The sequence below is a fragment of the Gossypium hirsutum genome, chromosome D07 (genome assembly GCF_007990345.1).
Source record: "Gossypium hirsutum isolate 1008001.06 chromosome D07, Gossypium_hirsutum_v2.1, whole genome shotgun sequence".
In the NCBI taxonomy this organism is placed as follows: Eukaryota; Viridiplantae; Streptophyta; class Magnoliopsida; order Malvales; family Malvaceae; genus Gossypium; species Gossypium hirsutum.
Genome location: NC_053443.1, coordinates 47,500,955 through 47,573,043, shown reverse-complemented (window position 1 = coordinate 47,573,043; position 72,089 = coordinate 47,500,955). Strand labels below are relative to the sequence as shown.

The 72,089-nt window shown below is 31.3% G+C and overlaps 2 protein-coding genes and 1 non-coding gene across 3 annotated transcripts; 1 reads left to right on the top strand and 2 right to left on the bottom strand.

Annotated features, from left to right (window-relative positions):
• The first annotated feature begins 30,796 nt into the window (after positions 1–30,796).
• Positions 30,797–32,178, top strand: LOC107954887 (sulfated surface glycoprotein 185). The gene is made up of 2 exons (XM_016890573.2): positions 30,797–31,279; positions 31,351–32,178. Exons 1-2 carry the CDS (start codon positions 31,114–31,116, stop codon positions 32,016–32,018), a joined length of 834 nt encoding a protein of 277 aa, XP_016746062.2. The 5' UTR covers positions 30,797–31,113; the 3' UTR covers positions 32,019–32,178.
• A 16,459-nt stretch (positions 32,179–48,637) lies between these two features.
• LOC121219652 (small nucleolar RNA R71) lies at positions 48,638–48,744 on the bottom strand. Its single transcript, XR_005916542.1, has one exon. It is a non-coding gene; the product is annotated as a small nucleolar RNA R71 (small nucleolar RNA).
• An 18,051-nt stretch (positions 48,745–66,795) lies between these two features.
• On the bottom strand, positions 66,796–69,541 carry LOC121219501 (transcription factor HHO5). Its single transcript, XM_041097768.1, has 5 exons — positions 69,308–69,541; positions 68,947–69,200; positions 67,667–67,853; positions 67,360–67,436; positions 66,796–67,146 (listed from the first exon to the last, which is right to left on the bottom strand). Exons 1-5 carry the CDS (start codon positions 69,525–69,527, stop codon positions 67,030–67,032), a joined length of 855 nt encoding a protein of 284 aa, XP_040953702.1. The 5' UTR covers positions 69,528–69,541; the 3' UTR covers positions 66,796–67,029.
• Between the last annotated feature and the right edge of the window lie 2,548 nt (positions 69,542–72,089).

Here is a 72,089-nt window from a genome sequence, read left to right as displayed (position 1 = left end):
CCAATGATTGTTTCTTTCTTTAGCTCTAGAAGAAAGCACTTGACCCTAGAGTGAAGAAATAGCTTGAGGTACTCTTTATGTCCTCAATAGATCCTGCCTAGTCTGTAATAGTCCGTTTTTTGATGGTGTCAAAAACTGTAATTTCGGGACCATAATTTTGATGAGAGAATCCATAGATATATTTAATTAATATTTATGAGTAAAATATAGTATAATATTGAATCATGATTTAATAGATTTTATTAATTGGTCAGTTAGTCAAGGTATAAGTGATGCGTACCAAAAGTCACTAGTTTTGGAAAAATGAGGTATCATAACCTTATTTTCATAAATCAAGCTCATAAACATTATTATTGAATATTTACATAGCTATTATATTAGTGAATTGAAGTTTGGTCTAGAAATTCGGATGATTTGATAGTTAATTAAAGAAAAAAGGACTAAATCGTAAAAGTTATAAAAGTTTATCGGTATTAATTTTTTATTAGTTAAAAGGCTTAAATAGTCAAAGTGGGAGGATGTAAGAGGTAAAGACCCCTTTTTCAATATTGGTGGACCACTAGTCTTTTATTTTACTAATTTTATATGTTAAAGTTATATTAAAATAATATATGTTTATTAAACATTAAAAGAGGGATATCATCTTCCTTAACTAGTCTTCCACCAAATAGAAAAGCATAAAGCCACCATTTTTAAAAGTCTAAATTCGTCTACACTTGTGTTGTTTCATGTAAGGCCATTTTAATCCTATTTTTAGTAATTTTATGTTTTTCAGATTGTTGCAACTAGGTCCAACTAAATCATATCTCCATTTTCAAAACTGTTAAAGCTTTAATATATTGCCATTGATAAAATTTGAATCTTTTAATGTTTAATGGTATGTTTGTAGGCTTAGTTGTGAATAGAGACTAATTTGTTAAGTAAATTTTGTTAGTTTTGTGTATAAAGATCAAATTGTAATAATATAAAATTTGTCATGAAATTTTTGAAAATTATGTTTTTAAAGGGCTTTATAGTGATTGATTTGTAATTAGATTGGAAATCAAAGCTTGGATTTGAAAGATATACTAGTTTCGGCTTTAAGGACTAAATTGAATAAAATACAAAAAATTAGGGAAAATGATACAAAATGAATAAAAAATATTATATTCATGAATTTAGATGGTTTAAGGTGTTAAAAGCTGATAATCTGAAATGGATTATTATACAGATCAAGGATTGAATCGTATGGTGGAAAATTGGGAAAAAAAGAGAAAATTGCATAATAGTCTCTACAAATCAACTTTGTATTCAAATACATTAGGTAAGTTCATAGTGTATTGAAATGTATATATACATATTGTTGCTATTGAATTTTGAATATATATGTTATTAATATTGTGAATTGAAATTGAAATGTTATAAACTAATGTTAAGGTGAGTAACGACTTAATTAAGAAATGTTGAATACTGGTGAAACATGATTCATATGAATTCAGAATGAATGTGACTTGTTTACAACATGTGTACTGAGAACATGAAAATGCCCATGATTCATAAATATTATGAATCTTATTTAAATGTCTATTTCAACGTAGTAAATAATTAGGATACGATTGACATGCCAATAGGGTTATATCGCGTGATGTATGGGTTTGATATGAGATGAGATGATGATAGATTATATGTTTATATGTTCATTGAATGTGCTGGTATCCAGCAACTTTTTCAGATTACTGAGTTGTATTTGCAGTGATTCATGCATGTTTCTGGGGGATGATGTGTAGCCTTTGGGCTTGGCACTTAGTGTCCATGCGTGTTTTTGGAGGGATGTTAGCCTTCGGGCTTGGCACTCAGTGCCTAGGTGCGTTCTTGGTTGGTTTTGCTCGTTTGAGCATTCTAGCGTATTTTGGGTGGATAACCGAGTATTCGAATTATTTTGCTATAGTTCATCAAGCTACATGTTAAAAAAGAAAGTATATTGATTGATTTCATGAGTTGCTGAGAAATGATATGTTTGTACGTTTATTGAAATGTTAGCTGATGAAATTGAATGAATGATAAGTGTGTGTTTAAAAGTTGTATGGAAATGATATCAAAATGACTGAAATTTTATAGTTTACATGTATGAAACGCTAGTTTTGTACTTATGACATGTGGTAACGGTGCTATATGTTTAAAAGAAAAAGATATTTGATTGTGTATGTAATAAGTTGAGAAGAATGTGTTTAATAATGGATTTTATCAATTGATTAACTTGATTAATAGGTTTTATAGTTTGACTGAACGATACTGTTATGTATCATATTGAATGGATTTAGGAAGATTATATGATTGATTCGTGATATATTCACCTTACTGTTGTAAAATGTTTTGACAAGAAAGTAACTTAAACTACTTAATTCTATTTACTTAAAGGTGAATCTAAGGTAAGACTATTGTTTATGTACCTATGAACTTACGAAGCATGTCAATCTTTACCCCGTTTTATTTTTGTCTTCTGTAGTTGCATATTTACGAAACTTGGCTATTGGATCACTTCTAAAGCTCACACTATCTAGCGTAGCTGTTGGTAATCTTTGGTTCATGTTGGTTCAGTTATAAGTGGCATGTAATAGGTGTGATATATATATGTGCTTGGTGTTCAAATTTATGAACTTGCCTATTTTGGTATGTTTATTTGGGTATTCTATTAAAGTAAGTTTATGGGATTGTTTCGGCAAGTTAAACTATACTTATGCTCATATGAAATGAAGATGTGTATGACTAGCTCGAATGTGTGCTAAGTGATTTAGAATGTGATAGTTGAATGAATGCATAAATTATAAGTGAATGGATTGAAATAATTTAGTTGATTACGGTGCCAATTATGGCATATTGGTTAGATACATAGGAATGCTTTATAAGTAATATTTTGGGCATGAAATGTGCATATTTGAGCTGGCTTTAATGTTAGTAAAGGAATGCATTATAAGTCTTTGTATAAGGTTAAGCCAAATTGTACATTAGGTATCTTTTCATGCACACATGGTTTGCCACACGGCCGTGTGTCTCACACAATTGGTTGACACGACCGTGTGATACTGGTAATTTAGATGCATGAATGTTGACATGATCTCAATCTCTCACACGACCTAGCCACACAGTAGTGTGAATGTTTGTAAAGTTTTACAATTAGGTCCACACGACCACATATTGTTACAAGGCCTGGCGACACAACCATGTGACCCTATATTACACGGCTGTGTGGTTCAGCACCACACGACATCAGCTTGGTCACACGGTTGAAATTTTCAAATATTTTGTTAAGTTTAAGTGCTTTCGTAAGCTCGTTTGAGACTTAGATTGATGTGTAAGTCATTGCATACTTGAGTCATGAACATTTTAATGATTGTTTTGATTGCTAAATGTCAAATTTACATGTATTTGTTCCATTATCTTCTATAGCATCATGTAGCTCAGGTCCGGTGACTGGACTGAGCATGGTGTTACACAATCACTAACTGAGTATCCAAGTAGCTTAAGTTTTTTAGCCATCATGAACGTCACTCCATAACTCAATGTTCCTTTTACATGCCTCAAAACTCTTTTGGCAGCTTTGTAATGGACCATATTGCTGTGATGCATGTACCTCGATAATAAGCTTACAACAAGCACTATATCTGGTTTGGATGCAGTCAAGTAAAGCAGGTATCCAACCAAGCTTCTATAGCTTGTCTCACTTACTCTTTCAACATTTTCATTACTGGTGAGCTTGTCTCCTTGAAGAATAGGAGTGTTCGCAAGCTTGCAATTCTCCATATAGCATCTTTTACAAAATCTTCATGGAAAAAGCCTTTTGGCTTATAAAGATTGCTTCACAAGTTTGAATCACTTCAAGAACAAGGAAGTATGCCATTTCTCCCAAGTTTAACATCTTGAACACCATATACATCTGTTCTTTGAAGTCAACAACTGTGTAACAGCCCATTTTCAATGGTGTAGGAAACAGTGGTTACGTGACCACGATTCTAATGAGTGAGTTAATATTTTAATGTTTATAGGGTCATATTAGGGTTGTATTGAATTTTTGTTAAGAAAATTTAAGGTTTAAATAGTTAATTAAGTAAAAAGGATTAAATTGTAAAGATTACAAAAAATGATTTCTATTAGCTACAAGGATCAAAAGGCTATGATATTTTAAATTAATGTACTTAGTGAGTAAATATGCCATAAATCATGTTAGTGGGTAGTTATGGACATATGTTAGTTGAAAATTATTAATTATAATAAGGGTAAAAAGGTAAATTAGTAAATAAATTAAACAAAGTAATTAAAAGATGAATGAAGTATCATCTTCTTTGTTTTTCTTCCCCTAAAATCGAATCCTCCATTGTTGAAGGCAGAACTTTCTGCCAAGCTCTTTTTTTTGTATGGTATGTATTTTTATTCCGTTTTTAGTGATTTTTATGTTTTTGAGCTCGTATTAGCTTAATCTAGCTACCCCGAGGGTCAACTTGTAAAACCGTTAAATGTTTATGGACTTTCCATGAATGATTTTGTAGTGTTAGTGAATTTTATTTATGGATTATTAATCTTAGTTTCTAAATAGACATATTTTGTTAAGTAATTTTTAGTGAATTTGAACTAAAGGATTTATTTGAGAAAATGGTAAAATTCAATAATAATTTTATGAAATAATGAAAGATATGGATGGTATAGGACCTTAGATAAAATCGGCTATCATGATAGTTCATTAATTGTGGTTTAATTGTGAGTTTGGGATTTAGGGATTAAATTGCATAATAATTAAAATTTTAGGGGTAAATTTTTAATTTTGCATTAAAATGGGTTATAAGTTAGAATCTATAAATTTAAGCTAATTGAATTATTTAATTGAGTTAAATTGCTAGTTAGATCAAGAAACGAATCAACCGGACTTAAACCGATGAAAAGCTAAAGTGTTGGAGTAGTCATTGGCTTTGTTTCTTACAATCGTTTTTGTCAAGGTAAGTTCGTGTTTCCTTTTTAAAATATTACATTTGAATTTTTAAGGTTAATTCATAGATTTATGATTTATCTAATTATGATAAAGACTGTTTTGATTTGAGAAAAGGAAAAGTCCGAGATTGAAATATACCATGGTATTATACTCGAAAAGGAAAAGACCATGATTGAAAGACACCATGGCATTACATTCAGTATTTCTGAATCAATGAAAATGTTGAAAAGGAAGTTATCCGAAAAGGATAATAAATGAAAAAGGTTGAAAAGGAAGTTATCTGAAAAGGATAACAAATGAAAAGATTGAAAAGGATGTTAACCAGTGTAAGGCCTAATTTTGGCCTGGGCCCACATAAATAAAAATAAATTCCAAACAAAAATAAAGGTCCAATTAGTACAGTCCAGACTACAAAATTTGGCCTAAAATTTGCCTGAAACCCAATTACAAATAGAAATAAAATACCCTAACCCGAAATACTAACTAAACCTAACCCGAATTACCCATTAAACCCTAGCCCAATCAATATGCAGCCCAAAACAAAAATTAGAGGCAGGGAACCCTAGAAGCTCCCAGCGTCGTTTCCCCACATGCGAGCCTCCAGCGCCGCAGCCACCAGAACCCTCCCTGGCACGTGCACTGCCCTCCACGTCACCATACGACCTCTGTACCCGTACCTGCAATGTAACAAACACCTGCAACACACGAAGCGACAGAGGAAGGACGAACGAAAAAAGACAAATAGTAACAAAAAAGAAAAAGAAAATAGGAAAAATGAAATACATTTTTTGTAATTTTCATTTTTACTTTCGGCTATATAAAGCCACTTTTCAGCATTTGTAAGGGACACACATGATATTGAACAAAAAATAAAAAAAATATTTAGAGAATTAATACAAAAAAAGATCAAAAGTTTCTTGAAGGTGTTTGTTTCTTTGCTTTTTTTTTCTTCTCTGTTCCATCGATGCATGTTTATTACTATTGATTTTTGTAAATAGAGGTAAAAAGGGAAAGGATTCACCTTAACGTAGCGCCGATTGAAACCTTGCTCGCTTCGTCGCAATCGAAGCTCGGGCTAAAGTTGTGAGGCCGGATATTGGCGGAGCTTTCGGCGGCGCGAAAATAGGGTTAAAATCCTAGCAGTAGAGAGGGTAGGGGCGGCCTCCCTCTGGTCCGAACTTAGGGCTGAAGCATTCTGCTTCAGGTTTTAAGGCGTTTAGGTGGGTGTATAAAACGACGCCGTTCGAGGTTGGTTCCCATAGCTTCGAAACGGCACCGTTTTGAGCGTCTAGTGACCATGACCCGCGCGGTGACCCGGCTCGAGGGAAGGATCCGCGCACTTTGGGTGTTTGGTCTATTTGCGCATTAAATCCCTCTGAATCTGTGATTATTTTTTATTTCTTTTATCGTTTTCTTTAATTGATACTGCAACTTTTATCTGGTTTCTAATTTGATCCTAGTTAGTTTAACGCGTTGCAGTGGGTAGGGACATTTCTTCATTCAATCCCTCTAAGTTATTCACGATTTATAATCGGATCCTTTATCCTATTTTATTTACAAATTTTCCCTCGATTCTAATTTTAAATCCAATTTAATCTTCTTTATTTTAGTTTATAGTTTATTTTTATTCGATTGGATGTATATTATTTCATTTTTTTATGCACTTAATTTTAAATCTCATATTTCTATATGGTTGAGCTTAATATTTTTTTTGTTATCATCAAAATCATTAATATTATTTATATTCATTTTGTGATTGGTTTTAAATTTATTATGTACTATAACCCTAAGTTTTCATATATTACTACTTAAATTCAACATTTATTTTTATGAGTAACTTAACATGATTTGTATATTTTTTATAATTTTTATAATTTTTATTTTTAAACTCTCTTTTATATTCCTATATTCTAAAAATTACAATCATATTTTTGTACTATATTAGAGCATACATACGTAATCTTCATTTCTTATTTTATTTTATGAATATATTATTGATTTCCACTTATTATAATTATTATCTTTTAGCTTTCTCTTAAATAAGTCACTTTTATAATTCATTTTTTAAAAAAACTTACATGTTTTGTTATTTCAACCCTTTTGTATTGTTATCATATATATATATATTATCATTATTATTTTTATTACTATTATTAAGTTCTTCATTTAATACGTATTATCTATCTAAATCATTATATGTATTGCTTTATATATTAAATTTCAATTTTTTGCTCATACTATACTTATTTTAGAATTCGTTGGCATATTACAATTCATGTAAAATTTATTTCTTAATCTATTTCAAACTTTTCTACGTGTAATTCATTTTAATTTTTTGTTCATATAATTTATTAATTACAATTTACCTATTTTCATACCATTTTTTTCTTAAATTATATTTTGAACTGATATACTTTATTTGTACTTATTCGCTTGTTTTTAGTTAGTCCCCTCTTATTAGTCAATGTTGATATTTGCGTAATTTTTTTGTTGACATGTTTGTTTGTATTTGTTATTTGGTTTTTGTTATTCATTAGTGTACATTCTATTTCCAAGCTATCCTGTTACTTTGTATATTACCATTCAATCATGTTACATTTGTAAAAATGGTATTTCAATAAAGCACCAAAATCATTTTTCATAATTTTCAAAAGGACCTGGCGTTCATAGCTCTCGAGAGAATTGTGCCCTAACTTACTGGGCTTCAATTCTTCTCGATGAATTTGGATAGCCCAATGTTTATTTTGGTAAAACCATACAACTCTTAAATAGAGCTTTTGAGACTTCAAAATGTTGGATCCTAACTTACTGGATACAACATTTTGTTATCTCGATTTTAAAATAAAGACAATGTTTGATGTTTAGGAATTTCAAGAAATTGAACCCTAACTTACTGGATTCTGATTTCCCGTTTGACTTAAATGATCGAATAACCTTCTCAGAATACATGAATTTTAAATTTTGAATTAAAAAGACATATTTAATTTTGACGATTGAATTGTCGCATTCTAACTCACTGAGTGTGGCAATTTATTTCTGTGAAATAAGTGCGACTTATCATTCAATTTAGTTGATTCAAGTTTTCTCACCAAAGGATCGTATTTTAAAATCTTTTCAGAGTTTTGAAATTAAGACATCAAACAATTAATTCGGTACCAATCTTGGGCGTACGAGGGTGCTAACCCTTCCTCGTGCGTAAGCGACTCCCGAATTTATTTTCTCAAAATTTCGTGGACCAAATTCGATTTTAACGGTGAACTAGTCACACCTTAACAAAAGATCAGTGGCGAATCCCATTTTATTTTCAAAGTCGATCCCCCTTTTTGATTTAAATTTAAATTTAAAAAGGAGGTTTCGACAGCTGGGCGACTCCACTGGGGATCTTTAGAGAGTCAAGCCGTAAAATTGATTGTTTCCTGTCTTATTGTTGAAAATTGAAAACTTGATTTGAAAAATTACGATCTTTTCTTTGCACTTGTTTGCAGGAATATTGTAAATTGAGTTGTATATTTTGGCATCATATTGCATAAGACTGTTTAGTCTTGTCCTTTTAAGTGGGAGTGAGAAGCTACTCCTTCGTGAGGTTTTCACCTCTGTGCTGGATAGTGAATCACTTTCGGGATACATCTGTACCTATGTCTTCGTGAGATTTTCATCTCCGTGCAGCCATAGGGAAATGTATTCCCCTGAACCGAACTTGGTCTGTATGAGCCTATAATGGGTGAAGATCGAGGAATCTGCTGGTTCGGGTACCTTGACTTTAGAGCCAAACCGCATGTAGAAGACTTGAGGAACCCATCCTAGGTAGAGCCACTCCAAATCCTTACACGATCGAAAAGGATATGTTTGAAAAGGGAATCATGGAATGATCCGTCTTGTAAAGGTTTGTATGTGTTTTGGAAAGGTTATGCACTTATGAATTGGAAAGAAATATTTTTTATTATTTAGTGATTGATGATTTATCTATTGAGACATTATACTTGATATGTCGCTTATGATGAATAATATGTTTTTATATATGTGTGTTTAGTTGCTAACTTGTAATGTGGTGTATTTTGATGGAAATGTGCAAATAAAGATTAAATAATATTTATTGGTTATTCAAGAAATTGTTATTTGGTAAGTTGAGCTTCTCTTTTATGAGCTTACTAAGTATCATTTTCTTATGTAGTTGCTTTCTTTTCTTTGTCTTGTAGATCTTCAGAAAGCTACTATGGTTGGGAATTCTGTCGGTGCTCTATCACACTATTTGTCGACCACTTTGGTAGATTTTGTGTATTTTTGTCAAATGGTTACAAATGGCATGTATAGGACTTGATGTAATAGGTATTTTGGTTTAGTTTTGCACATATGATGTGTTTTGACTTTACTTGTAGTTATTTGTATATATATGGCTTTGGTTTGGCTTGTATAAGTTTAAACTCATTTGAATATGGTCATTTTGATTATGCATATCTAAAATGGTAAGTTGTGATGGTTAAAATTGAGATGGAACGGTCTTTTAGCATCCATGCTAAATGATTGATGTTGGTATTGTAATTTGGTTTTTAATTGATTTTGGTTTATGAATTGTGATGCCTTTGAATAACATATTGGTTAGAGCTTATAGGATGATTGAAATGGTATGTTTTGAATGTGGTTGAAGTGTGTTTTGGTCATGTGAAAGTTGATAGAATTGGTGTGTCTTGGTGTGCAAGTTTTGGTGTTGAAATGGCTTGTTTTAGGGGTAACTTTTGCTGCACACGGCCTGAGACACGAGCTGTCACACGATTGTATGCCACACACGGTCTCTACACACGGCCGTGTGTATTTATTGTTTTAGGTACAAGTTTCACACGGTCTGAGACACAACCGTGTGTCTCAAAACAGTTTTTGGCACAGTCTAACTCACGGTTTGCGACACGACTGTGTGGTCTTATTTCGAATACCCATACGGTCGAACACATGGGTTGGGACACAGCCATGTGTCCATACTTCAAATGTCCACATGGTCTGGGTTATGTCACACGGCCGTGTGACCCATGTTTCCCAATTTTTCATGTTTTTCCCAAAATTTTTTGATTTGTTTCAAATTAATCCCTGATTGTTCCCAAATTATTTTTACGGCCCGAAGGCTAGATTTAAGGCCCAAATATGTATATTTTCCATGATTGTATTGAGTTATTAGAAATTAATATTAAATTGTATTTTTGTTCTATTTGGAAGTTAAATGTTTTGTTTTGTACAATTATGCTCCATAACCCTAATTCGACGATAGAGACGAGTTAAAGGTGATACAAACCAGCTCAATATTTCCAATCACAAGCAGATCATCAACATACAAAGACACTATAAGAAATGTTTCATTCCTAACCTTTTTCATATACAGTGTAGGTTTACTTTTACTTCTTTCAAATCCCAAATATGCTAGATGATTATCAATCTTCTCATATCAGGCCCTTGGGGCCTATTTCAGGCCATACAAGGTTTTCTTTAGTTTGTATACCTTTGCCTCACATCTTGTTACAACAAAACCTTGAGGTTGTTCAACGTAGATCTCTTCCTTTAGAAAACCATTCAAAAAAGAGAGAGCTTATTTTACATCTATTTGATGTATCCCCCAACCCTTTTGAGTTGTAAGTGTTAGCAACAGTCTTATGGTATCTAACCTTGCTACAAGGAAAAGGTTTGAGTAAAATCCACACAATGTTGTTGATTAAAGCCCTTAACAACCAATCTAGCCTTAAACTTGTTGACTAAATTATCAAGGTTCATTTTGATTCTAAACACCCATTTGACCCCAATGGTCTTCTTATGAATTGATTTATCTACCAGCTCCTATGTCTCATTCTTATTTATCACGCTAATCTCAACCTTCATGGCATTTGTCTATTCAATTTCTTGTGCTGCTTCGTCAAAGGTAACTTGTTCCAATACTTCTAGATTGCATCTTTGGTAAACTTCAACAATTGGCCTAGTTCCTCCCACTAGATAGTCATCAAAGCTTTCATTCTCAACTTGATCTTCAGTAAGTTGTAGATTCGGTTCCAGTTCTCCTAACTTGAGTATCTCATTTTCAGTTGCATCCTATTTCCAAATTCACCCTTCATCAAACTTTATATCTCTGCTTACAATAATTTTCTTGGAGAAAGGATCAAAGATCTTATAGCCCTTCTTATTAATGTTGTATCCCAGAAAAATCCCAGGTTATGGTCTTTTATCAAAGCTTGCTTCTTTTCTCTATTGGCACATAAACAAATCATGAGCAACCAAACACTCTTAGGTGAGAAATTGAACGTTTGTGCTCAAACCAAGCTTCAAATGGAGTTTTCCCTTCTACAACTTTGATTGGCAGTATGTTTAGCAAGTAAACTGAAGTGTTTACTACTTCTACCCAAAATTGTTGGCAGCTTGCCCTCAAACAATAGGCATCGAGCCATGTTTATTACAGTCCTATTTTTCCTATCACATAGTCCATTTTGTTGTGGAGTGTAGAAATCGGTGAGTTGATGATAAATTCTTTCCTTTTCACAAAACTCTTGAAAATTTTTTGAATTGTATTCTGTCCCATTGTCTGACCCGATCATTTTAAGCTTGCAACTGACCTGATTCTTAACCATCGCTTTGAACTTCTAGAAGATTTTAGCCACTTCATACTTGAGTTTCATGAAGTATACCCAACAGATTCTTGTACAATCATCAATGAACAAGACAAAGTACTTGTTGCCACTTAGTGAAAAAGTTCTCATTGGTCCATAAACAACAGAATACACTAAGTGCAGTTTATCGTTGGCTTTCTTAGCTTTATTGGTTGGAAAAGGAAACCTAGATTGCTTTTCTAATTGACAAACTTCGAAGACATCCTTATGCTCAACCAGTTTTGAAAAAATTTCAACCAATTGTTCCTAGACATCTGACTTAAGGATCCGTAGTTGAGATGTCACATTCTCCAATGCCACAAGTGAACATAGGCATCAGAAGTTGCTAAGTTCCAACCTACAGAAAAGCTTACGTCAAACATGGCCACTGATATAAGCTCACATCCATTAGGATAAAAAATTAAGCATCCATTGTTCTTGAACACCATAGAATATCCCTTCTTGAGCAATTGACCAGCACTTAGCAGGTTTTGGTCTATATCAGGTACTAAAAGAATATCTGAAACAAGTTTAGTACCTGATGGAGTGTTGATTAAAACATCTCCCTTCCTTGCTACTTTGATGTACTAGCCATTTCCAACTTTGATCTTAGAGTTGAAGCTTTTTATCAATGCTCTTAAAGATACTTGCATATGAGGTCATGTGACTTGTACAGCCACAGTCAATAAGCCAGTGCTTTCGAATATTGTTGATGGCAAAGCATGAGGCAGTGAACATCAAATTTTCTTGAACTTGATTTCCATTAGCTGCCTGTGCCTGAGCATTTTGTTGTTGTGGCTGCTGTTGCGATTGCCCCTTATTCTTGCTAACATTCTCCATATGGCCAAGCTGCTTGTAGGCTCTACACTGAATATCAGGTCTGAACCAGTAAAACTTCTCTAGATGACCTGTCTTCTTGCAATAAGAGCATGGTGGATATTTCTTCTTTCCATTGTCTCTTCTAAGCTTTTCTTTCTTTTAAAGCTTGAGGAGCTCGAACCTTTTTTATTTCTTGCTTGAAAGGCTCCTTTTGCATGCTCCTCTTGTCTTGATGCTCTCCTTTGCTCTTGAGCAAAACACTAATAAAAATTATAAACAAAAAATGAGGAGAGATTTATGTGGTAATTTTTCCCTCCACAAATTCTTTCTTCCTTTCCTTGCCACATGTCAAATTTTTATAGTATGAATATATTAAAACTGAACCTTGTAATATATAATATACTAATTTTTTTTATTCGACGGTGTATGAGTTTGATTGTATGTATTAATTAAAATATTTTAAAATTTTGTATTAATTTAATTTTATCATTCATTTCATAAATAAATTTAGATAATTTTATGTGTTTTTTTATATATTTTGTAATTCAATATTTTTATAAAAATAATATATTAAATTATTATATGTATATGATGTAATATAATTTCTTAGATTAAACATAAATGAATCTTATAATATATGTATGTAGGCATTAAACAACAATTAAAGTCAAGCTAATAAGATATAAAATCATAGTTAAAATAATTTTATTTAAATTAATTTCATTGATTGAATAATTAACATTTTACTTAGTAAGTGACATATATATGTTTATCTTTATAATTCCAAAAAAAAATTATACAATAATTTCAAGTGTTTTAATTTTAAAATGTAATAATTAAAAAATCTATTTTAAGCAAGAATTTTTTTAATTATACTATTATAATATTTATTTAGTTTAATTTAATTTATGATTTTTTAAAATATAAAAGTTATTTTTAAACTAATGTAATAGGAATTTTGTTTTTTTAATTATTATTTAGAAAAATATTTTATTTAAGAACAATATAAAATATAAAATTAAAGTATTAGTAATTATTATTATTTTATTTAATATTATTTTAATTAAAAAATTAGTTATGTTTTTTAGCCGCAAATGTATGTTAAAAGTTACTAACACATTTTAACACTTAAATAGAATGCTAATTTAAAATAGTTTGGTTAAAATAGTTTTTAACAGTAATTGAATACTTTATTTTAAATATTGTACGGTAGAAAAAAAATAAAAACATATTTGCATAATTAAATAAATTTAAAAAAAGCTAAATACTTTATTTTATATCCTGTACGGTAAAAATTAAATATCATAAAAAATAATTTTATTATAAAATAATTTGATTAAATATAGTATGGTAGAATTTTTTTTAAATAGTACTATATTTTAAAATAAAATTAATTTTTTACATGTTTAATTCTTTTTTAAAATATATGTTTAAACTGTTTACGGTGTTTATCTAACATTATATTTTTAATTTAATATTTTAAAAATAAAATATAAAATTTAGCTAATATTATAATTTGAATTTATAATCTTTTTCTAATATTTAAAAAATAACATATACAGTTTAATTAATTTTATATTTTTATTTAATAATTAAAAAAATATAAAAATAGTGCACAATTTATTGTATTAGTACAAGTACTTTAGCTAATGTATACAAAACTTTTTCAAGATTGATAAAAATTTATATGCAAATTATTGAAGGATTAACTATTTTGAATATAAAATTTATGTGCATAATTAATACCACCACATGCACAACGTTTCCTTAAATTTGATTAAATTTTATTTATTATAATTCAAAAAAACAAATAATATATTTTTATTTTAGTATTTAAAAAATTCAAAAAATATTATGACAATTGCATACATTGAGATTGGTAAAAAAAATATAATAAAATAAAAATATTTGTAAAAATCAAGAAAAAAACATATAATATATTTATACAATACAAAAAATATTATAGGAATAATTAAAATAAAATCATAGATTAGTTCCGACATTATAAAAAATTACAATAATTTAGGACTAAAACGAATTAGGATCACATATAGAGATTGAATTAAAACAAAACTAAGGACCAAGATTGAATAATCATATATGCATTTAGGGCCTCAAATGAATAAATTTAAAATTATGATAAGACACTAAATTGGAAAATTTTAAACTAAACAAAAAATATTATTAGGACTTAAAACGCAAAATAAAACCATTATCTTTTACAAAACCTATAGAAATACCTTCTTTTTATTAAGCTTCTCAAAACCCTTTCCTTTTTCAGATGAATAATGCAAGGTCCACAACCCTCCCCCGTTACAACTCATTCAACTTTTCATTTTCTTTCACTTTTTTTTTTTACTTTCTCTAATTATTTAAAACTTTATTTTATCTCATAGAAAAAATTATTAAGATAATTTAAAAAAAAGTAAATTGATGATTTTTTTTTGTTGGGATAATATCCATGCATGTAAATAAGATTTAATTTAAATACAAAATATTTATGTTTAAAAATTATCCAACAATTCAAATTATTGAAATAATTATTCAAATGGATAAATGTTTATTTAAAATTCTAAACCTGAACTATTTAAAAATTAACAATATTGTTACAAATGTATTTTTAACAGCATTTTAATTTCTTAAATAATTTTTAAAAAAAATTAAATTATTTTAATTAATTCTAAGGAAAAACTAAATATTTTAATTAATTGTATAAAATTTTTTAAAAATATTTTAAATCATTTTTTGATAGTATTTTTACTGTTTGATCTTTTTGTTGATGGTTCTAATTTTTAAATATGTTTTTTTAGTTTTTTTTCAAAGGTATTTTACATACGTTTTTAAAAAATATTTAATTCTTATTTAAACATGTTTATAATTTTTATAACCTCAACAACTCTGTCTAGACGTTAAACCTGAATTTAGAAGATTACATTAACCATTGAAATAGCCTAGTAGAACTATCGGAGTTTAAAAGTAGTTGTTTAAAACGTTTGCTTTAATTTATGAAGAAAACTTAGTGTATTTTAAAAAGATTAAAATTTAGTTTCAAAAGTCGGTTGAACTTAAGGATTTTTTTTCAAAAGCTGAATTTTAGTTATATATATATTCAAACCTCATTTATATAGTCATGCAGCAGAAAAGTGATATTTAACATGGTTGTAATGAAAACCTGGTTTTATGCAAAATTAATTAAAAATCATATTTCAACATCCTAAAATCAAATTAAATGTCATGCATGCTATATAAACCTAAAACCTAAGTCCCATTTCACAGTTTAAAATAAAACAATATAGTTTTTGAATAAAAAAATTTTAAAATAATAAATCTAAAATATCGTGTATAAAAAAAAATCCGAGCTGAGACCTTCCAGATGTCGTGTTCGCACCCTAACCTTGTGGGTTATTTGAAAAGATAGAAATTAAAGTGGGGTGAGCTTAAGAAGCTCAGTGTGAATACTATCATAAGAAAATCAGTGCAAATAGTAGATGACGCATACAAAATAACAATTCTCGGAATAATCACACTCATATAACGATTCAAAGTATCAGTTCTCTAGGTCAACACGTTAATATAACAATGTTTCAGAATTCATAGTTTATGTGTGCACATGCTCATAAATGGCAATGCAGTTTCAATTTTTCATAATAGATCCTATCCAACTCCGCTACAAACCACACTAGGAGTTCCCCAGAACTTCTCCATCCTTACACCACATTATGAATAAACCACTCATTGTTGCAAATAAGCTGCTCATCGTTGTGGATGAACCACTCGTAGTAAAAATAGTGGATGAAACACCAGAGTTTTTAGATAAAAAAAAACTTTGCAAACAAACTGCTAGTACGCTGTGGATAAACCACTCATCAGTGTGGATAAACCACTAATTGTTGCAGATAAACTGCTAACGCTTCCAATTCGTTTATATCATCCCACCCCATGCAATGTAATATGACATGATTATAACATATCAATACAGTAGCAATAGACATGTTTATGATAGATCAATGCAGTAGCAAAAGTCTTGTTTATCATGTATTCGTTTTAACAGTATGAAAAGGCATACTAAACATGTAATCAATAATACAGAGACAATAGTCATGTATTGTTCACATATCATACATATAACGGTAATAATTCAATCACTCAGATCATGGGTTCCAATGTAGATATTATCAAGGATTCATTTGAGTGAGATAAAATCTAAAAATAGTACGAGAACAACACAGGGACTAAACAGAACAATTCACAAAATTTGAGGCAAAACTGTAAAATAAGGGTCACACTATCGTGTGGCCAGGCCGTGTGTGAAAGGGTTACACGACCATATAGCTAGGATATTTAACAGACTGTGGTTGTGTGGCAAACGTAAAAATTACCCTACAGCGGAGACATAGCTGTGTGGCAGGCTATGTGGAAGAGTTGTGGTTGTATGGTTCACGAACTAACCTAGTGTTTACAGAGGCACATGGCCATGTGGTGGCCTTGTGGTCTGATCGTGTGGCCCTAATCCTACATACAGTTTGTTTCGACTCACTTGTAAAAGAACATACACCTTTCACCAGGGGTCCGATTGACGTTTCTTACGATTAAATCTTATCCGATTCACCTAAATCTGTTCATTCAGATGACATTTACTCACGAATTAACAATTGGTGTCAAGATTTCAACAAGATTATCAAAGATTTAGCAAGAACCGTAAAAGATTGATTAATCAAACAAAATATTAGCGTCGAATAGTAATATTACAGAAATACAAGATCTAATAATCGAAACGAGGTGTACTTACTATTTTTTTGCAATGATACGAAAACTATTGATGAAAATTACAAAATTGATAGAAAAACGATTGAACGAGGGATGATTTGGTTCAGGAAAGCCAAAATAATCAATAACAATTAGGATGAAAATATTATGTAAAGAAAAGGGAAAGAAACGAAAAAGAGAAGAAATAGAAAGATGGAGAGCAAATTTTATTAGGATTTGAAATGGAGAAATATGAAAATCTAATTAGGAAAAGAAAAGAAAAAGATGGTGAAATTCTAATTCTATTGGAATTTTCAGGAAGGGCAAGATATGAATTCCAAATAGGAAATAATTGGTTAAATTCCCAAGGTTTGTAAACCCTAAGGCTGCCACCTTCAATTTATGTAACACCCCAAAATATATAGGGTTAGAAGTAATAATTAACCAAGAAATAAGCCTTAGTCTTAATGGTTAAAAGCTTATCCCTAGAGATCCTAGGTTCAATCCACTCCTTTCCTATTTCTTTGTTTTAAATTTTTAGCAAACTAGAATGAAAATCCCTCTAGGATAAATATTAAATGGAGTAAAAGCATGTCAAGAGTAGGCAACAACCCAAATGGTTAAGCATTTACTCCCCATTATTTCTCAAGTTTGAACCATGCCAAACACCTCTCTATTTCCATTTTTCTTTTCTAATTTCGGCAAGATGGGCTAATTTTGCCCTGATCTGAAATCGATCTCCATTCAACCGTTCTTTTTATAAGTTTTGCGTGACGCCATCAAATCTCATCTCTAATGTTTCCAAGAATTGGTAACAATATTTCAATGCTGACGTTTAAATCTCAAAATGCCTGTAGAATTTTTGTTAATGTTAATTGCAAGATCAATTAGACGATCTTTTACGATCTTGTTGATATCTCCCGAGATCTTGACTATTCTTGAAAACCATTATAAACTCTTGCGTATTTTTCAGTTGAAAGAATTTTTGTAGGTATCTCAGATCAGATTTGGATATGAGGATCATTGCTTGAGACCCTGGTGACAGATGTGTGTTATTTTATGAGTAAATTAGAGCAAAAACAAGCCTAGAATAGGGCCACATGGCCAGCCACACTGGCTTGTGGGCCACCCGTGTTGACCATACGAGCCCCTCACACGACCATGTCCACCCTGAAACCCTAGTATTTTAAATCGTACACAGCCTATCACACTTCGTGTCTCCTCTTTAGGTTGATTTTACAAATGCCACACGGCTACAGTCTATCACACAGCCTAGCTACATGGTCATGTACCCCAACCACACGGTCCAAGGCTTCTCACATGGTTTGTTCACACGACCGTCTGTCTTGTCCTCTGTAACTTAGAATTTATAGTTTTGACTTAGATTTTTTAAGATTTGTTTATATTAATCCCTGATTGAAACCTAAACTATTTTAATGTTTAACTTTGTGCAATTAAGTCCCTTGAAATATGAAACCTATTAGCATACATGCCTTACTGGATAAAATTGATATCGTATTTATATATCACTGCATGAATTATGAATAACATACATGACTATTGTATATATACATTTTCTACCGTATGAACGACATGCATTACACTACTCTTAATCTGATACATGAATATCATGATTTTTGCTATTGATTTTCCATGTGTTAATACATTAAATGCTATCATATGTGATATATATTAAATATATCTTATTGCATTACATGGGTTGAGATAATGTGATTGGAGTCTGGCAGTTTATCTGTGTTTATTTATCTTGTTGTGTACCCACAACCAAAGGAAGATTCCATCTGGAAGTACTGTTGTGTATCCACAACCAAAGGCAGATTCTAACAAGGGTTATGCTATAAAATCTACAGTGAAAAGCAGGTTTCATCTGTAGGACTTTTTGCTATACATCCACAGCCAAAGGCGGATTCTATCCGTAGGGACTTGTTGTGTCTTCACAGCCAAATAGTAGTTATATCTATGAACCAGTAGTGGTTTATCCACATCTCAGTGTGTTGGAGAAGGGAGTTAAGGGGAACTCCCATTGTGGTCTGTAGTGGTGGGGTAGGATCTAGTCTTCTAAAAATTGAGATTGTATGGCATCTTATAAACCATGTCCAAAGAAATCTAGAAATTTTGTTATGATATATATATATATATGTGTGTATATATATGTATATTGTGGGCAATTATGAAAATTGGTTATTCTGAAAACCATTATTGATAATTTCTATTTATTTATGATGGTTGCATTGAAAAACTAATATATTGAGTTGTTGTCAGATTATGATTATTTTATGGTACATTATTTAATGTGTCTTACCAACTGTTTGCACTAATTTCCTAGTAAATTTTCATCCTTATAGATAACCCACTAGGTGAGGACGCGGACATGGCATTCGGAGGGTCTCAGCTCAATCTATTTTATTTTTGATTTATTAAGGCTTATTATTTTAATTTATTTTACTATTCGAGGACTAAAATACTTTATTTTGAACCGTGGCACGGAAATTAGGTTTTAGGTTTGCTTTATTTTACATGACATTTAATTTGAGTTTTCAAATTATGTTTATTAATTAATTATGCATGAATCTCGATTTTTATTAAAAACAAATAGTTCACTTTTTCACTGCTAAAATGTAATTAAGATTTCAAGTAATAAATTATTTGGAAATTAACTAAGTTTTCTATTAAATCAAACAAATATTTTAAAGACAATTGTTTTCAAAAACTCTGATAACCCTACTAGGCTATCCTGGTGGCTGATGTAATCTCTCGAATTTGGGTTTAATGTATAGGCCTAGTTAGAGAGGTTACATTTGGTGGTATCAAAGCCTATGTTTTCTAAACTTGGATCGTAAAAATTTGAATAAACGTCCATGCATGCATCAAAGGGGTATTTTGGGAAAAAATAATGTCATAAATATTTTAAAAATTGATTTTCCTCATGAAATTAAAATTCGAGACTCCGGTGTTGGACTTACTTTAGCTATTGTTAAAATTTTAGATATACAATAAACTTTATGTTATGAATAAAGACTAATGATTGAACTCTTGTGTGAAACTGTAGATATACCTTAGAACTTAAATTTTTGGAAACACTATGAACATTTAAGGTAGACGTGGTAAGGGTAGGTCGCATAGGGTTGCACTTGTAAAGCCGCCCACCTTTCAAGGTGAAAACCCGATTTTTGAGGATGAGTATGTTGACAACTTTACCACCAATGGTGGCAAAGGATATGAAAATGACGATGAAGCTGTGACGTAGGAAATCTTGAGAGTGTTATAAAGGGTTGCTGAAGCCCAAATTGCATTGGGGAGCCGCAAATCTATTGCAGAGAGACTCTGATCGAATGGGGCGGAAATATTCAAAGGTATTGCTTGTACAAGTCCCAGTATAGCTGAGTATTAGATGGAGTCGACAGAAAGGATTCTAGAGGACTTAGACTATATTCCGAAGCAGAAGCTAAAGGGCATAATGTCCTTACTTAGGGAGGAGGCCTATTATTGGTGGCAGTCTATGATAAGGGGTACATAGGCTGAGCAGATCACCTGAGAGTATTTCCATGAGGCCTTCCAAAAGAAGTATGTGGGCACGAGGTATGTAGAAACCCGTAGGCTCGAGTTCATTGAGCTAAAATAACGAGACAAATCTGTGGCAAAATATGAGGCTGAATTCCTAAGGCTCAACTGATATTGTAAGGATATGGTTGCCACGGAGCAAGAAAAATGTGTATGATTTGAAAACGGGTTACGATTTGACCGTAAGATACAAGTTACTCCACACCAAGAATGGGTGTTTGAGACCCTAATGGGGAAAGCTAAAATCGTTGAAGATATCAAACATGTAAATCATGAGCAATGGGAGAAAAGTAGGGTCCCATCTAAAAGAGATTTTGTTTCCGCTAATTCGAACCCTTGCACTGCAAAATAAACTAGAGAGGGTAGATCGCAGCAAAGGGTTGCGGTGAGTAACACTAGGGATTAGCCCAATTCTTGTAAGCATTGTGAGTAGTGACACTCGAGCAATTTTTGGAAGAAACTGGGTGCTTGCTTTAAATGTGGGTTTAAATATGGGTTGATGAAGTATATGGAAAAGGAATTTCTTTGACGAATCAGGCAGACACAAGCTCCAGTCTAAAATCAGGCCTAAAATCAGAGTGCAGGCCAGTTACCTCCGAGGGGTCGTGAGCAGAATCGAGTTGCGAACACTGTTGCTACCGGTGTAAACTGAATTAAGGCTAGACCACCTGCCCTTTTTTATACCGATAGGGGACATGAGAAAAGAGATGCGTCTGATGTTATGGTAGGTATCTTTACCATTAATTTCATCTCATACTTTGCCCTAATTGATATAGGATCCACCCACTCTTATGTTTCTTGTAAAATGTCTGAAAACTTGGGTGTTGGGGTATAGGGAACCATTACTGATATAACTGTAGTAAGCCCCTTAGAACAATCTGTTATTGTGAATAAAATCTACAAGAGATGTTCGTTGGAGGTTCAAGGGGTAGTGTTTCCCGCAGATCTTATAGAGTTACCTTTTGGGGAGTTCGATTTGATTCTGGGTATGGATTGGTTAGTAGAACACCAAGTTAGCTTAGATTGTGTCTCTAATCGGGTAACATTGAAAACAACCGAAGGGAGAGAAATTTTTATGGTTGGGGATCGTTGGGACTATCTGTCTAATGTAATTTCTGCTATAATCGCTTAGAAGTTAGTTTGTAAGGGCTGTTAAGCATACCTAGCTTATGTGATGGATGGGAATGTCGATAGTACCACCATAGATAGCATCTGAACCGTTATGGAATTCCCAAATATGTTTCCTGTGGAGTTGTCAGGTTTACCTCCAGATCGTGAGGTGGAATTCGGGATTGAATTGTTGCTAGGAACTACTCCGGTGTCCACTGCTCCATACTGTATTGCACCAAATGAGTTACAAGAGTTCAAAATCAAACTTTAGGAACTTTTGGATCACGAGTTTATTAGACCTAATGTTTCTCCGTAGGGAGCTCCAGTCCTATTCATAAAAAAGAAAGATGGTTCCCTAAGGCTTTGCATAGATTATCCGTAGCTAAACAAGTTGACTGTCAAAAATAAATATCCTTTACCTAGGATCGACAATCTATTCAACCAATATAGAGGTGCAACTGTGTTTTCCAAAATAGATCTAAGGTTGGGGTGTTATCAACTCAAGGTGAAGGAGATAGATGTACCCAAAACTACTTTTAAAACCTGATAAGGCCACTATAAAATCCTTATAATGCCATTCGGTTTAACCAATGCTCTTATCACCTTTATTGACTTAATGAACCAAGTGTTCCAACCCTTATTTGATCAGTTTGTTATGGTGTTTATTGATGATATCTGAGTTTACTCCTAAATCAAACTCAAACATGATGAATACCTTAGGAAGGTTCTACAAATCCTCCAAGAGAAGAAGTTGTAAGCGAAGTTAAGTAAATGCGAATTCTGGCTTAAGGAGGTTATCATTCTGGGTCATGTGGTATTCATAGAGGGTGTCCGAGTAGATCTAAAGAAGATAGAAGTGATCATTGAATGGAAACAACCCAAAAATGTTTCTGAAATCTATAGTTTTCTAGGTTTGGCTGGGATATACTGTAGATTTGTTAAAGGCTTTTCCTTAATAGTCGCACCCCTAACCAAGTTGTTGAGAAAGGATATTCCATTTAAGTGGATGGATGAGCAACAATCTAGCTTTGAAAAGCTTAACTCGGTGTTAACCCAAGCTTCCGTGTTGATTCAGCTCGAATCGAGAAAAGAATATATGATGCACAATAATGCATCCTATATCGGCCTTGGTTGTGTGTTGATGTAAGGTAGTAAAGTATTTGCCTATGCGTGAAAGCAATTGAAGCATGAGTGCAACTACTTGACTCATGACTTAGAGTTGGTAGTAGTAGTTTTTACACTAAAAATTCAGAGACACTACTTGTATGGGGAAAAGTGTAACATTTATACTGATCATACGAGTCTTAAATACCTTCTCACCAAAAAAGAATTGAACCTTAGGCAACAGAGGTGGTTAGAGCTATTAAAAGATTATGACTGTGTAATTGAATAGCACCCCGGGAAAGCCAATGTTGTAGTAGATTCCCTAAGTAGAAAATAGATGACTGATTTAAGGGTAATGTTTGCTAGGTTGAATTTAATAAATGATGGGGGCTTGTTAGTTGGACTACAAGTGAAACCCACTCTAGAAAATGAAATCAAAACTAAACAACCTTTAGATATCCTTGTTACCTCGAATTAAACAAGTGGATGGAGGAAAAACTGAAGATTTTGGGTTTAGTGATGATGGCATCTTGTGCTTTTGAGGAAGGTTTTATGCGCCGAATGAAAATGAATTAAGGCAAAGCATACTTCGGGAAGCACATGCTAGCTCTTATACCATGCATCCTAGAGGAAACGAGATATATCGGGATGTAAAGGAGTTGTACTAATGGCCTGCGCTGAAACGAGATGTGATTGAATTTGTGGCCAAATGGCTAACATGTTAGCAAGTGAAAGCTGAAAACTAATTTTCTTCTAGATTGCTTCAATCCATCAAAATACCGTAGTGGAAGTGGGAAAGAATAACGATGGACTTTGTTAGTTGGTTACCCTTAACACCTACTAAGAAAGATTCAATTTAGGTAATAGTAGACCGGTTAACAAATTCAGCACACTTCTTACTTGTCCGTAAAGATTATTCATTACAGAAGCTAGATAAGTTATACATTTCGGAGATTGTGAGGTTGCATGAGGTGCCCATATCGATTATTTCAGATCAAGATCCCCGATTTACATCTCGATTCTAGAAGAAGTTATAAGAGTCGTTAAGTACTTATTTGGATTTTAGCACTGCCTTCTATCAACAATCTGACAAGCAATCTGAATGAGTTATCCAAATATTGGAAGACATGTTAAGAGGCTGTATTATCGAATTCTGAGACAGTTGGGAAGAACATTTATCCTTAGCTAAATTTGTCTACAACAATAGCTTCCAATTGAACATCTAAATGGCACTTTAAGAAGCCCTATATGGACGTAAATGTCAAACAAATTTGTGTTGGACCAAACTAGGTAAAAGAAAAACTTTGTGTCCCGAGTTGGTACAAGAATTTGAGGGGAAAATAAGGTTGATTCAGGATAGAATGAAAGTGGCTTTTGGCAGATAGAATTCATATGAAAACTTGAAAAGGTAGGATATTGAATACAATATCGGCGATCAAGCCTTCCTGAAAGTGTCTCCATGGCGAAAGGTGTTATGGTTCGGTTGAAAGGGTAAGTTAACTCTGAGATTTATAGGACCCTACTGAATCCTTAAGAGAATCGGTCTAGTTGCTTATCAATTAGAATTACCTCCTGAGCTGGATTGAATCCACGAAATTTTTCATGTCTATATGTTGAAATAGTACTGATCTGTTCCTTCCCATATTGTTTCAATTGAGAAGATCAATGTGAGACCGGATTTGTCCTTTGAGGAAGAACCCATTCAAATTCTAGATCGTGACGTAAATGTTCTGAGAAGGAAACGAATCTCTCTTGTAAAAGAATTTGTGGCAGAACCATAGCACAGAAAAGGATATATAGGAACCAGAAGACACATTCCATCAACAGTATCCTCATCCATTCGAACTAGGTAAATTTCGAGAATGAAATTTACATAAGGAGGGGAGAACTGTAAACCCCAAAATATATAGTGTTAGAAGTAATAATCAACCAAGAAATGAGTCTTAGTCTTAATGGTTAAAATCTTAGCACACTCCTTAGAGATCCCAGGTTTAATCCACTCCTCTCCCATTTCTTTATTTTAATTTTTCGGCAAACTAGAATGAAAATCCCCCTAAAATATATTTAAATAGAGTAAAAACATGTCAAAAGTAGGTAGTAGCCTAAATGGTTAAGCATTTACTCCCCCTTATTTCCCAAGTTGAGCCATACCAAACACTTCTTTATTTCTATTTATCTTTTCTAATTTCGGCTAGATGGGCTAATTACCTAAACATCCCCTTAAGTTAAAAAAAAAACCTTAGGTATTTAATCTCTTCTCCAAATCAAAATAGAACTTTAGTCTCTTTTCTAATTGAACTAAAATTTTACTTTTTTTTTCTTATTTCTTCCCATTTTCTTTTTCATCTTCTCCTTTGCAAATATTTTCCTTTTATTGCTGAAAATTTTATTTTGATCCGCAATCTGAAAATGATCTTTGTTCAACCGCTCTTCTTATCAGTTTAGCGTAACGCCATCAAATTTCGTCTCTAATGTTGCCAAGAATCGATAAGAACATTCCAATTCTGATTAAAACCTGAGTTTTGAAGATTTGTTTAGATTAGCCCCTGATTGAAATCTGAACTATTTTAATGTTTACTTTTGTACAATTAAGTCCCTAAAAATATGAAACATATTATTATACATGCCTTACTGGGTAAAATTGATATCATATTTATATATCACTGCATGAATTATGAATAACATACATGACTATTGTATTTATACATTTACTATCGTATGAACGACATGCCCTATGTTACTCTTAATCCGAATACATGAAAAACATGATTTTTCCTACTAATTTTCCATGTGTTAGTACATTAAATGCTATCATATGTGACCTATATTAAATATGTTACATTGAATTGCATGAGTTGAAACGATGTGATTGGAGGAAGTTTGGCAGTTTATCTATTTTGTTGTACTCACGACCAAAGGCAGATTCCATCTACGGGTATTGTTGTGTATCCACAGCCAAAGGAAAATTCCAACTGTGGATTATGCTGTAAAATCTACAACCAAAAGCAAGTTTCATCTGCTGAACTTTTTGCTGTGAATTCACAGCCAAAGGCGGATTTCATCCGTGGGGACTTGTTGTGTGTTCACAACCAAATAATAGTTATTATCTACGAACTAGTAGTGGTTTATCCACATCTCGGTGTGTTGGAGAAGGGAGTTCAAGCGAACTCCCATTGTGGTGTGTAGCGGTGGGGTAGGATCTAATTTGTTAAAAATTGAGACTGTATGGCATCTTATAAACCATGAACAAAGAAATCTAGAAATTTTGTTATGATATATATATCTGTGTGTATATAGGTATATAGTGGGAAAATCTGAAAATTGGTTATTCTGAAAACCATTATTGATAGTTTCTATTTATTTGTGATGGTTGCATTGAAAAACCTATATATCGAATTGTTGTCGGATTATGGTTATTTTATGGTACATTATTTAATGTGTCTTACCAACTATTTGCATTGATTTCATAATAAATGGACTCACATTGAGTGACATAACTCACTCCCCCTTAAATTTTCATCCTTACAAATAACCCACCAGATTAGGACGCGGGCGTGGCATCCGGAGGGTCTTGGCTCAATCTATTTTATTTTCGATTTATTAAGGCTTATTATTTTAATTTATTTTACTATTTGAGGACTATAATACTTTATTTTGAACTATGGCATGGGAATTAGGTTTTAGGTTTGCTTTATTTTACATGACATTTAATTTAAGCTTTTGAATTATGATTATTAATTAATTATGCATGAACCCCAATTTTTATGAAAAACAAATAGTTATCACTTTTCTGTTGCTAAAATGTAATTAAGATTTCAAGTAATAAATTATTTGGAAATTAACTAAGTTTTCTATTAAATCAAACAAATGTTTTAAAGACGACTATTTTCAAAAACTTCGATAACCATGATAAGCCATCTCGGTGGCTAATGTAATCTCCCAAATTCAGGTCTAACGTCTAGGCCGAGTTAGGGAGGTTACAATTTACCCAAATTTGGAACAAAAGGGCAGTAATTAAGGTTAGAATTAAGGGTTTGCCGAAAAATTAGAAATAATGAAAGGGGAGGGATTCAAACCTTGGACCTTTAGGAAGGGACACTAACATTTAACCATTGAGCCTATAGCTCATTTCTTACTTATTTTAGGCACTTAATCGTATATATATATTAGGACATTTTTTCCAAAAAATTACGAAATTAAAAAGAAAAGGAGGGCTCAAAGTTGGGTCTTGTGGGAAAGGCTCTAGCGCTTTAACCATTGAGCCTATTGCTCATTTTTTATTTAATTCAGACATTTAAACAAGCCAATTCAGACATTTAAACAAGCCTTTGTCAAAAAAAAAATATGAGAGGAAGTGATTGTACTATATATATATTATTTCTTTTAAGGAGGATATGCCCAACCATTTAGTTTATGTATTATTTCTTGCTTATTTTATTTTTTAATCGTATATATTTATTTTGAGGTGTGACTTTACTCTAGTTTGCCAGAAATAATAAAATGGGAGAAAGTAAGCTCAAACCTAAGATCTCTAGGGATAGCTATATTACTTAACAACTAGGCCAGATACTCAATTTTATTTAAATTTTTATAACATTTTTTCTTAAAATAAGGCATGACACTTGCTAGGGTTTGGAGCAAAATTGTACAAAATAAAACTAATGCAATGGAAGAAATTTGAACTTGGATTTCAAGGATAAATGTACTAACACCTAACCATTAGACCAATAACTTTCTTATTTAACAAATGCACAATGATAACCTTATAAATCGGGCCGTGACTACTCTCGGTTTCATAAACTCTGATTCTACTAACCCATTTTTTTGGGATGTGACAATGTTTGTTATTTTAAAATTTGTTACCATATTTTTTTAAATTGTTTATAAATTCTATTTTTAATTTTTTTCATTTTTAATAGTATTTAAATTGATTTTGAAAATTTTTAAATCCATTTTTCATAAATATTAGATTTTGATATTTTTAAATAAATAAAGAATTTTAATAAATATATTGAATTTAACATCTATAATTTCGTTTAACTAATTACATTTTTTGTGATCATAATTAATACTTCTTGGAAAAAGTTAATAATAGTTAATTTGTGTATAATGTTTTAATTACAAAAATATTAAATGCGAATTTAATATTTTTTTGAAGTTGTTTAATTTTTTAACATAAATTTAGAATATTTTAAAAGTGATTTAAAAGAAAATAAAATTCAAAAAGTAGATAAAAATATTATAATTGATTTTAAAATATTAAAAGTAAGTTACCATTTTTCATACGGCTAAAGCATTAATTTTACAATCCTTTGATAATTAACTTTAAAATCATCAAAAAAATGTTTTAAAATAAAATTGTAAAGTCCATCTTATCTACTAATAAAAAATTAGAAATTAAAAGAAAAAAAATGAGAGATTGCCACCTAAAGCAAAAATAATCCACGTACATTGTTATATATAGATATATATATATATATAATACGATATTGATATATGATGTAATTTTTTTGGAGCAATTTGACATTTAACCTTTAATTTTGAATTAAATCGCTGTTTTTTTTAAATGAATCATTAATTTTTTTAATAGACTTACATGGTAGACGGTGTGGTATTTCTTCCTTATATTTTATTATTGATATAGTATTATTTTGTTTTATATGTCAATTTAATAATTATAAATTATAAATTATAAAAAGTTAAAAATTAAAAGGAAATACATAAAATTTAAAATTTTTTAAATACTTGCATAATAAAAAATAAAAATTAATAGAAGTCTAGATTTTGTTTGATCTAAAAATATTTTTTATTTTCATTTTTAAAAAATAATTTTCATTTTAAAATTTTGTTGAAAATTGAACAATAAATAAAAATTTGTTTTCAATAATGAAACTTGAAAAACATGTAGTGTGAATATTGGGTATACCGACAGTGCATTTTTTTATTTTATAAGTAACCTTAAAAAATTAGCATATTTTTCTTTTTTAAATATTTATTTTTTAATTTTTTTACTATATTTTTATAGGACACTTGTCAACTTATTAACTATGCTTGTGGAGTTTAAAAACTCCAATAGTAGTGTACTAAATAATTTCTCTTAATTATAATAGAAACATGAAAAAAAAAAATTTACTTTTATATGAACTTGAACTAGGGTAATAGATTTGAGATTTTAAAATTGTTAAAAAAATATCTATGTATATATGGTTGAATCGGGGTCAATATTTAATATTTTCTATTTTCCAAGAAAATGAAGAACTAAAAGAAAAACTATTTTTCTAAAACTATAAAGACCCTAATTTCTTTTTCTAAGAGATTGTTTTAAAAATATTATGAATGCAATACAATATAAATTCATGTTTAATTAATCACAAGTATTAAATTATTACAACATAAACGAATTATTTGAGTAATCAAAAAGTAAAATCAAACTATTAGAACACAGATAGACTAAAAATTAATCTTTAAATTAAAAATAACAAACTATATTAGCTAGACTAAAACACGCATATGATAGCTACACATAACATACTCGCATATAATTGCGCTTAATTTCTCAATCTAATATATCTTGGCTAAAGTTTAGCTTAAGATTATTGAACTTATCAACTCATAACATCATATTATATATCAATGTCAAGCAATAATGTTATTAAACCGAAAATCAGTACAATTAAATTAAAAGCTTGGTTAAATCAATTTTTAATATATTTAATTACTGAATGAGTTTTTTTTTTCTTAAATTCCTATAAGTGTGAGGGTGAGAATGTGGACTGATGATAAGATAAAAATGTGGAACGCATATTGGATTTTTATCCCGCCCATATGAAAAAATCCAACAAGATAATGACAACCTTTATTTAAAAACACTCCAACTTTCTTTACACCCGTGAACTTCAAATACGTTACTTGAATTTGTCTTTATTATATGTCTATTATCAAGTATACAGTAAAATGTCACTTATTAAAAGTAAAATAATTATAGCCACCAACATAGGGATTCTTTTGGATAGTAAACTGTCAACCACCCTTCCATTAATTTATAATTTTTGTATTTATATAAATTTTCCTGAATCAAATTTTTATATTTTATTAAGATTTAGTGTATTTTTTAAGAAAAGTGTGAGAATCGATTGTATAACTTTGCTCCATTTATAAGATTATGGAAATTTGAAGTTAAGAGTTAACTTGAGCGATATTAAAATTTAAAAAAAAAGTTATTGTTTGTTGCTATACTCAAGTTTACTTGAAACATATATTTACATGTAATATGGAGACAGAGAGACAAGAGATGTTTTAGTGCATCTTTCTTGACTGAAGATGTCATTTTGGTGCATATTAAAAAAATGGTGTGGGCTCGTTTAAGAAAAATCTAATCAATAGAACTAATCCTGTTAAAGCTTCATTTTATGTTTCTTAAAGCGTCATTAGTTAATTTATTTATAGAGCTTAAAGTTTAATTATTGTACAATATTTTTTATTCTTCTGTAAGAGTTTAATTCATCGAAAAGATTTAACCGCTTTGTCGGCCAGTTCCAAGAACTTAGTTTCGTACGTAAATGAATTTATGATTATCTCATCGAAAATTGAACTCAAAGTAATGTTTTTACCTTCTATTCCTCGAGGATGTCTCTGATTGCACCGCAAAGTTGTGAACTATATTCGATAACTTTAGATATAATTTACCGAGATAGATTATGAAAGTAAGAGCTACACGGCCTACAACAGCATAGCATGTTGGCGGTTCTGTTGGAATTTGAAGAGCAAAATCACAATGTCCTTTTCAAGTTGACAGAAATGGCATTTGGGAGGGACACATGGACTTATATTGTGGCTACTCTAAAAGGTCTCGTGAACCAAAAGGGGGACCAAATTACAGAAAAGGTGAAAAAAGGTTTTACTACTACCACTGCAACAAAGGAACAAAATCAAGAGTGTTAAAAGGAATGTTACTTTTGTTTTGGTTCTAGGAGAGCTTTCAATTCACACATCTGCAAATTACCCTTTTGAGCTGTTTGATTGTGGGAAATAAACCTATATTCACGGCTTCAACTTAATGCAGTTGGCTGGTTTTTGCATGAACCACATAAAGGTTAAACAACAACAGTATATAAAGTTATAAACAACATATCCTTATGGAGAGCTGTTCCAGTAAGGATAACAGAGGTTGAAATAATGCCTGGGTTTTTCTTTACATGGCTGCTTTGTTTCATCATTTTTAATGGTTACTCAGAGGGTAGCCATGGATATCAGCAACAGCAATCTGCTGTTGTTGTTGGAACTGTTTACTGTGATACATGTTTCCAGTCTGACTTCTCAAGGCCAACCCATTTCATTTCAGGTTTTAAATTGAATCCCAAACTCCATCTTCTCTTTTCTCAGTTGATACAAGTTTTTCTTTTTTTTCTGCAGGTGCAACTGTTGCAGTCGAATGCAAAGATGGGAAAAGCTCAAGGGCAAGCTTTAGGCAACAAGTGAAAACCAATAGGCATGGGGAATTCAAGGTTCATTTGCCTTTTTCTGTGAGCAAACATGTGAAGAAAATCGAGGGATGTGAAGTTAAACTGATTAAAAGCAGTGAACCATATTGTGCAGTGGCCTCATCTGCTACTTCCTCTTCACTCCATCTCAAGTCAAGGAAGCAAGGAACCCATGTTTTCTCAGCTGGGTTTTTCACCTTCAAGCCATTCAAACAACCAACCTTATGCAGCCAAAAACCAAGTGTTCATCCCAACCAGCTTCTTCCGCCGCCCATTCTTCCTCCAAACCCACTTCTGCCGCCGCCCATTCTTCCTCCAAACCCACTTCTGCCACCCCCAGTGCTCCCTCCTAACCCATTTCAGCCGCCACCAGCTCCACTAGTTCCAAACCCATTGCAGCCTCCACCAGCTCCACTAGTTCCAGACCCATTGCAGCCTCCTCCAGAACCTGCAGCACCATCCTTGCCGCCGGTTCCAGGACTAGCTCCTCCACCATCGTCCCCGTCTCCACCGCCAGACTTCCCATTTCCACTTCCACCATTCCCTTTCCTTCCTGTACCCCCCTTCCCAGGTGTGCCCCCATCGAAATCTTCTCCTTGATTAAATACATATAGTAGCATTCCTCCATGTATAATTCTCCAATAATATAGTAATGTAATTTGTTTTTAGCACCAATTCCCAATAACAATCCCTGTGACACAATGATTGTAGTATAATAAATTCAATCCTGGAGTTGACTCCAGGATTTACGTTACAATTATGGACGTGCTTTTATATATAATCTTTTCTTCATCCTAAGAAACAATATTTTTGTTTACAGCTTAGCTCATAGTATCTTAAACCATTGTTATATGGGGATTTGACAATTGTATAGCCATTAAAGGATCTGTAATGGTGATACTCAGATTGCAGACTTTGTTGTAATAGAAGGAACATCAACTGTTTGAGCATTAAGAAGGTGAAAAGGTGCAGTTTCAGTGTTTGATGTGTCAAACGGTTTAGCCAATGTATCTTTGTAGTAAAGTGCATTTGCAAGAACCAAACCTGTGTCTTGAGTTGCAGAATCCAATGCCTCAGGTTGAAATTTAATGTAAATCTAATTTTATATAAAAAGTTAAATTCCATCGTTCCGAATCTAGTTAAGCAGGGATGAAGTTAGGAGTGCAGCTAGGTGTTGTACCCAAAAATGTATTTATAATTTGGATGTCTCCAAAATTTATAACTTCAATTTTTTCTACAATACTTGTAACATACATATATATATATTTTACTTAGCCCAAGTGAAATTGATTGCAACCAAAATTATGTTCTATAAAAAAATCCATAGCCTAAGAATGAAGCTACTTTGTCAGGGTCGGGTTTCTCTATTTCTTTTTACTTTTTCCGTTTGTTTGAATGCCAACGCTAAAATATTTTCAGTATTTTCTGACATTTATTTCATGTAAAATAATATTCTCAATGTAAAAGGTTTTTCAGTTAAATAAAATTACTTCATTATTCCTCTAAAATGTTTTACTAATTTTTTTTTCGTAACACATTTTCTAAATTAATAAAATTCTATTTACTCTAACACCCATATACTCAACTTGAACATGAGGTTAAAGTATGGGGATATTCCATTCTCTACTACATTCTTCACTTATCAAATGTTTTCTTATAGATTTTCATAACTTTTCAATTTAATCCTTTTTTGTCATAAATGTTCATTGTTCATTTATTAATCATATTAGATCTTTTTTTTTCTTGTTACACTTTAATCACATACTTTATCTCAATATCTTGTTTCACATATCAAATTTTTCACATCTATTATTTCATCCACATATTTCTCAAGTTTAACAATTTAGTCCTTGTCATCATAAAAAAATAATTTTTTTCACAATTTCACTTTTGCAATACTTTATATGCTTATTTCATCATCTCATAACACATTCATCAAACTTTAATAATAATTTTCTTATTCAAATACTAAATTGTTTCACACTTAAGCTTTTTTACAATTTTCAATTTAGTCCCTATTACCGTGTAATTTATTTTTCACCATATAAGAACTTTAATCAAATAACTCATTATAATATATATCTTATTTCACATGACGAATTTTCATGTATATCACTTCTCTTGTTTTAATTATAAAATTCACAAAGTTTACAATTTAATCCTTAACATCATGAAGATTCATTATTTACTATAATTTCACCTTAACATCACATTGTAATCAATTCACTACTTCTTTTAAGCTCTTTATCATAAATCTCAAATGTATGTTTGTTTCATTAAAAATAACTTTTATGAAATATTTTTAGGAAATCTGTCAAACAACAGAAAATATTTTACACAGATTCATCCAAATACTAGAAAATACTAGCTTTTCCAGAAAAGTAAGTCATTTTCCAGAAATCATTTTTCAAAATTCATTTTTAGTAAAACAAACAGATCTTTAATTTTTTTTGTCACAAGTGATATCTAAATTACTTTCTTCCTCCAAAATTGGTACATCTGTTAGTCAAACCGTTAAAACTACTTTAAAAAGGCTTAACCTATAATTTGGTATCTAAACTATGCATTTTTTTTTCATTTTAGAACTTAATAATTTTTTTTCACATGTGGTGCCTCAACCAAGGACGAAGTCAGAAAATTACTTTAAGGGACCAAAAATGAATAATAAATATTTTGAGGGACAAAGTATAATTTCATCATTATACTAACTTATGATTTGGAAAATTTTAAAGGGTCTTTATAGCAAATTTACCATTTTAGTGGGGCCATGACCAATGCTTGCCCCCTGTCTTCTCCTCTAACCTAAACTATTTTTCTATTACTCATTTTACACAAAAATATTATATTTGTCCTAAAAGAAATCCTAACCAGTAATAATCTATCACTTCCTATAAACTTTTAAATATATACTTTTAATTATTTTATTTTCCTTTTGTCTTTTATATTAGGTCTCTCTCTTTATTTTTTCTATTTCCTCGTTTTTCTTCTTCTTCTTTTATAGTGTATGGCAATACTAGTAATACTCGAAATTCATCCTCTTGAGGTCGAGATGCTAGTAATTAGTTCTATTTTTGAACTTCACCACTTGCTTGCTCGACCTGATGAGATCACATAAGTTATTTCACCAATCAAAATCGATGTTTTTATAACCGGATTGGTTGAATTGGGAATCGATTGGGTTACTAGCATAGAGATAGGGATTGAACTGGTTGACTTGTAAACTAATATAAAATTCTATCCAATTTTCTCTTTTTCATTTTTTATTTTTATTAATTTTTAATAAATTATTTGAGAGAACTGATCAAATTGAGAACTGATGGACTGACTAGTTCAACTATCAGTCCAATTCTAAAGAAAGAATATATATATATGATATTTCTTATGTTTTTCCGCCCCATGTCAATTTTTAATTGGCTTTTTAAAAAATAGACTTAATGACTTAATTAACGATTGAACTAACAAAGGTACCAACTTGGGAAAAATAAGTAGTTTAGGTACCACTTGTAACAAAAAAAATGTTTAGGCACCAAAATGGAAAAAAATGCATAGTTTAGGTACCAATTTATGGGTTAAGTTTTTTTTTTAAAATAGACTTAATGGTTTGACTAACCAAAGTACCAACTTGGGGAAAAGGTAGTTTAGGCATCACTTGTGACAAAAAAAAATTTTAAGTACCAATTTGTGAGTTAAGGCTTTTTAATTTTATTTGATTTTATCGGATGAGCGAAAATATTTTATATTATAAAATTTATTTACAAAATCATTTCATCAAATGATTATTGATTGAGTAATAAGAGATTTCTATATGAATTTGTTAGACTTGTGCTTGATTCTCAAATAAATTTTTTTAGTTGTTTTATTTAAAAACTATATAAAATATGAAAAGATAAAAATATTTTTATAATAATATTAATTACCATTTAAAATAAAGATTTTATAAATATATTTAATTTAATTTTTATAAAAAAATTAACATAAAATAAAATGTTTTGTACAATTTTATATTGGGACGGGGTGAAATGGAAGAAATCATTTTGAAGTCGGGCGTAAACATATTAAATAAGGTTCAAGGAGATTATTTGCTATCTAATATTATTTTTACATGTCATTGTTGATTAAAAAATTAAAAAAATTGCTTTGTCCTCCCTTCAACCATTCTACGACAAGAACCATCTAGATTTTATAAATATATTTAAAATATTATTAGGAGAAATCATTTTTTTTTCTTTATTTTCTTCTATAGATTAGATTTTAAATTTTGAGTATTTTTAGTTTTTTTCCTTTGCTTCATTCATGTCAGATTTGTGGATTAAGAATTTGGTTCTTGAAAAACTCATTCTGATGAATTTGTTCTTTCACTTATTCCATAGACTTTCTCTCATGAATTAGATTATATCCAACCCTTGTTCTAATACATTAAACCCTTGTTGTTGACTTTTGAAAATCTATTAATTCTTATTAAATATTTTCCTGGATTTAAAGAATGAAGCAAAAGATGTTGACAATGTCCACACCACGTTAAGTGTTTTGTTTGGTATGTTATTGTTGGTTCCTTTTTTTTAGGAAGTCAATTAGTCAAAAATAGTTCGTTCAATCTTTTGTAGGATTATTCTGTTTTTCAATGGTCAGTTAGTGGGTTTTATGTCCACATTTTCCCTTTTATGTAGGCCTGTATAAAGGCTCAGGTGCTGAAGTTATTTTTTTGAATGAATTCCTCAAGTTTATCTCCATCTTCTTTGTATTAAGAATTCTCTTCTAGCTAATAGTGGTATAAGAGCCAAGTTGAGAGGGCATCTTGTGCAGTCTGTTTCAGATACAATGTCACAACATCAGGATGATTCTGATAGATTCGTCTAGCCATCTATTCCTCGCTTTGATTGTCATTAATGATCATTGGAGCATGCTAATAGAAAATTTCTTGAGGTCAAAAGAATATTGGCCAATCGTTGAGGGTGGAATTCAGGAGCCAGAAGTTGGAACCCATTTGTCGGATGCACAAAAGGCGGAGATGGAAACACAAAAGCTGAAAGACTTAAAGGCCAAGAACTATTTATTCCAAGCAATTGATCGTTCATCCTTGAGACAATTCTTTACAAGGATACAACAAAGCATATTTGGGATTCCATGAAGAAGAAGTATCAAGGCAATGCAAGGGAAAAGCGTGCACTGCTTCAGACTCTACAAGGTGGTTTTGAGACCTTACATATGAAGCCAAAAGAGATCGTTTTAGATTATTTCTCCAGGACAATGGTAATCATAAGTAGGATGTGGACTCATAAGGACAAGCTTGAAGATGTTGCTGTTATTGAGAATATTTTGTGATCCTTGTTGCCGAAATATAATTTTGTTTTATGCTCAATTGAAGAAGCAAGAGGCTTGGATACAGTTTCCCTTGATGAGCTGGAGAACTTGTTGATAATTCATGATCAAAATTTGCCCTGCAAGAGGAGAACCAAGCTTTGCGGGCAATACTGACTCCAAAAGATTTTGGGTATGGTAACAGCAAGTGGAAAGGAAGAAACTCAAATGGGGTTGAAGAGAAAAATGTGGGAAAGAATGGTTGGGATCATCACGTATTTGATGGGAAGCCGAAAGCTATAGACAAATCCCGGATTGAATGCTTTCAATGCCACAGGTATGTTCATTATCGTAGTGAATGTTATACCAATATGAACAGAGGTCGTAGTAGAGGCCGTGGCAGAGAAAGGATAAATTTTTTAGAAGCAACTGTGGAAAAGGAGGAAGTTACTCCTTTGATGGTGTATGACACGAAGAAGGAAACTCGAAAAAATGTATGGTATCTTGATACGGGCTATAACAATCATATATGTGGAAACTGATCAACATTCTCTGATCTAGATAAGACATTCTGAAGAACAGTAAAGTTAGGTGACAACTCTCTTGTTTCTGTCCAGGGACGAGGGAAGGTTAAGATCCAAGCAAAGTTCACATCTGTCCAAAGTATTTTGGATGTTTTCTATGTTTTAGATCTAAGTCAAATTTACTTAGTGTAGGTCAATTCCAAGAGAAGGGTTATGAGGTGATTATCAAGGATGGAGTGTGCAAGTTCCAAGACTGCAATCTTGGGTTGGTCGCTAAATTTGCCATGACAACTAATAAGCTCTTTCCACTGCATATTTAGCATATTGAACATTGTCACTCTTGTTTTTCAACACAAAAGACTAGTTCGACATGGCTTTAGCATTACAGGTATGGGCACCTGAGTTTTGGAAGACTTCAAACATTACAACAAAAGAATATGGTTGCTAGTCTCCCTACATTTGATAATCTTTCATAAGTATATAAAGATTGTGTTGAGATGCCCCGAGATAATTTTCCAAAAGGAAAAGCTTGGAAAGCCTCGCAATAGCTTGAATTGGTTCACTCTGACATTTGTGGACCACTAAATCCAACTTCAAATGGAGGTAAATGTTATTTTACAACGTTCAAAAATGAATTTAGACGAAAGAGTTGGTTTTATTGTTTGCACAAAAAATCTGAAGCCTTTGCAGCTTTTAAGAGCTTTAAGGCGCTGGATGAAAAAAAGGATAGGACATCAATTAAAGCTCTTCGTAGTGATTGGGGAGGAGAGTATCTTTCTTAAGAATTTATAAGATTTTGTGAATCTAATGGGATATAAAGGCACCTTACTGCAACATATTCTCCTAAAAAAATAGGGTGAGGGAGAGGAAGAATCGAACAATCTTAAATGTTGTTCGAAGTCTCTTACAAAGAAGCAATGTTTCAAAAAAAATTGGCCGGAGGAAGTGAGCTAGAGTGTTCATGTTTTGAATAGAAGTCTTACACATGTTGTTAGACATATGACACTGGAAGAAACTTGGTGTTGTCAACAACCGGATGTGCGTCACTTTAAGGTATTCAAGTGTGTTGCTTATTCTCATGTGTCAGACCAGAAGAGGAAAAAGCTCGATGACAAGGTTGAGAAGTGTGTTTTTCTTGGTATTAGCAATGAGTCAAAAGCTTACAAGCTATATAATCTTGTTGCCAAGAAGATTGTTATCAGCCGGGACGTAGTTTTTAACGAGAAAACATTTTGGTCGTGGGAAGAAAAAAGGAACAACCAGTAGATGAAGCAAATTCTATCAGAGTTTAGTGATGAGATCGAGGAAACAGCATGGGAACAACCTACAACTGAAGTAGATCAGCAGAATGGGTACAGTAAAAAAATCAAAAGAATACCGATATGGATGGAAGATTATGTGGTCAGTGGGGATCAATTTGAAGATGAAGATCCTCAGCCATATTTTGCTTTATTTGTGGACTGTGATCTTGTAAGTTTCAAAAATGCTAGCGAAGATTTGAAGTGGCAAAAAGCAATGGATGACGAGATTGTTGCAATTGAGAAGAACAACACTTGGGAGTTAACTGATCTTCCAAGAGGCCACAAGCCAATCGGAGTTAAATGGGTTTTTACAAGACCAAATTCAAGGAGAATGGCAAGGTTGACAAGTATAAAGCACGTTTGGTAGCTAAAGGCTACAAGCAGCAATTCGGTGTTGACTACAAAGAAGCTCTTACTCTCGTGGCTCGATTTGAGACAATCAGATCAGTGGTGGCATTAGCACCACAAAACTCATGGCTGATTTTATAACTCGACGTGGAGTCAGCTTTCCTACACGGAGAGTTAGAAGAGCAGGTATTCATCGATCAACCCCTGGTTAGGTGAAATGTGGAAGTGAGCATAAAGTATATATATTAAAAATAGAACTATATGGGCTGAAACAAGTTCCTAGAGCCTGGTATAGTTGAATAGATGCTTATTTCAATTTGGCGGGTTTTAAGAAATGTTCGTATCAATATACTTTTTACTGCAAAGTTGAAGATGAGAAGATGGTTATTATGTGCTTATACGTGGACCATCTAATTTATATCGAGAATGATCAGACAATGCTTGATAAATTTAAGCAATCAATGATGAAGGAGTTTGATATATCTAATCTTGGGTTAATGCGTTATTTCTCGATATTGAAGTATATCAATCAAATTGTGGAATTTTATTTCACAAAAGAAGTATGTTGGGGAAATTTTGGCTAGGGTCGGGATGAAGAATTACAATTCTGTGGCCACACCTACTAAGCTGGGTTTGAAATTGGAGAAAAATCCTATAGGAAAGAAGATTGACAGCACTCTGTACAAACAGCTCGTAGGAAGCTTGATGTATTTAACCACCTGACCTAATATTATGTGCTCTGCCAGTCTTATCAGTAGATTCATGGAGCACCCAAAAGAGATGCATTTTCTTGCTGCTAAAAGGATCCTCAAGTACTTGCAAGGGACATCGAGTTATAGGATTTTATACAATAAAGGAGTAGAGTCTTATTTTATCGGTTTCACTGATAGTGACTTTTTCGAGGATAAAAATGATCGGAGGAGAACTTCGGGGTATGTGTTTATGATGGGGTCAGGAGCTGTTTCTTGGTCATCTAAGAAACAACCAATTATTACTCTGTCAACCATTGAAGTAGAGATTTTTGCAGCCACCACATGTGCTTGTTAAGCAATTTGGCTAAGGAACGTTTTTGTAGATGTTTATTTTCCACAGAAAGGACCTACTCCAATTTATTATGACAACAACTCAACTATAAAATTGTTAAAGGATCTTGTCTTGCACGAACGAATGAAACATATAAATGTGAAGTTTCATTTCTTCAGAGATCTCATGAAGAAGTGAATTATCGAAGCTGTTTACTGTAGAAGTGAGGATTAAGCTGCTGATATTTTCACCAAGCCCCTCAAGGTTGAGAGATCTATAAAGTTGAGAAAGTTGTTGGGTGTTTGCACATTGAGTGAGGGGTTGCACAATGAGTTGTTTAAGTTGAAAGTTTTAGATTTGTGCTTTCAGTTTAAGGGAAGGATTGTTGAGAATGTCTACACCACGTTAAATGTTTTGTTTGGCCTGTTATTGTTGGTTCCTATGTTGTAGAAAGTCAGTCAGTCAAAATAGTTTGTTTAATCTTTTGTGGAATTAATCTATATTTCAATGGTTAGTCGGTGGGTCTTATGTCCATGTTTTCCCTTGTATGTAAGCTTCTATAAAGGATCAAGTGCTGAAGTTATTTTTTGAATAAATTCCTCAAGTTTATCTCCATCTTCTTTATGTTAAGAATTCTCTTCTAGCTTCTATCAAAAGAACTCGCTTTCTTCATAGTTCTCCAAATGCAGAATGGTGAAAGGAGAAAACATAAATTTTTTTTTTATTTTTAAATACACAAATCTAGCATGAATAAAGCAATGAAAAAAAATAAAAAATTAAAATTTTAAAACTTAAAATCAAATCTGTAGATGAAAAATGAAAATAAGGATGAAATAAAAAAAAATTGGTTGAAGGAAGGAGAAAATAATTTTTTAATTTTTTAATCAGCAATGACATATAAAAATAATATTCATAAAGTATTGGATGAAACCTCATGATTTATGTGGTAGAAAGATTTTACCTAATAATTTCCTAGGATCAAGACGAATATATTTAGGTATTTATAAGTAAAAGTTGATAGATATTAGAATGGGGCAAAAATTACCTCTGCCCTTGAACAAAAATCCCATGCTCCTCACCAGTGTGCCTTTAACAAAATTATGCCAATTTTTTAAATTGTAATTCATTTTCCTTTTATAAAATAAATAAAATTTTCCTTTATTAAAAAGGTTGAAACTCATTTTTTAATTATATATTAAATGCAGAAGATTAAAACTCATGCCACATTTTTTTTCAGTTGTAACTTTTTTTATATAAAATATTGTTTTTTTATATATCTTAGTTTAAATTGTGACTATTTTTAACTGGTATATTAACAATTATTTTTTTAATATATAGAATAGAAGAAATGAATATAGTAAAAGATTAAATATTGAATTTAATCAATAAATAAATGAGATTGGTTGAGATTTTCTTTCAGTGGAAATACTAAATAATCTAGGGGCCATGTTTCGCTAGAGTTTAAATGAAAATTTAAAAAAATATAAGAAAAATGAAAAATTGGACCTACCAACGAAAATCATTCCAGAAGCACAGACGAGAAAGAAAATAATTGCACCAACAATGGTAGCAATGGTAAAGTGTTAAAGACTAAAGAAACTATAAAACTAAAGAAAGAAATGATGAGAAAAACTACAAACCCTTATCCCTATTTATAAGTTAAAACAAAACCAGTCAACTTCTTCGAAACTTAATAAGTTATCATGTACTCACACGCGCACTATTTCCTATATACAAGATGTAATGACCTGATTTTCAGTGATATAAAAAATGCAGTTTTGGAACCCCATTTCTATAATTGAGTCCAAGATTGGTCTAGTAATTTTGTTGAATTGATAGTTAATTAAGGCTTAGGGACTAAATTGTAAAGTTTAACTATTATAAAGTTGTAATTGACCAAAAGCTTGAGGATCTAAAGAGCAATTAGCCAAAAGTCCAAAATGGTTATTAAACCATTTGTAATTGAATCTTAGTGGATGATTATGTGAGAAACCATTAGCATTAATTAACATTAGGATTAGTGGAATTAAACTTGATTAAGTTTAATTAAACCAAATTAATTAAATTTTAATCAAGAATGTAAGTTAAATAAGTGGAGAGAATAGTGTCATCTTCTCCATTTCATGTGTGTGTCGTCCAAAGTGAAAGAAAAATAAAAGAGAAGCTTCCAAACCATTGAAACATTAGGCCATTAATTGGAAGGTAAATTTAAATCATTTTCTTATAATTTTTATAGATTTGAAGTCATGAAAGCTTGATTTAGCTAGCCCATATACCAATTTGTAAAACTGTTAAAATTTTAGAAAGTTACCATTGTTGATTTCTTGAAGAATTAAGCTTGTAATTGATAGATTTTAAGCTTAGAATATGAAAGGACTAGATTGTAAAGTTAATTTAGCTTATTATTGACTTTGTGGCATTAGGGACCAAATTAAATAAATGTAAAACTTGTCATGAAAATATGTTAGAGATATAAATTAAGGTCCCTAATGAGAATATATGAAATTGGATTTTAATCTGAAGCTAGGAATAGAAAGTTATGTTTATCTCGAGTTTAAAGACTAAATTGAATAAAATGAAAATTTTGAGGGAAATCGAAAAGTAATTTTTTCTAGGGTCATGCATATCGTAGCATAGTATGAAAAATGTTTGTTATTGATTGGTATTATAAAATAATTGTTTAGATCAAGAAATGGATCGAAGTGGAGTTAATCGAAGAAAAGCTAAAATCGTTGATTAGTCCTTAAAGAATCAACTTGTTTTCATGTTTCTAATAGGTAAGTTCATATGGAACTTAATAGCTTATTTTATGCTGTGTGTGATTTTGTGTTTCATTTTTTGTGTGCGTGTGTAATAGTACAGGGTACAAATGTGAAAGTTGATTGATTACAGGATATGTAAACGAATTATGTGATCATGTACAGGGATTGGTAATGACATATATATGGAAATGATTCCCATGTGAACTTAGTAAAAGGTTAGGATATGTTTGGCATTCCAATAGAGTTATACACGAGCTTGATTAGGGACATTACATGTTTTAACGATGTCTAGCATTTGTTGTAGATTCTTGAAGTATATGTAATTTAGGTTTAACCCGAACAGGTAACCTAATATAAGTCAGCTTGTTTGAGCAACCTTGATACGTTTCAGCTTGTTTGAGGAACCCTGATATAATGTCAGCTTGTGTGAGCAACTTACTCACTAGAGTATCCGAGTCCATTTTACTATAATTCCATAAGACGATATTCAATTTAATTGAAATGGAAAACTTGAAAGTGAATTATATTGGAAAAAAACTGATTCGAAAACGGTTTTCTTGCACAACAAAAAATTTAAAATTTGGAAACCAAGCCGATTTATGATATTTATACCAATAAACCTTTTACCAAAATTGCACATGTGTTTTTGGCTAGACGGATTCTTGTCGTTCCTAACTTTCAATCGAACGACCTTCTTTGCTATTCTCATACCACGATTGCTTCAAATGTGGGCTCGAACAAATTCGAGTCAAACACAAAACCAAAAATTGTTTACTTTACTTTAAATAAGAAAGTAAATCCTCTCTTTAATAGAAACCGATATAATTGTTATTCCAAAAAATAGAATTTATACTTAAAAAATAAATTCTCACTATTTTTGGGAAGAATAACAATATCTCAATGTTGTGTGTGCTTAGCCTTATCGATGCCATCTAATTATTGAGAGAAGAAGTGAAATCCTTGTTGAATTAGTGAAAGTCTATTTCAATAAAAAAAAATCCTAGTCCAATAGGATAGAAAGGGGCGGCAACCCTAGTTAAATATATTAGGGTTTGTCATCCCATGTAATAGCATGAGAGTCTTTTGGGCCTCTCCCGTATTGGGTCCAATTATAATTACTTCTTAGACTTTTAACCCAATATTTTATAATTCAACCCAACTCAATACATGTTTTTCTATTCTCCAAAATAATCATTATAAATTAATTTTAATTAATTAATTAATTTTCCAATTAAATACTTTTCTCAACCCAATTCTAATTGTATTAAAATAATAACACTTTTACCTTAATAAAATCTATGATAAAATATATTTAATATTTCTACATTTAACGATTTCAATATAACCAATTAATTTAATTCCATTTTCAAACTTCGATTAATTAATTAATTAATTAATTAATCAATAATTTGAAATATCATAAATTAATTTTTCAGGTCATTTCTATTTTCCGAGGAAACCACATTCATTTCCAAATGTTTCCCATTTCTCAAACTTTATCACTTCTATCCATTTCTATTCATTTAATTGAACATGCAATTCATTTTTGGAATCAATGAGCTAGAGGAGGGATCGATTGGACATATGTGATTAGGGCTTAAATGATTTATAATTTAAGTTCCAGCTTTTTGCCTATTAATTATAAATTCATTTAGTCATGAAGCCATAACACTATAGTATCGTGACTAAGCTCTCCCTAATGACATACCATTACAAAAGTAATTTGACTAGTCCTCGTCCAATAACTTTTTCATAAATGTGTTGCCCTCATAGGATATCCTTAATCTCTTTAGGATAAATCCGCTCTCTCAATATGATCTTATTTTATCTCATGGTAACTAGTACATCTTCCTTCTTGAAAAGTCAATTACTATCAAATAGTAATCAAGTCATTTATCACAAAGACAATGACCCATGACAATGTTTACTTTTCATCCATCACATAATGCCAATAAGGAGATATCATTTACCCATGTCTTAAGCTATGAATTTCACTATTGTGAATGATGCTACACATTGTAGAAGTCATATACCCAATGCTTCAAATTTCAGTTCCTTATCTATTTGAATTCAGACTTTTACTTATCAATGATTGGTTTAACATAAACATAAAAAAAAAGGAGTTAACATTCATTTTCTCCACTTTCATTCATTGATTCACTCATTATTATGACGAGATAAGCATGTTTCTATCTCACACTAAGCTGATAAATTAACAAAAAGTAAATCGGGAATTTTTGGAAAAGGTAACAAGAAGTTAATGAAAATTATGTGTGTGTTTGTTTTCTAAAAATTTGGTGCAGTGGACAAAGCAAATCCCTTCATCACATGTTTTGATAAAATAGATTGGATATATGTTGAATTCCTAAGGTAAATTTATTAATCAAATAAATGAATTTCGTCCCGCTCTGATAAGCCAATTATGAATGGCCTTGAAATAATTCATTGCATTGATATTTATCAAACCCAATATCAATAAAACCATTTTACCCTTTACACATTAAGTAATTAGAATTCTCATTCCTAAGAGCTACTAGCCACTATGAGTCTACTGCATATACTTATATATATAAATAGATCTTATCCATCTACTAATTCATTCAGTAATTGAATCGAACGACCCTTTTAACTCAGTGGTAGAGTAACACCATGTTAAGGTGAAAGTAATCAATTCAAATCCAATAAAGGGCTTTTGACATTTTTTTTCATAAAACTCCTGTGAAATGGTTGTATTCATATTGAAACGAAGAAGAATAGGGATGTTAAACCCTAAACTCAAAATCTCAAACTCCAAACCCTAAAATGAAAAAAAATTAAAAATAAGACAAACAGAAAAATTCAATAAAAAATTATATATTTGGTTGTATTTAACAAATGGTATTAGATACATAATTTAGTATTAGTTGTATTATCTCTTTTCTTAAGTGTATTTATTATTTTTTGTGAGTATGTCTGCGTATCTATATTTGGTTGCATTTAACAGATAGTAATAAATATTTAGCATGTTTTTCACCTAGACTTCTTAAACTTCAAAAAATTTCTATTTACACCCATTAAACTCTCAATCTATTGTGAGGTATTTTTGGAATCTTATCATCAATTTAAACCCAAATAAGCAAGTGATAATAAATAGAAAGTTTTGAGATATAATTGATATTTTTTTAGGCATAAAGGATCTAAACGAAAAAATTATAAAAATAAAAAGGGTCTAATTGATGTTAACCCAATAAAAATATCATGTTCAACCACACATGAAACCTAGCATCTCTTTTTGGAGTTCTGACACAAACCCTTCATTAAGCTTTCACACTTTCTAGTACCACGTCATGCCAAAACTAGCAGTTTGTAAGAGTAGCATCTTAAACCTCCAAAACTACTACATAATTTGAGTCTAACAAGTATACACCAATCATGCATAACAGAACAAATGAAAGACCATTCAAGCTATAAATAGAGTTTTCTTTATGCCAGATACATGGAAACACGAAAATATATAGATTTTTTCATGCCCTTTTTAACTCAAATTCATGCAGTTTCGGTGTAATTCTTGTCCAAAATATAATTTAATTATAAAATAATTAAATTGTTCTTAAATTATTAACATATTTAATTTTAATTAATTTTATAATAAAATTTCATAATTTTTTTATTTATTTTCAACAGATTTGCACAAAATGTGAAAATTAGCTCGGCAGACACTACTAGAAGCTCAAACTGGGAAGCGATGTCTGAAGCACCAAGGCGAATTAATTTTTCAGCCTAAGACGTTCCAAATCATGAATATTAATACATAATATAATTACTCTTAATTATAACCAATTTATTTTTGGTTAAAAATTATTACTAGTTATATTATGATAGGAGGCCTAGTTGTGCTAAACCAAAAGACTAATCCAATCAAGCAAATGGGCTGCCCAAAACCATCCAACAAGCTGATCCAGTCAGCTCAAATTAGCTGATTATTTGACTTGCAAATCATCCCTTGAAGTCTCCTTGAAATCGCATTCAAACCCTCCACTTGTCATGCTTTTGTAGATTTGCCCTTAGCTAAATTTAGCAAGTAGAAATCTTCAACTTGTGCATGTATAGTGGCCAGCCATGGGGGAAGTTAATGGCTGCTAATATTTTTCTATTTTTACCAGTCACTCCCACCTACCCCCTTCATCTATTCATTTCAACACACCTTTCATTTTACGCATCTCTCTCTCTTTCACTCACTTTCTCTCTTCCAAACCTCCCTTTGTTTCCCACTTTTCCCCTTCTATTTCCATTGACAATTTCCTCTTGAAAGAGCCCTTCAACCACCTTGGGTGGCAAAATTCAAGTGCTTACAGAAGTCTTGGTTCAAAAAAAATGAGCGGGGAAGGAGGAGTAGAGCAAACTAGTCAAGCTTCAAAGAAACACCGGATTTGATTCTAGTTTCCTATCTTTAACTTTTATTGTTGTTGTTATGAACATGTCTATGAATATTTGTTATTTTTTTATTCTAAGTTTAATTAACATGGCTTAAATTTAATTTGTGTTAGGTTGATTTCATTTCGTCTACTTAAGTTATTAAAATTATGTTTGTGTTATTATGGGTCTTGGTAAATTGTTTGATTAAGTAAAACCATGATTATATTATACTTGCATTATAATTATAAGGTAACTAATGAATTAATTATTAATCGTGTTGAAATTGTAATTAATTGAGACAATACTTAATCATACATGTTTAATCTTCTAAGGTAGCTGAGGGTTAAATTAGCGACGGTATTAAACGGTACATTAGCCTTGCATAACTTGCAAGATTATTGTGATTAAATTGTTTCAATGCAGAAATATATTGTTACCTTACTTAATCTTTTACTTGCTTATTTAAATTGATTAATTGTTTGAATTGGCATAGTGACATGTCCAAGAGATTAGTTAATGTAGTAAGTCTATATGTGCTATAGTTAACAAATTACCAAGTTGTCGTGAATTTATTCGTAACAACATTAAATTTTTTTTGGTAATATTCAGTTAAGAAATGTAATTAATCTAACGCAATTATGTCATCTTGATTAAAACCATCTTTTGAAATCGTGTATTGGAAGTTTTATTTTTTTTTATTTTATTTTACTTAGTTAAATTTTAGTTTCTAACCACTTCCTCAAAATCAAAATATTTTTAATCACCAAAGTGTTTGAATTTCATTTCATAAATATTTTTCTTTCACAGTCCTTGTAGGTACGATAACTCGACATTTACTTGTCACTTTATTACTTGTTGCGATTGTGTACACTTGCACATTTCCATCGTTCTAAGTTTTTGGTGTCATTGTCGATGACTAATTTAAAAAGTCATTATTTATGAAATTGTTAATTTCGCATTTTGGTTTATTTTTTTGTTCTATTTTAACTTAGTCAATTTTTCTATGTTGGTTTCACGTGTTTATGAGTATTGATCAAATTGTCGATTTACTCCTTGTAGATCCTGAGATTGAAAGAAATTTTCGACAACGAAGAAGACAAGTGAACTAAAGAAGGACCGAAGAAATGAATTTCGAAAACCAAAATCAAGAAAATGATGCAAACCTTGCTCAAAATCCTATCCTTATTATTGATGATAGGGATAGAGCTCTAAGACAGTATGTCGTACTAGTATTTCATGATCTTAATCCAGGTATTAGGAGACTCAAAATCGAGGCACAACAATTCGAGCTGAAGCCAATCATGTTCCAGATGCTTCAGATAGAGAGACAATTCAGTGGAATGCCTACCGAAGATCCTCACCTTCACTTAAGATTGCTTATGGAAGTGAATGATTCTTTCAAATTAGCTGAAGTACCTGAAGATGCACTACGATTAAAGTTGTTCCCATATTTACTGAGGGACAGAGCTTGAGTCTGGTTGAACTCATTGCCACCAAATTCCATTACCACATGGCAAGAGTTAGCAGAAAGATTTCTTGTGAAGTACTTCCCACCTAGCAAAAATGCTAAGTTGAGGAACGAGATTACTACCTTCCAATAGATGGATAGCGAGTCCTTGTATGAGGCGTGAGAGAGGTCTAAAGAATTATTATGAAGATGCCCTCATCACGGAATCCTTCATTGCATCCAATTAGAGACATTCTATAACGGTCTGAATGCCTACACGAGGATGGTAGTGGATGCTTCTGCTAATGATGCTTTCATTTCTAAGTCTTATGACGAGGCTTATGAAATCATTAAGAGGATTGCTAGCAACAACTACCAATGGCCAACCAATTAAGTAGCGTCAGGAAGACGAGTAGCTAGAGTACATGAAGTGGATGTTGTCACTTCACTTGCATCTCAGGTATCCTCAATACTCAAAAACTTTACTACTAACGGGTTTAATAATTTTACAGCTCAGCCCCCAAATCAATTTGAAAATGTGGTCTGTGTTTATTATGAGGAAGGGTATTCGTTCGAAGAATGTCCATCAAACCTAAAATTTGTGTATTATATAGGTAACCAGAACCAAAATCGAGGAAGGCAAGGACTGCAATCCAATTTTTATAACCCATATTGGCGAAACCACCCTAATTTCTCTTGGAGTAACAAAGGGGTTGGACCCAGTAACACTTATGGCCAACCTAGACCGACCTAGCCACCTATTTTTACCTAACAAGTTTAGAAGCAACCTCAAGCTAAATCTTCCAATGGCTTAGAAAACTTGTTGAAGGCATACATAGCCAAAAATGATGCCTTAATCCAAAGTCAATAAGCCACATTGGAAACCTTGGAAAACCAAATGGGCTAGCTTACCATTGAACTCAGAAACGATCAACAAGATGCTTTGCCTAGTGATATGGAGAATCCAAAAAATTTGAGGAAAGAGCATTATAAAACATTGACATTGAGGAGCAGAAAGACATTAGAGCCTAACACTGTCAAAGTTGAAGAGGAGCTAGCGGATGCTTAAGATTCAGTGGAAATTCAACCAAATGTTGAAATTCCAACTTCACCAAGACCAGAATCTGCAAAACCCAATAAGGTAATTTCTGAACCAGTCAATTCTGATAAACTAACAACTTCGTTAGATGCGGAACTGCCATAAAAGATGAATCAACTAGTTCCAGTAAAGAATCCTCCACCACCCTACCCTCGAAGGATTCAAAAACAGAAACAAGACATCCAAATCAAGAAATTTTTAGATGTACTCAAGCAACTTCATATCAACATTTTGTTGGTAGAAGCGCTTGAATATATGTCGAACTACGTCAAATTCATGAAAGATATCCTGTCCAAGAAACGGAGACTTAGATAATTTGAGACGGTAGTCTTGACGAAAGAATGCAGTGCATATCTTCAAGACAAACTACCCCAAAGTTGAAGGAACCTGGATGTTTTACCATAAGTTGCAATATTAGAGCAACTTATTATGGTAAGGCACTATGTGATTTGGGTGCAAGCATTAACTTGATGCCCATGTCCATATTTAGGAAGTTGGGGATAGGTGAAGTTAGACCTATTACGATTACACTTCAATTAGCAGATCGATCTTTAGCACATCCAGAAGGAAAAATCGAGGATGTATTGGTAAGTGTAGACAAATTTAATTTTCCTACTGTCTTTGTTATTCTAAACTTTGAAGCAGATAAAGAAGTGCCAATCATCCTAGGAAGGCCTTTCCTAGCAACTGGAAGTACCCTTATCGATGTGCAGAAAGGCGATCTTACTATGCATGTTTAAGACGATCAGGTAACATTTAATGTTTTTAATTCTATGCGAATTCTTGGCATAGTTGATAATTGTTCTGCAGTATCTGAGTTAAAGGAATTAGTCATGAAAAAGGAACTCAACTTTGTTGATGACCTATTAGAGCAAATTTTGACGTCAGATCCTCCAAGTGATGAAGAGGGGAGGAATACTTAGCTTTACTAGAAGCTAATCAAAGGGGATTTTATTGCAATCCTGCTTTGAGTCTTTGAAGTAAGAAAGTAGAGATTATACCCAGCCAAAAGCGTCAATTGAGGAGCCACTTAAATTAGAACTGAAGGTACTTCCCTAAAATTTAAAATATGTTTATTTAGGTAACGCTTCTATTTTGCCTGTGATTGTTTCAGCAAAGTTGATCGAAGAGCAAGAAGAGAAACTCATCCTAGTATTGAAACAATTTAAGAAGGCTATAGCCGATATTCGTGGCATCAGTCCATCTGTATGCATACACAATATCATACTGGAAGATGGAAAGAAAGAGACGATTGATGGACAACGAAGACTAAACCCCATCATGAAGGACGTGGTAAAGAAAGAAATCATTAAATGGCTAGATACGAGTATAATTTATCCCATCTCAGATAGTTCAAAGGTTAGTCCGGTCCAATGCGTGCCAAAGAAAGGAAGTATCACAATCATAGAAAATAAAAACAATGAGTTGAGACTAACCAGAGCGGTTACGGGATGGAGAATTTGCATCAATCATCGGAAATTAAACAAAGCGACTAGGAAAGACCACTTTCCTTTACAGTTTTTGGATCAAATGCTGGATAGACTCGCAGGGCGAGACTATTACTATTTTGTCAATAGATACTTGGGGTATAATTAGATCACAGTAATGCCGAAGGATCAACACAAAACAACATTCATATACTCGTACGGTACATTTGTAATTAAACGCATGACATTTGGTTTATGTAATGCACCTACTACATTTCAAAGATGTATGATGTCTATTTTTACTGACATGGTTGAAAAGTATTTGGAAGTTCTTATAGATCATTTTTCAGTATTCAGAGATGCATATGATGATTACTTGTCCAATCTAGCTAAGGTACTAAGGCGATGCGAAGAAACAAACCTCTTACTTAATTGGGAAAAGTGTTATTTCATGGTACGAGAAGGCATTGTTTTAGGGCACCGAATAACGAAACAAGGGATCGAGGTTGATAAAACAAAGGTAGATGTTATTGAGAAACTCCCACCTCCAACATCTGTAAAAGGTATTAGGAGCTTTTTGGGTCACGTCGATTTTTATCAAAGATTTATCAATGACTTTTCCAAAATTACTAAACCTTTATGCAAATTATTGGAGAAGGAAACTATGTTAAAATTTGATGATGGGTGTTTAAGAGCTTTCAATGATTTAAGAAGTCGGTTAGTTTTGGCACCAATCATCGTCACACCGAACTGGGCTTTGCGATTTGAATTGATGTGGGACGCTAGTGACTTCATGATAAGAGCTGTGATGGGCCAGTGAAGGAACAAAGTTTTTCGTCCCATCTGCTATGCAAGTCAAACTCTAACGAGAGCTCAATTGAATTATACGATAATAGAGAAAGAGTTACTATCTATTATGTTTGCTTTTGACAAGTTTCGATCTTATCTTGTAGGTACCAAAATGACTGTCTATACGGATCATTTAGCAATTAAGTATTTACCTACCAAGGAAGATGCCAAGCCGAGATTAATTCGATGGGTACTTCTACTCCAAGAATTCAATCTAGGAATTCAAGATCGAAAAGGAATAGAAAATTAAGTAGTAGATCACTTATCCAGATTGGAGCTGCAAGAAGGAGATTCTCCACTTATACCCATTCAAGAGACATTTCTAGACAAGCACATACTTAAGGTAAATCATGTCCATAATACTTCTTGGTTTGTTGATTTTGCTAACTATTTAGCTTGTGGTTTGATGCTGATTGATAAGCCATATCAACAAAAGAAAATTTTTCTTCACAATGTGAAGTACTATTTCTAGGAAGAACCATACTTGTTTAGAAAGTGTACAGATAAAATGATCAGAAGATGCGTGGTAGAAGATGAAGTACATGAGATTTTATATCATTGTCACACAACTCCGAGTGTGGGACACTTCAGAGGTACATATACTGCAGCCAAAATATTGCAAGCGGGGTTCTTTTGGACAACGCTATTCAAAGATGCGTCTGCTTACGTAAAGAGTTGTGATCGATGCCAAGAGGTTGGAAACATCACCAACAGAAATAAGATGCCCTGAGCAAACATGATTGAGGTAGAATTATTTGATGTTTGGGGTATTGACTTTCTCAGTCTTTTTCCTTCGTCTTTTGGTCACAAGTAAATACTGGTAATAGTAGACTAGGTATCTAAGTGGGTTGAGGTCGAGGCATATCCGACGAACGATGCCAAGGTTGTGATGAAGTTTTTGTAGAAACATGTGTTCACAAGGTTTGGTACTACTAGGGCCAACATTAGGGATGAAGGGTCCCATTTTGTGAACAAATGGTTTAAATGGTTACTTGATAAGCATTGAGTGAAGTACAAGGTTGCCAAAGCCTACCATTTGCAGACAAATGGGCAAGCTAAACTAGCAAACAAAGAGATAAAAGGCATACTCAATAAAGTAGTTTGTCCAAACTGATGAGATTGGTCCAAAAGATTGGACGATGCTTTATAGGCTTACAGGACAACATACAAGACACCTCTAGGGATGTCACCCTATAGGTTGGTTTTTGGGAAAGCCTGTCATTTGCCCTTGGAGTTAGAACATAAAGCTTACTGGGCTCTCCAATAGCTCAAGCTGGATCTTAAGTTTGCTAAAGAAAAATGGATGCTTCAACTTAATGAGTTAAAAGAGTTCCAAATGTTCTCATATGAAAATGCCAAGTTATTCAATGAGAGATTAAAAAGATGGCATGATAAGCACATTCGAGTTTGAGAACTCGGTAAGTTGAAATCACGTTGGTCCAGTCCATTTACGATTCAGCAAGTTTTTCCATATGGAGTTGTCCAACTTCAAGATAAGGGAGGTAATTTTTGAGTTAATGCTCAACACTTAAAACATTACTCGAGGAGATAAAATTGAGCAGGATAAAGTCTTGTTCATTTTATCGAATACTTAATTCTTCTCGTTTTTTTTAAATAAATGACTTCGGGTATATTTCCAGGAATAGTATGTTAAAATAAATTCTATCTAGGAGATTGGAACTTAAGCGAAACTGCTTGTGACCCCTCCAATCTTTCTTGGGAATTGATTTTAATATAATCTTATGAGAAATTATTCCCTAAATGGCAAAATAAATTTTTATTTTTTCAAATCAAAGGGTCAATTTTGATCCAAGTTTTAATTACAGCTCAATTTTCAAATTTTCTTTAAGTTCAGGTACTTAATTGAATTATTTGCAAAATTTGGTTGTTCTTTTTGTAAATATTGAAATTAGCTGTCTCTTTTTGTAAATATCTTTAAAAGCTGCTAAAATAAATTTTTTTAATTTAATTTTAATAAATAAGATGATAATAACTAATATATAATTATATTTATTATAATGTATATTAATTATTATAAATTTTTATAGAATTAGAATTAGTTTAAATTTTATCATATTTTAATTTAGAGTTTTTATTTCACTAAATAATGTAATAGCAAATAATATTTTAATATACATCATATTAATTATTAATTGTTATTAACTTTGAATGGAATTAGGACTTAGAATATTTTGTTATTAACTTGTTCTAAGAATTCTAATTGAACTCATATCCTCTATCGCTTTAAATACCACATCCTTCATCCATTATTCACACCGTTCATCTAATTTCCCCATACACCTGTTCCACCATCGACCCTAGCATCCAAAACCACCTAGTACCGCAGCTCCTAACCACCAGCAGAAACATTGCCCAGCAACTCCCTCTCTAGTTCCCACGCGCTATTGTTGTTAGGGGTGTGCATAATTCGGGTAAAACCGAAAAAATTTGGTTAACCGACCGAATTCGGTTAATCGGTCGGTTAACTAAATTTTTTCGGTCGGGGGTCAGTTAATTTTTTTATGATTTTTTGGTTAACGGTTAATTCGGTTCGAAACCGGTCGGTTAACCGAATTTTTTCGATTAACCAAAAAAATTAATAAATAAAATTACCCAACCCAACCCAATTACCCAACCCAATAAAATTAAAACTAACGTCTACCAAATTACCCAACCCAATAGAACTAAAACTAAAGTCTACCCAATTACCAACCCAATAAAAATAAAACTAAAGTCTAACTCTTAAGTATCTACCCAATTACACAAGTTTTTTTTTTTTTTAGGTTTAATGCAAATGGAGATTTTTTGGAGAGAAGAAATGGATATAAATGGAGAATATTAAAGACTTACATTTCAACTATGTGTTAATCTCAAGAATTATGTTTAATTATGTAGTGATTCAAAGACTTATGTAATATTTTTAATTATGTAGTGATTCAATTCGGGTAATTCGAGTAATTCGGTTAATTCGGTTAATTCGGTTAATTTTTAACCAAAAATAAAAATCATACAATTTTCAGTTAATTCAGTTAACCGACCTAATTAACTGAAAAAATTTCGGTTCGGTTAATTTTAAAAAAAAATCGGTTCGGTTAACGGTTAAAAATTTTGGAAGGTCGGTTAATTCGATTATAGCTATTTCGGGTCGGTTAACCGAATGCACACCCCTAATTGTTGTCGCTCACGCTAGGCCTCGCACGACGCACCTACTTGCTGCCTGCGTACCTGCTTGCGTCCCAGCCCTGCTGCTCTCGCATGCACAGCCCTTGCTCGCGCCATGCTTGCCCACCAGCCCTACTCGCGTCACTACTACCCCCGCGCGTTGTTGTCGTTCCTTTCTTCAAGTTATACGCACCCTTGCACGAACCGATCACCCTTCCAACAAACCCTAAATCAACATCTTTAGCTTCACATTCTTTTATTTATTTTATTGAGTTCTTAAATTTTATACAAAGGTGGTAAGAAATTTTTTCTGCTAAGTTTCAAATTCATTTGATTATTCAAATCTTCAATTTTTTGAATCATTAATATTTTATGCAAATTGAATTTTTAAGAAAAATTTGTTTCCATCTTATGTTCAGGTTAATTTACCCTGCAAAAGAACTCATGCCTCTGTCCAAGTTGAAGAATCACAAAACAAATTTCACTGTGAAGAAGCCAAAATGAGATACAATAGCATCTTCAACAATCAGCAAATGCTTCTGGAAAAAGGTTTTACACTGAAAGAAAGCAACTACATTGATTTTGTGGCGCGTATTCGACAAATTGCTAAAGCCCTTAATTGAAAGTTATTTTGTGAGAAACAACCTAGTGTAAATGAATAGTTAGTTCTTGAATTTTATGTGAATTTGACCTCAAGCGAATTAATGAAGTTTCCTTCCGAGGAATCAAGGTACCAATAAGCTCAAACACTATTAATGAATTCTTTGAGTTACCTGATTTTGAAGACGACGAATATTCTTCTTTGATGAGAAATATTACGGCTAAAAAATTACAAGAAATTCTTGATGAACTTATAGTTATGGGTGCTGAGTGGACAGTGTCGAACATGGAACTCACACCTTTTGTAGAGAATATTTGACACCATTAGCGAAGGTATGGTTCTATTTCATTCAATTCAGCCTTATGTCTATTTCACATGGGACTACAATTTCATTAGAGTGAATGGTCTTGTTATACTTGATTTTAATGGCAAAGACAATTGATGTGGGAAAAATCATCTGAGAGAAATGCGAAATTGTGCCGCTAGACGTTCTGACCCAGCATACTTCCCCTTTACGATAACAATTTTGTGCTTGAAAGCTAAAATTCTTGCAAACGTAAAGAAGACAGGTTATAGCCAAGGCACAATCACAGATTGGAACCTCTATCGAGTAGCCGGAGACTCTGTTCTACAGCAACGAGTTGAATTGAGTGAGGATCCAAAAGAAGAAGAAGAAGAAGAATATCCCACAGAGGCCGAACCAATGCAGTCAGTTGAAACCCTGATAAGGCAGAACCAATAGAACCAATAACCGAACCTGACATGGCAACCTCAACATTTAGAACTCAACCGCCTCGCCTAGATCTTCGTGATAAGCTGTCAAAGTTAATGGACCTAATGCAACACATGCAATGGTAGCAACAAGCTTACTGGAGATATTCAAAAATACGGAATGACTCAATTAGAAGCGCTTTTACGAAAATATTCAATGACCCGTTTATTTTTGTGCCTGAGTTTCCAAATTCTGTATTTGAACCATGGAGTCCAATATCTAAGAGGGAACAAAGCAATTCATGCAAAAACAAAGAAGATGGAGCAAAAGATTAGTCAGATTCTGAGGGATCTGCAAATAAATAAAAATGTGGGATCTTTACCTCATTTTCTTTCTTAGGATATTTAATATTCTTAGGATTAGGTTCTATTAGGATTTTTATTTCTTTCATAATAAAATAAGAGGTGGAAATTATAAATAAAAATTAACAAATTGCAAAATAAAAAGTGTGGCAATAGATATGTACATGTCTAGGATTGGACCTAAAGAGAGCTTGGTGCTTAAGTAGTCAAATTGACTTGCCTCCTCTTTTCTAGAATCCTACCTGGTGTATAGTATCTATTCACTTCTAACAATGAAGAGATTGTTCATCTTAAGTAGGGGGATCGAAAAATTGAAATTATTTCCTCTTAGAATAAAATTTTCTTTTAATTATGGTTAGGTTATATTTTGTTCAAAAATTTGAAATTTTGTTAAGTATGCTAAACTTCAATATGAATAAAGTTCTATTATTTAAATAATTGTTATAATTAGCTAAATTATGAAATAAATGTACTCTTAATAAAGCATGTAAATCATGCCATAAAATTTTTAGTTCCTTTGGAAAGCTACGCATGCATGAAAGTTTAAGCCTCTAAAATTGACTTAGTAATTTCTTGAGGCGAAATCTTAAGAAGCATGGAATGTTGAAAATGATTTAGGCAAACTTTTTGGACCGTTTGAGCCTTTCAAGCAACCTTGATGAATTTTTATCTCTTTAAACCCAACTTTGAGACTATAAGGCCTAATTTTATTTGAACCTTTGCAATATTTAGCCATCACTTCTCTCATAATTATCTTTAAATTGTCTCAAACACTAGACTCAGTCTATTCAGAATATTCTTTGAAAATAAGTTTGGGGTAATTGAAAATAAGTATCAAATGCTCAAAAAAATTGTAGTAAATACAGTAAAATACTCGTGTAAAAAAAGCATATGTACTCGAAAGAACTAGATGTACAAAAAAGTATGTAAAAGCAAAATGAGTTGGTGTATTAAATGTGAATATTTCGAAGGTCCGATGCAAGCTAAGTCTAGGGTTTTTAGCCTAAATTTATCTATCTTCTACCTAACCCTAGCCTAGCCACATTACAACCTATTTAAAAGACCTATTGATTCAAGTTTCTATGCTACCTACATTAGTGGAAAGAATTTGCTATGTTCAACATATGAATGCATAAATTGAATTTAATGATTGCAGCTTAATCTTAAATAAGGGAATAAAATCAAATTGGTAGGGATTTAACATATCTTTATTGAGAAAGCAATTAGTCTATTTTTTCTATCATAATAATAATTGAAATTAATTTGAATGATATGTATACTTAAGTAGCATAAATCTCAAAATTTTTGTTCTTGAGCATAAGTATATTAAATTCATAATTTTGAGAAGAATATTTACTGAAGGAATTTTTCAAAGGTGTTTCCAAGAAATTCTTTTCAAGTTGTGCATTGCTCGGGATGAGCAATGAATTAAGTTTGAGGGTGTGGAAACACGAAAATATATAGACTTTTTCATGCCCTTTTTAACTCAGATTCATACAGTTTCGGTGTAATTCTTGTTGAAAAATATAATATAATTATAAAATAATTAAATTGTACTTAAATTATTAACATATTAAATTCTAATTAATTTTATAATAAATTTTCATAAATTTTAATTTATTTTTGACAGACTTGCATAAATGGTGAAAATTAGCTTCGCAAACACTACCAGAAGCTCAAAATCGGGAAGTGATTTCTGAAGCATCGAGGCGAATTAATTTTTTAGCCTAAGATGATCCAAATGATGAATATTAATAAAAATATAATTAATTTTAATTATATCCAATTTATTTTGGGTTGAAAAATTATTATTAATTATATCATGAAAGGAGGCCTAATTGTGCTAAACCAAAAGACTAATCCAATAGAGCAAATGGGTTGCCCAAAACCGTCCAACATGCTAACCCAATCAGCTCAAATTAGCTGATTATTTTATTTTCAAATCATCCCTTGAATTCTCATTGAATTTGTATTCAAACCCCTCCACTTATCATGTTTTTGTACATTTGCCCCTAGCTAAATCTAACAAGTTGAAATCTTCAACTTGTGCATGTGTGGTGGTCGGCAATGGGGGGAGTTAATGGCTGCTAATTTTTTCTATTTTTAGTAGTCACTCCCACCTATAAATACCCCCTTCACCTATTCATTTCAACATACCTTTCATTTTACACATCTCTCTCTCTTTCACTTACTTTCTCTCTTCCAAACCTCCCTTTGTTTCCCATTTTTTCCCTTCTATTTCCATTGTTGATTTCCCTCTTGGAAAAGATCCCTTCAACCACCTTGGGTAGTAGCATTCAAGTGCTTATAGAAGTCTTGGTTCAACAAGAATGAGAGAATGAGGAGCGGAGCAAACTAGTCAAGCTTCAAAGATCCCTTTAACTTTTATTGTTGTTGTTATGAACATGTCTATGAATATTTGTTATGTTGTTATTCTAAATTTACTCAACATGGCTTAAATTTAATTCATATTAGGTTTATTACATTTTGTATACTTAAGTTATTAAAATCATGTTTGTGTTGTTATAGGTCTTGATAAATTGTTTGATTAAGTAAAACCATGATTATGTTATACTTGCATTATAATTGTAAGGTAACTAATGAATTAATTATTAATCGTGTTGAAACTATAATTAATTGAGACAATACTTAATCAGTACATGTTTAATCTTCTAAGGTAGCTGAGGGTTAAATTAGTGACGGTATTAAACGGTACTTTAGTTTTGCATAACTTGCAAGATTATTGTGATTAAATTGTTTCAATGTAGAAATATATTGTTGCCTTACTTAATATTTTACTTGCTTATTTAAATTGAATAATTGTTTGAATTGGCATAGTGATATGTTCAAGAGATTAGTTACTTTAGTAAGTCTATATGTGCTATAGTTAACAAATTATCAAGTTGCCGTGAATTTATTCATAACAACATGAACATTGTTTTGGTAATATTAAGTTAAGAAATATGATTAATCTAACACAATTATGTCATCTTGATTAAAAGCATCTTTTGGAATCGTGCATTGGAACTTTTATTTTTATTTTATTTTATTTTATTTTAATTAGTTAAATTTTAGCTTCTAATCACTTCCTCAAAATCAAAATACTTTTAATCACCAAAGTGTTTGAATTTCATTTCATAAATATTTTTCTTTCACAGCCCCTGTGGGTACGATAACTCGACATTTACTTGTCACTTTATTACTTGTTGCAACTGTGTACACCTGCACATTTCCATCGTTCCAATACACTAGTAATTCATCAAGACAAACAGAAGTTCATACCAAGGGCATATTTAGGGGATTTTTATGGCAATAGCAGAATACAAGCACTCTGTATTTCTTCTTTTTGCTTTTCACCAGAAATAAGTCAAATTAGCCAAGCATTTTACTTCGCATGCCACAAAAAACTTAGGAAAAACTTAACAAAAGAACAGACCAAAATCTCTCACTATAAACTTCATCTTGAATAAGTTCACTAACTAGTTCATTTCATTACAACAACATTTAATCCACCAAGCCAAACTCTTTGAAACATCCCATGAGTGAAAGCAACCCAAGAACCTTGCCATACTCTAGGGTTATTTCCACTTCTTCTACTTCGATGAATAAGTACCATGTGAAACATCTTTTGAAAAACATTTCTTGAAATGTATGGTGATGGCTGTTCTTGGATGGGAGTTTTTCTTGAATAATGATTATTTTGACTTGTTCCAAATGTGAGTTATTCTCGACATACTTGTTCTCAATGTAGAGATTGTTTCGAATAAGAGTTGTTCCGTAATGATGTTTTTCTTGATAAAGTTTGTTTTAAATGATGGCTCTTCTAGAATAATACTTTTTTTAATACAAGTTGTTCCAAACAACGATTATTCCAAACATAGTTATTTCAGAAACACAATTATTCTAAACAATAGTTGTTTCAAATTTTAGTTGTTCTCAATAGGAGTTTTTCTCAAATAACAACTACAGTGAATGATAGTTGTTCTAACTAAAGCACTATTTTGAACATAACTATTCTGGACATAGTTATTCTCAAACAATAGTTGTTTTAAACAACAACTATTCTAAACAATAGTTGTTGCTCCAGAAGAGATGCGCTTGGTAGCACAATTTCCTGAAATATAATATTATTTATTTCAAGAAAGAGATAAAATGTTAGTAGACAAAATTATTTTTTAGAATAAGAGTTACAAATTTGGCAATTAATATGAATAATGTAATTAATTTTCAATTACAATTGCATTAATGATTAAAAAGGGACAATGAAAGGTTTTGTTAGTGATAGTGGATAGTGAAGAAAAATTCACTCTATTTCTGAAAGGAGGGAAGAGCACTCAGCGTTATAGGAAAAGATTAAGAGGAGAACTCTTAACTACCTCTATATTTGATCCACCAAGCCAAGCTCTCTAGAAAATCCCAATAGTGAAGACAACCTAGTAACCCTGCCATATTCTAGGGTTATTTTCAGACTTTGGTGAAGTAGTACCATGTGAAACATTTTTCGTAGAACATCTCCTAAAATGTAAAACGATGGTTGTTCTTGAATGAGAGTTGTTCTTGAATAATGATTATTTTGACTTGTTCTAACATGAGTTATTCTCAACATAGTTGTTCTTAATGTAGAGATAGTTCCAAATAAGAGTTTTTCCATGGTGATGCTTTTCTTGGTAAAACTTGTTTTGAATAATGGTTCTTCCGAAAACCCACAATTTTTCAAAGTACAAGTTGTTCCCAACTATTATTCTAAACATAGTTATTCCTGAAATGTCATTATTCTAAACAGGAGCTATTCCAAACTTTAGCCATTCTCAATAGGTTTTCTCAAATAACAATTACACTGAATGACAGTTGTTCTAACTAAAGCCCTGTTTTGTATATAGCTATTTTGGACATAATTATTCTCGAACAACAGTTTTTGAACACAAACTATTCTAAACAACATTTGTTGCTTCGGAAGAGATACACTTGGTAGCACAATTTCCTGAAATATAATATTCTTTATTTCAAGGAAGAGATAAAATGTTAGTAGCCAAAATTAAGTATCTACATTTACTTTGTTATGAACAATTTAAGATAAAATTGATTACATTTGTATATCATTTCAAAGATTTGTTTTTTTCTGAATTATGCCTTGGCAAATACGGGAGAACATTCGATTTTTTCAATTGGTCTAGTTAGTTTTTTATTAAACCATCTTAACCAGGCATAATCTACAAAAATCAACCTGGCCAAATTAAAGTTCAAGAACCAACATAATCAAAAGTTAGTTGGTTAACCGACTTAAGTTATTGGGCTTGAACAATAAATTTATTTTATAAATTATAAATATATTATAAATAAAAAATATGTATTGAATTAAGTTATTTTTTTCTATCGAATAAATTTGAAAATATAAAAATTGATAATCGATCGAAATAATTGCCCAAACTAAACCAATAATCAAAATGTATCACCCCAAAATATAGGGGGTTAATTGTAAAGAATAACCAAGAAGTGACTTAGTGTTGATGGATAAATAATTAGTTCACTTCCTAGAGATCCTAGGTTCTATCCACTCTATTCTCATTTCTTTTCTTTTTCATTTCAACAAACTAGGTTGTAAAACACTCCTAAAATAAATATTAAATGGGGTAAAAACATAACAAGAATGGGCAACAACTTAAATAGTTAAGTAGATACTCCTCTCTTACATCCTGGGTTTAAGTCACACCAAACTCCCCCATTTTTCCTTTTAATTTCGACAACAAGGGTAAATTATCCTATAACCCCTTAAAAGTTTAAAAACCTAACTATTTAGTCCCCTTTTCTTAATTACATTAAGTTTTTGTTTTATTTTCCATTCCAAATTAGAATTCCTCCCTCTTTTCTCGATATCCTCATCGTTTCTTTTCTCCCATTTTCTTTTCATTATATTTTTAATCCATTGCGAAATTATTATTGCCTTTCTCGAATTAGAGTCAATCTCTGTTAACTCGTTTTTCTAGTGGAATCGAAGTTGTTATTAGAAACATTCCAAATCCTAGCCACGAATCGGTAAGCATGCCTCAATCCGGATGTTTAGATCTCGAATCTTTAAAGAATTCCTATCTAGAGATAATCTTGCGATCCAGTAAACAATCTTTCTCGATTTTTCATCGAAACTTTCAACCATCTTGTTTTATCTTTAAACCAGCCATAATCCTTGTGTAATTTTTGGTTGAAGGACCCATGTTAGGTACCTTGGATCAAATTTGAATGAGAGGGACGTCGCTCGGTCTCCCAGTGAAATGTGTGTTTTCTTTTACAAGTAAATCAGGGCAAAATCGTGCCTAGGATAAGGCCACACGGACGTGTGGACCACACAGTCATGTCCTTCTGTAAGCCCTAAGATAGTTCACTTATCAGATAGTTCACTTATCACACAAGCACGAGCCTTCCACACGGTCATGTGGACCACACGGCCTACCACAGGGCCATGTGCCCTGGAAACCTTAGTGTAGTTCGTAAATCACACGACCTCAGTATGTTACACGACCTGACCAAACGGTCGTGTAACCTTTCCACATGGCCTGAGCCATCTCGCATAGCCTGGCCACATGGCTACATGCCCCTTTTTTTTTAAACTTTATAGTTTTTCCTAAAATTTTATGATTTATTCAGTTTAGTCCCTAATTAATTCCCAAACTATTTTTAGTGTTTTATTTTGTTCAATTAAGTCCCTAATATAATGATTTAGGCTAGAAGTCATGATTGCTTGATTGTAATTATTAATATTATATAAAAGTATGATATGTTCAGTTTAATCCCTGACATTCCTTAAACTGTTTTTAGAGTTTACCTTTGTTGAGTTAGGTCCCTGATATTGGGTGAATTCTGAAATTTGTGTTTAATTCCTTAACTGCCCTTATTACATCGCATGATACGTGAACGTTATGTGTTTTCTGATAAAGTAAAAATGTTAAATTAAAAGTGATAATATTGTTACCGCTATGCGAAGAACATGATCAACATGTTAAGTGTTAGCGATGAATTGAGTACATGTTACATGTCTACTACTAGTGTTGATTTGTTACATAGCATGACATAATGCATTGCATGAGGTGGAACATTGTATGGAGAAAAAGTGACAGATTATTAAATTTGTAAATAAGTGGTAACACATTCACAAAACCTAGTGGTAGTTTGTTTAATCTGCGAATATGTTGTGCACTCACAACAAGTGGCAATAACTGCAAATATGTGGCTCGTCCATAAACTTAATGGCAGTTTGTTTAATCTGCAACCATGTTGTGCACTTACAACAAGTGGCAGTAACTGCAAATGATTTTATCTAAAATACTAGTGGTTTACCCATGTTTTTCTTTACAAAGTGGAAGTTTATCTGCAAATTAGTGATGGCTCGTCCACAATTCGAAGTGATATGGTAGATGAGTTCTAGGGAACTCATAAGTGAGGTGTGTAGCAAAGTTGGTTAGGACTTTTCTATTAATTTGAAACTGCATTGCATTCATTAGCATGTGCATATAAAACTGTGATTTCTGAAATAGTGCAGTGAAGTGATGACATGAAAAATCGTTAATCTAAAGTACTTTATGATTGTGACTATTCTTAGAATTGTTAACTCATGTGCTTTGTCTATTGTTTTGTTTCAGTTTTCTTGTGACCGAACTCACACTGAGCTTCATTGCTCACTCCCTTTTTAATTTTCGTCCTTTCAGATAACTCGTCAGGTTAGGACGCGGACACAACATTCGGAGGGACTCGGCTCAGCTTTGTTATTAAAATATTCTCATATTTATTACTTGAAATTTTCTTTTATTCAGATGTTGTAATATTTTATTCAGAAATTTTCTTTTATTCAGATAATTTGATTTGTGCTTAAATAAGTGGACTTACTTAGGTATAAATTAAAATTGTGGATATTATGGTATAAATGAAATTTTGAATATTTATATTGTATTGAGTTAAATTCATGAAGCTTTGTCACTATTTCCAGAACTGGACTAGATGGGCTAATAAGACTAATTGGATCGGAAGCCGATCAAAGTACCAATCCTGAATAAGGGGTCAGACCGGTTAACCCGTGAACCAGTTGAATTAACCAGATCAGTCAGTTGAACCGGCAATCGAACTAGTTGAACTAGTTTTTTTTATTTTTAATATTTTTATTTTTTTTAATAATTTATTCAATCAAACTGAGAACTGATGGTCTGACCGATTCATTCACCGGTTCGATTTTGAAAAATTTGAGCTTCATTGATGATATATTAGAAGTAAAGTTGATTATTTATCATTTGGGTTTTTGAAGGGGATGTGAAATGAGAGAGAGAAAAAAGTTCTCATATTTATTTTAATCAATTTTAGATTTTAAAAATTTTAGAATTTTAATTTTAACTCTTATGAAATTGGATTTGGATTTGCCCAAATTTAAATCCATTTTTTTATTTGTTATTCAAAGGATTTGAATTTTCAAATCCAAACCCAAAATTTTTGGCCCAAATCGTAGTTTCCAAACAGGCCATCAAGAAATTTGAGAAGTTAGTTACTCAATTTTAATTTACCAAAATTTGATTCCCTAGTTGAATTGAGTAACTTTGTTATACCTTATCGTTATATGGTTGATTTGAAATTCAACGGTTAACAGTATCAAAGCTAGGGGAAGGGGCCTTGGTCCCCTTGGCTAATGAGAAAATTTCCTTTTAGCCCTTCCCAAATCACGAATAATTTAATTTAAGCCTTTTAGCTCTTAGATAAATTAAAATAATGCATTTTTTATCCTCCAAAAAAATAATAATAACTTAATTTAAACCTTTTTTAAAACTAAAAATTTTAACTTTAGCTACATCAAAATTTTATAATTTTATCTCGCCCCTCTTAAATAACATCTGTGGCTTTTCTCTAGCAGTTTTGCAATTTATAGGCAAAGAATTAACAAAAATAAACCATTCAACAATTTCTATGCAACAAAGTGACAAAAGTCAACAATTAAACCTTTTATAAAGTATAAGGACTAAATTCTAACAAATTAAAGCAAATGGCCTAACTGAATTTTCATAAAGTAGAGAGATGATATTCATAATTAACCCTAATATTAATTAGTCAAAGTTAAAAGTTCTAACTTCTTAATTTCCAAAACTAAATTCTAGCAAATTAAAGTAGATATATTAACTTTTCAATTTTCATAAAATAAATAGATGATTTTCATAATTAAACCTAACATATTAATTTGTAAAGTTAAGGCTTCATTTTATTTCAGTAAACAAAAGCCATTTTTTGTTTCATTTTCTTGAAAATGGAAAACATTAAAGAAAATTAACGTTGAAATTTTTAAAAAATAAAATTATGTGAAAATTAGAAAACAATAAAGAGTTGTTTTCATTACTTTCACTAAAATACTTACTAAATATGCTTTAATATTTTATTATTAAAATTTTATTTTATTTTTATTTACCAAAGGGTTTTTTTAATTTTTAAAATAAAAAAATAAAAAATATTTTTGAAAACCAAACAAAACCTAAATTTCTAAATTTCTTAAAACTGATTTTAAAATTAGATTGAGTCATTTTAATAGGAATTGGCTTACATAATCTATTCGGTTGTTCAATTCAACTTTTTTAATGGATGCTAATAATTTTTTATTTGTATTATATTTTGTGTAAAAATAAAAAAAATGATTTTTGTGGGAAACTAAATTACTTATAAAGAAAGAAAATCAAAGAAGAAAACATGGTCTCTTTTTGTTTTCGAAAAAGAAAACACAGCCTTATCTTGTCTTGGAGCCAAAGAAAACAATCTAAAAAGAAGTCAAAGTGTTGACAAACTAGGACTAAATCTGTTTTCTTTTTATTTAATCTTCCTTTCATTTAAAAAATATTTAAAACTCATGTTTTTTTTTTAAAACAATAAATAAATATTTTCAAAATACTTTTAATTTTTAAAGTTTTTATATAATATATTTAAATAAAATAGCTTAAACCACCCTTTATATAAAAAAAAAAACTTCATTTGAAAACTATGAACTCAAACAAAGCTACCATTACTTTCTTCTAAAAGAAGTTACTGAACATCACATAATCTAACATCTTTAAGAAGAAATTATAATAATTCCCATTTCCCACAATAGATATTGATAAAGTTTGCAATATAGCAAAAACATTTATTTAAACCCAAGGAGTACTCATAAGTTCATCACACCATAAGAGTTTATGAACATCTAACCATGTTCTATAATGTCTGTAAAACTAAAACACAAAAAGTTCTTCAACACTCCATTAATTAAAATCAAAATAAGAGTACTCCTTATAAGACAGCCTGCATGCAGCTTAGTTTGCCGGTGCAATAGGCTCACCGCCATCCCTATCTGGGTCCCATGGATCTTCACCTTTCGCCACCTGCTGTGCGCAACCCTCCTGCTGCTTGCGGCTGTGAAGTCGATATTTCTGCAACCAAACACAACCCCCATTAAAAACTATTGATATAAAAATATAATTTTTAAATGTATGGTATATTAAAGAGTCAAATATAATCGTGAATAGCAAGAATAAAAACACACATATATATATTCAACATCCATCCAAATCCTGAATAGCAAAAAATGATTTATCAATTTTATGGAACCTTAGTGTATATATAAAATAGGTTTGGAAATCAACCTGAAGGTGGCTCTTCACTTGATCATTAGTGAGGCCATCAACGTTCATCATCTCTCTGATTTGCTTAGGAGTCGCCTCTGCCCAAAAACATTATCAGTGTTACAAAATTAATCAATTATAACATAATAAATCTCTAGTTTTTTTTTTCAAATACATATTTAAAGGGGTTTTAAGCAGATATATATATACCTAGTTTAAAATTTATATCCATGAACCAAAGATTAATAACCCACTTTAAAGATCAATTTGGTGATAAAATACTCGATAAAAGTTGGAAAAAGGTAATGATTTAGAGGGTTGTACGTACCATACATGCCTCCAAGGATATGCAAGGTCTCCACAAACCTTGCATGAAGCTGGGGCGACCAAGATCGCCTGTTGTTCTTCCAAATTGGTTGAGTCAGTGGCTTGTGCTTATAATTCAGAAGGGTTCGATTATCAGCCCTCAGGTTCAACCCACCTCCACCATTGCTGTTCGGATTCTGATTTGGGGCCTGTGTACGATTTAAACGATATATATATTTTTAATATAAGATATCCATAAATATATATGAGATTTATCTCAGTTGGTTCATGCGGATGCGGCGATCTTTAGAAGGTGATATCTAAGATTAACAATATAAGTTGAATATGTTAGGGTTTGACTCAACCCTAGAACTGCTTTTTCCTTCTAAATTAGGTTCGGAGTGGGTCGGGTTTTTTTTATTGAAAGTTTGATGAATGGTTTAGATACAATTCAGCAAGCGCTTCTGCTGTATGCTCGGGAGAAAATGCATACTAAAATTTCGTATTATATCAATACGAAATTTTAGTATGCACATGTTATATTTGTTGTTGTTTTGGAGTGCAGTGTATAGAATTTCGTCAATTTCACCAATCCAAGTCTGCGCATCGGTTTTTCTTTTTCTTTTATTATTGAAAATGGCGGTTACGTTATTCTCTTAGAAGTATTCGGATTTAGTTTTAAATAAAAATTCACCATTTTGAGTTAAAAGTAGTTTTAAAGTAACGCTTCTGATATATTTTAGTTTTACCTCGATTTTATCGCTTGGTTGGGTTAATGGATTTTTGGAAACGAAGGTTTAGAGGTCAAATGATTTGGGGTCGGTGGCAGGCGAAGCCAGAAAATATTTTTTTAGGGGGCTGAAATGAAATTTTAAGGGGTCAAGATGTAATTTTACATTTACTAATTTAAAATTTTAAAAATTTCTAAAAGGTCTAATTAATAATTTTCCATTTTAGGGGGGAGTCGGGGCCCTACCAGCCCCCTGGATTCGCCTTTGGTCGGTGGAAATTTTTCATTTTGGGGTCTAGTTCGAGTTTGAGTTTGGATTCGAATGCAGATATTAATAGTGAAAATAAATCTAGATTTAAGGTTTTGTTTTCAAAATAGATTTAGGGTTAAGGTTAAAAACAAGTCCTCCATCCATCGCAATTCCTACTGACATCACAGGAATCTGAGACTAAAAAAAACTTAAAATCCGTAATATCTTTTAAAAAAATCCAAAAAGAAAGAAGTAAAAAAAATTAAAATGGTGGTGGTATGGTATGGTATGGTATGGTATGGTATGGTAAGAGGTAAATTACCTGAACAAAGTCTCTGAATGCTTTGGGGTGCTTATGGTTGGATGGGTGATGAGGAGGAGATGAGTTCATCATCACACCCTTGCCTTTGAAATCACACTTTAGGTTTGGAACTTGTTCAGCTTCTAGCATTTTTTCACAACGTTTCCTCTTCATTCCAGAATTCTCCTTCAAAACCATATCAATATTATCACCTTCTTTACCAGCTACCATCCCATTTTTGATCTTCAGAAACTCCTGTCTCAGTGTTCCGAGTGCTTCAACCAAATCAAAAAAGAGTTGTCAATCAATCATAACATTTCTCATAAAAAAAATGAAAACAAAACTTAAAAAAGAAGAAAAAAAGGGTGTTAAGCAGTCTCACCCTCCATTAACAGCAGCATGCATTGAGGAAGTTGACCTCTCAAAGCAGCAATGCTGTTGAGTTCTTCTTCATGTTGACTGATATAAACGCTCAACACAGCTAACTTATCAGTTTCATTCTCGATATTTGGGAGATCTTTCATGAGATCAGTGATGGTTTTGGGCACATAAGTTGGTTTAAGACTCAGTTTCAGCCCAAGAGAATTGCTTGATGAAGCCATTTTTTTCTTTTCTTTTGTGTTGTATTTTTCTTGTTGCTCAAACTTGGAAATTTATAGAAGAAATTATGAAACCCAGAATCCAGTCTTATCCTAAAAGACAAAGTTGATTACATAACATGCATTAACTCTTTTTCACCTTGAAATGGAAAAAAATGAGTGAATTCTACTAAAACTTCAATGACCTAATACCAGATTCTCATAAATTTTAACTTTTGGGTCCATTTGTTGAGCACCACTATCCATGTTTGACAACTCAACTATCTACATTACATCTTATATCAGAATCTGTCACTTAAATGGATGATGCTCTTTTTTAGTATAATTTTTTTTTTTTTTGGATTGTCAATCTTAAGTATGTGAGAAAAATATATAAATAAAATATTATAAAAAGCGAATAAGGAAAGTGGGAAATTAAGGGCAGATTTGGATGAGAGATTGGGTGTGGTGCAATGCGTATAGTTTATTTTTTTGTCTCACGCTACAATATCGTTATAGTATCTAATCTTGTCGTCATTGCTATTTTTACGCTAACCGTAGATAAACACACCGCCCACCCAAACTCGCTCTAAAAAAATAGATATATATTCATGTACCACTTTGGATTTCACGCCCTATAAGTTGTTTGTGTGTATTGATATTATAATATTTTTAAAATTTTGGTTTCTTAATTAATTAATAATTTGAAAATTTTATTGATATTTGAAAAACAAGTAAATTTTCTTTAATCAATATTATTAAAATGTGTCTTCATATAAAAATTATATTATATAATTATATATGTCTAATCTTGTATTCATATAAAAATTGTTAGTTTTATTGAAGAGGGATTATGAGTAGATTTAGATATTGTATAAAAAATTATTAATTTTATTCAATAAAAATATATCGTGTAAAAATATATTGCAAATAAAATAAGTCTAAATGCATCGATATTATAAAAAATAAATATAATATTTTTTAAATTAATTAATAAATTAAATATACCAACAGGTATGTTTTTTTAAAGTAAGGAACATGTATTGTTAATATTGTGTTATCTTGTATTATTATAATTATTAAAAATTATATAGTTTTCTAATGTTTTTTATTATTATACAATGAGGATGATGGAGATATTAATAAAAATATTTGAATTTTTTTAGTTCCAAATTTGTCGCTATAATCTTACAAAGAATTACATTGAATTAAATTTTTTAAAATATATTCAACAATTACACGTGACACGTAATCATATTTATTGATAATAGATAAAATTACATACTACCAATACATCAAATATTAACATATATTCATCTCTTTTTTTATAAAAAATTAAAAGCGAAAAAGAAAAAAAAATAATTTTTTACCCATTCATTGTAGAATTGAAAATAATTAAGAGGAAATTTATTATTTTAACCTTTTTTTTGATAATAAAATTTATTATTTTACTCATATACCATTTATAAGTTAAAATAATAAATGATATCTTAAAGATAATAAATAATCTTCCAAATATGTATTTTTGAGTCACATTTTTCTCATTTTTCCTATCATATTATTGTTTTTGAAATGATTCTTTTACTAGTTTATATAATACTAGTTTTTTTTATCCATGTGATGCACAGATTAATTGTATGTATTAATTAAATTATATTTAATTTTTTCTTACAAAATTTCATAAATTTTATAACATTTTGTTAATAATATTCTTACAAAATTAAAACATAATTTGTAAAAATAGTGATAAACTTAAAATGATTTTTTTAAATGATTTTAAAATATGCAATGGCTTATTATGTAAAATTGTAAGCCGAATTATTTAAAAAAATTGAAAAAAAAAATATTTTTAATATTATTGAAAAAGTTATATTTCAATTTTATTTTTTAAAATTATTTGCTAAAATTTTAGATTTAAAAAGTATCATATGTTTGCAAACATATTTTTTTTCTTAAAAAGTAAACATCCCTATAAAATTATCAAAAAAAAAACTTCAAATTTTTTGAAAAATTATTTACATATTTTTCAAAAAATATTTTTAAAAAGATATTGGAAAATTATGATTAAAAAACATATTTATTTTTCAATCAATTTTATGTTATTTTAAAAGTTGTAGTTTTGATAATTTTCTAATATAATTTAGTTTAGATTATAAAATAGTAAAAGCATTTTTAATTATTAATATCAAGAAATACTAGGAAAGTTAAATTACCTTATTAAATGGTTTTAGAAGTATAATTTTTTTAACTCGTGTATCATGTTAATTAACTTTTAAACAAAAAATATAGTTTAATTTTTAAAACATTGTAAAAAAATTATAAAGCAATTTTAATTTTTAAAAATTTTAAATTTTTAAACTGAAGTATTTTTTATTTTTGGTTGTAAAATTTAAGTATATTTCAAATTTCAAACTTTTATTCCAATAATCAATTTTTATATCAAATATAGTCTAATACCTTTTTTTTTATACAATGAGGATGATGGAGATATTAACAAAAGTAGATGAAAAGAAAATTTTCCAAATTTGTTACTATATTTTCATAAGGAATTACCTTGAATTAATTTTTTAAATATATTCAACAGTT

Excerpts from the sequence above, each read along its gene's own strand:
- LOC107954887 (XM_016890573.2), top strand. The coding sequence starts at position 31,114 with ATGCCTGGGTTTTTCTTTACATGGCTGCTTTGTTTCATCATTTTTAAT. Across the intron at positions 31,280-31,350 it reads GCCAACCCATTTCATTTCAG|GTGCAACTGTTGCAGTCGAA; the intron begins GTTTTAAATTGA and ends TTTTTTCTGCAG.
- LOC121219501 (XM_041097768.1), bottom strand. The coding sequence starts at position 69,527 with ATGGCTTCATCAAGCAATTCTCTTGGGCTGAAACTGAGTCTTAAACCA. Across the intron at positions 67,854-68,946 it reads CATTCAGAGACTTTGTTCAG|GCCCCAAATCAGAATCCGAA; the intron begins GTAATTTACCTC and ends AATCGTACACAG. Across the intron at positions 67,437-67,666 it reads TATCCTTGGAGGCATGTATG|AGGCGACTCCTAAGCAAATC; the intron begins GTACGTACAACC and ends GTTTTTGGGCAG.